A 72,089-nucleotide genomic window follows, 5' to 3' on the forward strand; every position below is an offset into this window, starting at 1 on the left:
ATTGCTAGCCCAAAGACTATTGGACTACCCTCCTGAAAGTTTGTCCTTCTTGTAAAGCCCCGCTAAGGAACCCCAAATGACAACACAACTAACTAACTAACCTCAAGGAGGGAAACATTTTTTTTCTAAAGAGAGATACATTAACCCATTAAATTATTATAATGAATAATATAATATAAAACATGAGAACAAATTATCTAAGCAGAAGCAGAAACATCTTAAATCATTAACACCTACGTCCTCTAAGGTTCCCTAATGCCACTACAAGGCAACGCTATCACATACTAAGGCATAAGAATCAAATCTAATCTAACCAATTACATAACATAATCCTTAAACATAAATAAATGAATCTTAACATAGAAATGATGTCATATAAGAACTATGCAAAAAAATTACTCCCAGGAAAGTCTAGGTTCATTTTAAATTCAAAATCCAAATGTTCTTAAGATTACTTTCCTCACCATCATATAACCATAACAACTAAACTTATTGAATGGTACTATAGATTAAAATATTTATCTCCCCCTTTTGGGCCCTTTTATTTTACTTATTGATGCCCCGACTCCTGACTCTTAAAAATTTTCTCTCCTATTTTGCCACGTGTCAATTAGGCGAACTTTTGAGCCTAGCATTTTGTTTTTGTAGAGTAAAAAATATCACCCTCATCAACTTTAGTGGCAATTGCGACACGTGGTGCCTCCCCCATGCTGCTTGGAGGATAGGTTCACCAACTTGTCCTTTTGACCATTGAAGAAGTCCATGTCAGCTTCTCCTAATGCGTTGCCAGCTCTGTTGATCTCATAGATTTGTGGACGCAGACGCAACGCAGAGACGTCTACGCGGTGTGCTACTGTCCCACCAACCTGCCAGCCAGCAAGTGGTCATTGGGACGTTACGACCCACGCTAGGAAGGAATCGTAATGCCTCCCTATGTGGCCACTGATATTCAAACTCGTCCCTTAGCCTATATCCTTGGTTTTGGGACATTCCAAAGGATCTTTTGGCAAATTGGAGACTTACTCTTGGAAATTGAAGCTCTTGGAGACACCACCACCATTGTTGCAGCATCGTCAAGCTACCAAGTTTATCAAACATTCCAACACTTGCCAAGCACTAGGGGAGTAATCTAACTCTATCCTTCACTTTCAATATCTCATTTATTTTCCAATTATCAAATAGCATAACATTGTCTCTGTATTGGTCTTTACATTATTTTTTATCAGCTCCTTCATCATCTTCCTTTCCCATGGCTTTTTGGGTTGTCCATGGAGGTAGAAACACCAAAGCGGGGGTCTGATTTAAGCAGACTCCAAAACATAAACCCCAACATTTTCTCTCTTGCATGTGTGTAGGCATAACTTCGTGAAGAAAAGATTATTGGTGCAGGAGCACCCAAGACAAGATTGGCCACCATGAGGCCATAATGAAGATTTATGAGATAATTAAGTCTATGAGGTTAAAATGACCATTTGATAATTTAAACATGGATAATAATGCCATTTGGAGTCATCAAACTCATGTAATGAGTCATTTTGTAATAAGTTGGCAAAATTGCCATGTTGGGCAAATAATGTCAAAATGAGTAATGTAATGGGGTTCAATGGATAGAATAGGTTTTTAATGAGCATTTTAAGTTTCATAAGGTCTTGTGTGACCATATTAATGTAATAAAATTGATTAGAAAGTTTCAAGATGCAAAAAAGTTAAAAACTTGTCAATTGACAACTAAAAGTGTCAATTTGACAATAAATTAAAGTTGTAAACACCCAAAAGTGGTTGTATGGGTGGTTAAGAGTTGGTTTTCAGTTTCCATGAAGGGAAGAGGTTTAAATATGTTTGTAATGATCCAAAATGAAGGGGTAGAGGGTCAGATTTGCTGGGCATTGTAAGAGTTTGGAGTTTGGCAATAAAAATACAAGGTTTTCCTTGCAATTTTGGTCTAAAATATGCACTTTATTGGTTTGAAACTCTTCTTCTTTGCTTCATTCTTGATTGGAAATGGATTTGGAAATGTAGAGGAGTGTTTTTACTATCATTTTATACTATTATTGAAGGTTTTACATTCAAATCTGATATACTTCTATTTGCTGTCCTAAAATCTGCTGTAGGTGATTGTTTTGGGAAGTTTTGAGAGTCACAATCCAAATGTGACCCATTCCACTTTATGTGGTTATTGTTTATTGTGGAATGGGTCAGTAATATTGTATTATATGTGTCCCTAATCTTATATGTATAGGGAATAATGTGGAGATGAAGTGTTGATACCCTAGGCTAAGAGATTGAGTAAGGAAAAGCATGAAAATGGAGGCATGAGTATAGCAGCAGAAGATCTACCTTAAGGAGGTAGTGTTTTTATGTGAAACAGTGTTAGAGGATGGTAAATACATGGTGAATAACAATTTTTAAGATCTGGAAGTGAGTTTTGGGGTTTTAACAAGGAGGTTCTAGTTTTATAGGCCTAAAAAGGGGGGTTTAGTATCTAACCTATCAAATCAATGTTTATTGTCTTGAAACAAGGAAAATATATGGTTTTAGAACATTTTTCAAGAGTTTTTTTTGGTTTGGAGTTGTGGTCATACCATTTGTTGGTACTTGCTTTGGAAAAGAGGGCTAATTGGGCCTAGTTGGTGTGTAGCAGGGTGCTAGTTTGAGTATTTCATCCAAAAGATAAATAGTTGATTTTCACATATACTATGTAACTTCCAAAAGGGTATCCAGATATATAATTTATTTTTCAATTGGTTTGGTATTATTGTGAGTAAAGGTTAGAATGCCCGCTGAACAGGGCTACTAGGGAATTGGCCTATTTAGGGACCCGGGTAAGGGTTTGTGAGTTAACCGGTTGATAGGGTGAGTGAAGCATATTGGGTAAAGTGGAATAGGGTATGTATACACCCAAGTAATTGTTGGAACAATTTGGTGAGGTTGATAGTTCTATTTGAGCATCTTGGCGAAGCCTAGTGAATGAAGGTGAAACAAGAATAGTTGAGTTTTTGAAGAAACAAGAATGAAAAGTTGAAATGTGATTGTGGGAGGGTCCATGATGCTCTGCATCAATTATCTTGCGGGAGGCTCACAATGTGGACCGGTTGTGAGATTTTCTTATTCTTTAGCATTTTCCTTATTTTGTTTCGTAATCCATGTTTTTCATAATTTCCAATATTGTTTAGTTGTTTTATAAATTTTGTTAGCGCGTCCACGACTTTCTGCTCCATCCGTATAGGATGACAATGCCTCACACCGGTGTCCCAGCTCCGCATGCTCATCCCAAGGATAGAGGCTCTGCAGAGATGTCTATAGGTGCTTCTCGGGTGGCTGACGCTCCCTGTATAAATCTGTTATCCCTTGGCTCATCTTGGCGCTAGTTCGCAGAGGTAATCAGAAGGACAATTTGTCCTTGAGGATTCCTCATCCTCAAGGTGACAAATTCCCTCCATTACATTTTGGTGAACCCGACGTGAAGAGGGATTCGTGTGTTTTCTTTTTCTAGTATAACTTAGTTGTTTTATTTCATTTCCTTTTCTAGTTTAGTATAGTTGTTTCACTTTTCATCTCATTCATTTAAAAAAGAAAGAAAAAAAAGAGAGAACAAAACAAAAACCGAGAACAACAAACATCTTTTTCCCTTTCATGTTTTTATCTCAAACACATCAAAATAAAATAGTTCTACATCTTTTTCCAAAGACTTGCTTAGGTGTCCCTATTCAGTGATTTGGTTGTTGATCAACTTATGAGCTTTACGACCCATATGGCGACAGGAGCCATAGTCTGGAGGTCATCCAAGAGGATTTTCCCTCTTGATTGCTACAATCCTCCTCTACCTGGCGCCATGCAAGGTGAGCATTCATCCGATCCCAATGAGTTCTTGACCTCTCACAGTCTGAAATCTATTATGACTGGGGGGGCCTTCTCCTTCTAATCCGCAACCTAACTCTCCTAGAAGTTCTACCCCATCTTCCCCTCCTTCTATCGATTTTGAGTAGATCAATTCTTTAGAGAAGAATCTAAGAGATTTTGAGGGATTGATGAACTGAGAGAACGTCCTCCCCCAGGCCAGGAATGTCTTTAGCACGTTGAGAGACATGTTGATATCCAACAGGAGAGGCTTGGAGATGCTAAGGGCCCTATCCATGATTGTTAAAAGCCATGTGCCCCTAGCCGGGGTACCCCCTGTGGACACCCAGTTTGATCCATTTGGGTCCCAGGTCGGTGTTAGCATCCCGGGGTTGGGAGCCCACATGGTGGATTCTACCACCCCCAGTATCAGTGCCTCCTCTGTTCCTTTAGGTTACAAAGGTATGGCTAGTGACTTGATTGCTTTTTCTGCTATTGTCCATATTACAGTTATCTCTTCCAATACCACGTTAGTTGGCATGTCGTCTAGCGGGGGAGGTGGTGCGTCTCCACCACCTCCTCCTCTGCCCATGAACCCAGTTCTAAATACCATATTGCAGAACATGGGCCAACTTCAGTGTCAGCTCACTTCTCTAGCTTCTACTTCAGGCCAATCATCTGCACCCGCATACTATGGGAAGAGCCCTTTAGACATCACTATCGTGAATACCATCCTTCCAACGGTTGCTGAGTCATTGAATTTTGATAGGTTCAGTGGTGATGGTGACCCAAACACTCACATCGATTCATTTATGACCATGTGTAATAACTATCACAATATGAACTTTGTTCTCCTTAAGTTGTTTGCTCATTCCCTCAAAGGGACTACGTTGGAGTGGTACAATTCTCTGCTTGACCACTCCATCCGCACCTTTGAACAGCTGATGGATCTCTTTCTCAAGAGGTTTCAGGCTAACATAGGCAACAAGGTCACTATATCCAACCTTGTTCATTGTAAGCATAAACCAAATGAGAAGGTGACAGATTTTATCTCACGATATCAGGAGATCTCAACTAACATCCCATTTGCCTTGTTGGATAACAACTTATAACATATGTTCATAGGCAACCTACAACTGTCATTGAGGGAGAAGTTCTGAATTGTTATCAGAACTTTGGTAGCATGTGCTCTACCTTGACCGATTATCAACACGCTGTGACGTAGTTCGGAGACTCTTCTTGGAATCCTCATGGTGGGTCCTTTCCTGGCACGTCCTCATATGGGTCTCAAAGAAATAAAGTTTTGGCTGATGTAGTAGCTACTCCTACAATAGCTGCCTCTCAATCTTCGCAAAATCAAGTCTTCATAAAATTGAATGACTCTTATTTAAGTAGCATGCAACGGTTGTTGCGAGACAACCTGATCACCCTACCTGAGCCTAAACCTCTGTCAGATAATCGACCCTACCCTCGCTGGTTCATTGGGTCAAAGTATTGTCATTATCATAATGTACCTAGTCACGACACTAAGAGATGTTATCGTCTTAGACACATTGTCCAAGACCACATCGACAGTGGGGATATCAAAGTTGACGCAAGTTAACATAAGTCGAACAAGTCCGTAGATAAAACCAACAATGACTTGCAAATCTATACCAACCTATTTCCTCCGCACTCGACAAATGTAATTTCTACATCTAATCCATTCTTGGATGGTGGTCCATATGTCAATATGGTGGCCATCACCCCTATCGTATCTCCCTACCCAAAAGGGGAAGGTGTCTAACATTCTCATCTCATTCACACCGCTCGATGCCCCATATTGCAGAGAGCTTGCTCCTCTCTATATCCTTGCTTGATTGAATGGTCAAACTGTCACAGGTGTGATGGTTGACCCCTCTAGTAGAGTCGATGTCATCATATAGGAGACACTCTTCATGAATGGATGGCATAGTCCGGTCTATGACGAGTGTCGCACTACCTTGCAGATCCACCATGGATTTTTTATCAGCCCATTGAGCAACATCACCTTGACGGTCATGGTGGGTCCCAAGGCGGTGTCATTAATTTTTACTATCATCTCTGAATCTGACCTCTTTTGAGTCAGACTCAGGATCTCGTGGTTGATCGCCATGGAGGCGGTTCCTTTTGTGGTTCACAAGTGCTTAAAGTTTCCTCACGAGGGCACAATGCATATTGTCTAAGACATTGGCTATCGATTGTTGATTGCTCGTGGGGACTTCTCTTTGGATCACTTCTCACCTACCCCAATTTGGTCAATGCTTCCCCGCGGTGACCTTTTATACCATGTGTATTATAAACACAAGATGGGGGAGTTGGATTCTACATCGGCCTAGCCTGCCGTACCTTTGTCACCTCCTACATCAACTTCTGCACTCGAGATCCCAATCTTGGAACAGGTTGTGCCACATGTCCCTCCATCAGAGGGGGTCGGGGCTAAACCCACTCCCGCACCGAGAGTTCCTCCTCCGCTTAGGACCATGTAGACCCCAGTGATGTCCTATTTTCCTGTGACTGCACCTAGTGCAGCCAAAGGAAAGGCACCTTCACTGCCAAAGTCCATGACCTACCCACCCTTTGAGCTTCCTATCATGACCGATATCTCTAGGCCATTTCATTATGCAAAGGGGAAGCGCTCATCCCGGGTTCCTTCTTCTCTGCTTGCATCTACATCATAGACCATGCTGATGCCTCCTATTCCTCCACCCGCTTGTCAATCAAAGCGAGGTTGGGCACCCCTCGCTGTGAATGTGGTGCTCGTTTAGGATGTCCCTCATGTTTCATCGATTAGGCCTCCTCTTGTCCTTGAGCTTATCCCAGAGGTCTCTCCTATGGAACATGATGCTCATGATCCATCTTAGACTGTGGTTGGTGGTCCCCACCTCTATTAGAACCAACGTGTGCATGAGTGTGAATGCTTCCAATGGGCCCAGGCTCAAGCATGTGATGTTGCCTTAAAGTCCACTTGTGCATCCTCTAGTGCTTCTTTTCAGAGCCTCATCGTTCGGTGGCTTCCACTTCTGCATCAGTTTCAATTTCACTTCCCGCTGCTCCAAGGACCTTTGATGACCCTCCCCCTAAGAAGGTGTAGGTCTTCATCCCTCCTTCCTTGGAGACTCCGCTTATCAATTCTCTGTCGGACACTCAACCCTTGTCTGTGCCTTTCGATATGTTGCACATGCAAGTGGTCTTCAGCGCAGCTTCCGCTGCTCCACTTGTTCTGCCACCGCTCCAGCATCCAAGTTTTCCTGGGCTCCTTCAGCCTATTATGGTTGATAGGAGGCTTGAAACTCCTATCTCGTGTAAATGCAAGTTTGAGTAGGGCCCGATTTAGACATGATCGAGAAGGCCCTTCCCTTCCTTTGCTTGTCTCTGTTTGCATGATCGAGAAGGCCCTTCCCCCCTTTTCGAGGCTAGTAGTCATGTCCTTGTTCCATCTTCTCCAAATGAGTCACTTGCTTCCTCTTGGGAGGCCTACATGTTTGACTCCTTGGAGGATATCTCAACCTTTTCTATGATCTTCACACGATCGTTGACCCTCACCTCCTCCGAGCTTGTAGACGAAGACGTTGTTGTTGGTGAGGCACCCGGTGCGACGCTTGCAATAGTCCCTCTCTGAGCTCACCCCCTCTCTCCATTTGACCTAGATAGGGAGGACGAGGCTCTTCTTGAGGATGATGATCTCCTACAATACAATCCCCTCCTAAGGGTTGATTGTTAGGACTTTTATTTTTCATCTTCATCTTTTTGCATGTGTGTGTGGTTATGTTCCCCCATGCTTGGTTTATCTGTTTGTTCCCTCCCAGAGGACCCAGGTCACTCTGTAGGTACTTGGATATGAGAGGTTGACTATTTTTATCCGTTGTACTCTCCCAAAGGACCCGAGTTACTCCACAGGTGCTCGAATACAAGGGATTTTATGTCGTACACATTCCTCTATTTGTTGTATCTTGCTTTTCGACATTCAGGGATGATACAAAGTGTCGGGGGCATTCTTTTCTTTCTTCCATGTTGACCCAAATTTTTCTTCTATCTTTGTCTTCCTGTGCTCTTCTTCAGATTTGAGAAATTTGGCACTATGACGATACACCCATCTCGCAGTGATACTATATGTCTTTTTGAAATTGCTCTAGGTTCTGATGCCATACTATCATATCTCCTTGTCCTCTTGCATTGCATCTTTTGATGTTCTGGACATTTATGTGTCACTATCTATTGGTCGCATTCCATGGAAACATCTCCTTATGCTGACGTGCCACAACTCCTCTTCTCCTTAGAATGACATGCCTTCCATGCATATCATTCTAAGGGGGGGGTATCATATCATCATTTATGCATTTGTGCCTTTATTTTTATGATTTTTCATGCATTTGCTTCATCATGTGCGCCTATGTGGGGGCCAAACCACTTGATCGTGATATGTTCCAAAGATTGCCTACATGGGGGTTAAACCATCTTTCCAATTTGCATCATCTTTCTTGCCTTGGTAGAGGCCAATCTACTATGTTCCAATTCCAAATGCCCTATCGCATGGAAATATAGCATGTCGCTACCAATTCTAGCCAACTTATTTGTCCTATCGCATGGTGATCCAGCGCCTCGCTACCCATGTCGGTATACCATTTCGCCCTATCATATGGTTATCCATATCAATGTTCCAATTTGCCCTATCATGTGGTTATCCATATCGGTGTTCCAATCTGCCCTATCATATGGTTATCCATATTGGAGTTCCAATTTTCCCTATCATATGGTTATCCATATCAACGTACCAATTTGCCTTATTGTATGGTCATCCATACTAGCTTATCATGACCTATCATATGGCTCTCAACATGGCACATCATGCTAACCATATCATTGTATCTTGTATTAATGGCGGTTGCCCTATCTTGTATCTTTTCGTCATTAGGGACTTTCTTCCATGATGAGGTTTGTTCTTGTTGCGCTTTGTTCCAACTTATTTATCATATCTTATCATCTACCAGGCTAGACTGCAGCTAGCATGTTGTCAAGCACTGCTTTTTATTCCAAAATTATAACATCATATCATCAGGGGCAACTTCGTCTGATCAATGAGCATCTGCTTCCCTATTGCGATATTTTCTCCTCTTCACCTTTTCTACCTTTCCTACTTTAGCTTCACATCTCTTAATGGAGACATGCTTGCTAAAGTGGGGGCAAAATATAGAGTAAAAAAAATCACCCTCATCACCTTTAGTGGCAATTGCGACATGTGGTGCCTCCCCCATGTTGCTTGGAGGATAGGTTCGCCAACTTGTCCTTTTGACCACCGAAGAAGTCCATGTCAGCTTCCCCAGAGGAATTACTAACTTTGCTGATCTGGCAGATTCATGGACACAAATGCAACGTGGAGATGTCCGCGCGACGCGCTACCTTCCCCCCAACCTGCTAGCCAACAAGTGGTCATTGGGATGCTACGAACCATTCTAGGAAGGAATCGTAACGCCTCCCTGTGCGGCCACCGACATTCAAACTCATCCCTTACCCTATATCCTTGGTTTTGGGACATTTCCAAAGGATCTTTTAGTAGATTGCAGACTTACTCTTGGAAATTGAAGCTCTTGGAGACACCACCACCATTGTTGCAACATTGTCAAGCTACCAAGTTTATCAAGCATTCCAACACTTTCCAAGCACTAGGGGAGTAATCTAACTCTATCCCGCACTTTCAATATCTCATTTATTTTTCATTTATCAAATAGCATAGCATTGTCTTTCTATTAGTCTTTACATTCTTCTTTATCAACTTCTTCATCATCTTCCTTTATCATGGCTTTTTGTGTTGTCCGTGGAGGTGGAAACACTAAAACGGGGGTCTGACTTAGGCAGACTCCAAAAAACAACCCCCAACATTTTTTCTCTTACATGTACGTAGGCACAACTTCATGAAGAAAATATTATCTTGCAGGAGGCTTCACAGCGTGGATCGGTTGTGAGATTTTCTTATTCTTTAGCATTTTCCATATTTTGTTTCGTAATCCGTGTTTTTCATAATTTCCAATATTGTTTAGCTGTTTTATAAGTTCTGTCAGTGCATCCAAGACTTTTTGCTCAGACTGTGCACTTCGTTCGTACAGGACGACAGCACACCGCACTGGTGTCCTAGCTCCGCGCGCTTGGCCCGAGGACAAAGGCTCTGTAGAGCCATCCAGAGACGCTTCTCAGGTGGCTGGCACTCCCTATATAAATTTTTTATCCCCCAACTCATCTTAGTGCTAGTTCGCAGAGGTAATCAGAAGGACAATTTATCCTTGAGGATTTGTCATCCTTGAGGTGACAAATTCCCTCCTTTACAATTTTGTTTTCTTGAAACCCCGCCAGGGCACCGCATTTCTCAGCCCAAAGCTAAGTTCAAGCCTCAAAGTTGAAATGACCCGCCTATCAACCAGCCTGTCACATGTCTCATTTGCAAAGCTTTCTTGAAAATGGAGGAAGAAAAATGGTGAGAATTTCCATCATTTTTCCACGTGTCTCATTCGTGAGTCTTTTAGCAAGAAAAGGAATTAAGGTAGGTAGAGTCTCCACCCAACCAAGCTTTTAAACAAGCGTAAATAGGGAGGAATTTTGAAGGTCAACATGGTCCAATGACAGGCATCTATCTTTGGGAGTTGTGAAATCTATTTCAGGGTGCTGAGTTGTGAATACAGTTAGGCTAGTAATGGTGATCAAGGAGTCAGAATGTAGCTGTTAAAAAGCATGAATATGAAGTCATGCAAAGGAGGAAGAGGAATATTTTTCTATTTTTTTGTTGCTAAGGGTTTTGGGTAGTTAGGATTGGCTATAAAGGGAGCTTTTAGATCATTTTGGGGGGTTCACACATTTTAGAGAGACAAGTTCTTTTTTTTTAAACTTGGACTTTAGAATAATTTATAAGTTTATGCAAGATAGATAATCAGATTGTGGCAACTTATGGCCTTTATGTTTATTTGCTTTTGTTTACGATTGAATTATGCTTTGTCATTTGGAAGTAAGAATCTAGAATTGGTTATCTATTTAACCTTTTATAATTTTAAGCATGAATTTTGGTAGTTGAATCATGTCTCAAACTCTTTCAATTTGGTGTTGTTGTGTCTGAATCATATTATACTTGTGGTGAATCCGTGAATTTCAGCTGTTCAAATTACTAATTTATTAGGCCTTTATATTATACACTTAATGCATGTTATTATGTGCCTTTGAATGTTCCAAAATTATAATATTTGGCGCATCACCTTAGTTTGTTTTCAAAATTTTTCTCTTCCCTTTTCCCATTAGAAATAAAGAACCGACTTCTAAAATCCTAGAGGTCATTCAGTGGGGCACAATAGGTCATTCACTCATTGAACTTCCCATAAGGTTGTTGTTCTTCAAGAAATTTTAGGCATCAGCAAGTGCATTTCTCATGAAACAACTTTTAATTCTTTACAACTTACATCTTACTTTTTAAATATCTAATAATCCATATAGGATAGATAGTAGCAACATTGTATTATCTAAACTCATAACACATTCACATAGTTAAAATCGTTACATCTTCCTTTATATGAGAGTGTTCTTATTACATGATGAATATAAATATAAAACTACTCTAATACATAAATGAATCATTACATAAGATAATAATACTAGCATCCTAATTCAAATCACTTTCATTTGAAGCAGACATAATCCATCCATGAAGCTTGCGAACATATCACCAAAACTCCAATGGAAGAAAGCATCAACCACCCAACTATTTGGAACCTAAAGGTCCACCCTTGTACTCTGAAGAATGACATGAGGCCCCACACACCATACATACCACTAAGGCTAACGCTAACACAACCATGGAAATACAATGACCACATGAATGCAACAATCACAAGGACAAGGAACAAACATAACATTGACTATCAGAGGCCTCTGCACAACACATAGGTAAGAGACCTAGGATGCACTTAGGGAAGAGTGTCATCACCATGAGTTTCCCTAGTAGTTCTCTTGGCCCCGACACCCATGTGATACCCATGCGGAACCAAAAACACCTTTCTTGAGGAAAAGGAGGTACAGTTTGCCAACAAGCCTTCCTAATCTCATCCCGAGCCTATACAAGCACTCTAGCCCATGAGTTGGGGCATCATCATTATCTATTTAATGTGAGATATACCTTATCCCCTAATACATTTAGTTAAGTTTTCACTTGTTACACAAACTTCCAATGAGATTCCCTCATAGCCACTTAGGGCCCCAAAACCCACTTGGAAGCCACTCCCCCTAACATATTCCTAGATACCCCTAACCTATGGTACTTTAACATGAAATAGAGATATACAGAATCACATGAAGCATCACATAAATTAAATCACAATGAATCCATAACATAAAATGATCCATAATTTATTTTTTGGTCAACATGCATTCTCTTATCCAAATGCACTCAAGGCATCATCATGCATGCAAACTCAACAAACCATAATGTATGAATGCATACAATCGATAAAATAAATGTGAATCCATTTCAAAATACTCATACAACCTATGTAAATTTCATAATAAAAAATATATACCCAAGAATAAGCCTCTAGTCTGACTTGGACTGACACGGGTCCCAAAAACTGAACCAGGAAGCCAAAATAGGGTTTGTACACTAAAAACCATAAAGTGGCACTTTTACCACTTCTTCTAGTGCTTTTTCACTATCTTTTATCACTTTTGATACTTATTTTAGTGATTTTAAAATTTGTTCTAGCGCATTCGCAATAGTAAGTAGGATAGAGGCCTTGGGTTGACTTTGGGCTCAAAATTCAATAAGCTGACCAATCAAAATGCAAAAACTGATAGGAATCCATTTGAGAGGGGCGAATCCCCTTTGTATAAATTCCATTTTATCACCCCCAAGACACATGATAAATCTCCAATAGAAAAAACACCAAAAATAGTCTATACAAATGCATCAAAGGAAACACCTACTTCATGTATCTTTCAAATTTCAAACTACAAATACATAATCTTTCCATAATGGAATGAAGGCAATAAAAACACAGAATTTTTTTTTTTCAAAGGCATAAATCATTTCAATACATAGAAATCAAATGGCTTAACAATCCAACCTGGAAATAGGAGAAAATGGTCAAAGAGAAGATGAAGAAGCACTCCTGCACATTCAACTCCACATGAACAACAAGTCCAATCAATCCAACAAGCTTTCTCAATCACCAAACACAAAACAATAAACTCCACTTAAATCCACTCTAGATTCTTGCACAATTTTCTGAAAAACCCTCACCAAAATTTTCTAAATCCAACACAAATAAGGTTGCAATCCTTTCTCACAAATTTTTCCTCCAAAAACACAAAAACTTTCCAACAAAATGATAAATCCCCAAAATCATTCCATTTCCTAGACAAATACCATTCCCAAAAATGGGAGTTGGTGTTTGTACGAGAAACAACCAAATTCCCCAACCAATCCCAACAAAGGATTAAATTATATAATCATACAATACAATATCCCACTTAGAATATTTTATGTTTATATATATGTATCGCCACCAGAAAACCTAATCATTTATCAAATAATTCCTCCTAGAAAGTAGGAAGGAAAATAGGGAACATAATTACATAAATTATGAAATCCCACTTACTCCAAATACACGCATAAATAATACAAGGACAATATAGTCATAACTTACACTTAATCCAATATAAACAGTATTTACTTAATTTAATAAATAGATATTACTAACAAGTGCCATGTAGTGCTTTTAATTATTAATTTATTAAAAAATCTTATAATTATAATTAATTTATTAAAAAAATAAATTATAATTACATTTAATACTAGCCACTACGTGGCACTTGTTATTAATATCTATTTATTGAATTAATTAAATACTATTTATATTGGATTAAGTGTAAGTTGTAAGTACTAGCCACTACGTGGCACTTGTTTTTGAAATTAAAAGAAGCCAAAACAAGGGTGTTGACCCAGGAATAGAACAAAGAAACAGTGGCAAGCCAACTGTCAGCAGAACATCAATAAAATTACAACCCTCTTACTTTCCTCTATCAAAAACTATGATCATTCTACGTAAGTTCAACAGATATATAAAATTCGTAATAAACATTTTAAACATTTGCCACGTAGGGAAATAGGTAAATAAGTTCTAATATAAACAAAAAATAAAACTATCAGCTTAGAGGCTACTAGGACCAAACAAAAAACCAGACATCTGAGACATAGAAACAAACTATTTCTTTTTTCCATGGCTCCTCTTGGGGAGGAGCTTCCTAGCCCATTCCTTGGTAAGGAATTTGAAAAGGGCCCTGTAGTCATCGTCTTCCTTGCTTTTGCATTTGGTAGAACTTTCCCGCAGGAGACACAGAGTGGTCGCCGAGCAACGCATGACGTTCAAAGCAAACCTAGAGACATCCTGCAACTTGTTTTCCATTGCCTCCATTCTGTTGGTGATTTCCTGCACATTATCAAACAAACCCTCCACTTTCTTACCCAACTCTGCCAGGTTGCTGTCTTCTTCCTCCTTTATGTTGCTCACTTCCTCCACCACCATCATCTTCTCAAACTTGAGAGTCGGGGAGGGAGAATTTGTCTAGGATTTGGGGCCGGCCTCCGGACTCATAGAATTTGTAGGGATTTCAGAGGCATGGGTGGAGCTAATAGAGTGGGGGATTGAGGTAGTCTGAAATAGGGCCACATCCTTAGAGGGGATGGAATTCCCAGTTTCATGGGAAGAGGAGGGGTCTCTTAGCAATTTTTCAGGGGGTTTGGAGGCCAGTCTCATAGAATGGTAGGGGGTGTTGGCCTCATCAGTAATTTCCATATCAGAATCAATCTCCTGGATTCTAACTTTCTTAGGGGTTCTAACATCCTTAGGAGGGCGCCTTCTATTTTTCTTACTGTAGGAGCCAATTTTAGGTAGCCGAGGAGGGCTTGTATCAGGTTTAACGGTAGCAATAGCTAGGGGATGGTTTTCAGCCACATTCTGGACGAAGATAGTATGAGGAGGGCAAAGGGATAGGTGGAAGTTATAGATATGAAGGATGAGGCCTTGGTGTAGAATGGGGAAGTCTTTTCCTTTTTTCTTGGCCTCGACAATATCCTTAACATTTGAATCCAGCGAATGAAGCAGGAAAAATAGAATAGAGATGTAATCCTTGTTTCTAAGGTGGCTAAGGAACGAGAGGTGGTAATAGTAAAAGATTCCATACCTTCCCTCCAGAGTGAAGTATTTCATAATGATATAGCAGACCTCATCCCACGGTGGCGGAAGCTCCTCTCGATTGAAGCCACCCGCCCTCTTCACCGGGTTTTCACCTTCATGAAAAAACTGGTTCAGGCTGGTGGTATCCGAAATGCGGCTCTATTTCTTCCATTTCCTCCCCTCCATAGACAGACTCATCGCTTGAGCAATTACTTCTTCATTTATTTTGAAGGAGATACCCCCCATCGTAACCCTTCTATCCTCCTAGGAATCCACAAACTACTTTGACAATCTCTCATAGTTCCCTTTCATGCTTTCCATAAATTTGTGGATCCCACCTTCCGAACAGACAAACCATACCACCAAATTAGCTTTAAAATCACCAGTTTTGTCAGGTTCTAGTCTTAGCCTATCATCCCCCATGGTCATTTCCTCCAGCTTAGCAGAGCAGAGGAGAAACAGGGTAGCATAAACACAAAGCCGAACCAGAACAAGAGCAGAGTTGTGATAGAAACTTAGCCAATCCTAAGATAAAATTACGTAATAAATAGTGTGATTATTGCAAATTGTTCCTAAGTAGATATCGCGTTCTTGAAATCTACTATACTCGTGCGAACCCTTAATCTAGCCTATGAGATTTGACCTATCCCAGCTGTCGCCTTTATCACCGCCAATAAACTCTGTCCGGATGATAATTAGGAAATTACCATTCCCAATATTAGTACTATCATCATTATTAAACCCATTTTGAAGGTGATGACAAGGCCATCCATGGCTACATGGCAGACCGAACCCATGATAGGAGGGTTTCCCTTCTAAATTTAAAATTTAAAAATTGGCTCTCTTCATCTGGTAATAGTTATACGGTTTCATCATTGGACTTGGTTTTTTCAGTCTCCAAGATCACCTTGGTGATTATTGGTAGCAAATTGGGGTTCCTCCAAAATTGTAAGTCGTTCTGTAGCCATCAAGGTTAGCCAGAAGCATCCTAACATCCCTCAAAATGGAATCCACTTTCCACCTGGTAGCAGATCTACCACTCACCACTTCCACAATGATTTGCGAGTCGCCTTCAATTTCCAGATGTTTAATGCCAATGGATGTGGAAAATCTTAGAGCCCACAGGAGTGCCATTCCCTCAACCTGAGTGATGATATGGTTCTTTAGGTTGCCCATGTAGGCTACAATAGTATTCCCCAAGTGGTCACGGATGACTCCACAACCAACTTGGCAGGCATTTTGGGCAGACCCATCAAAGTTCAATTTGTACCAATGGGGTTTTGGGGCTAACCATTTGGTCTTTTTCCTTTTGATTTTAGCATTGTTGTTGAAGACTTCGAACTCTGGGGGGGGGTTTCCAAAGTTCAGCAAAAAAAATTTCCATCGAATTAGGAGGATTGGGGGGGGCTTCCACTTAGTCATTGATATATTATCTAAAATCATTTTGAGACAATTGTAGAAGACTCTATCCGGGGGGGCTTCTGCATCTCTGAAAATTTTGTTGTTTCTTTCTTTCCCGACCCCCCTGCAGATGTGCGGCGAGATCTACCTCCATAATTGGAGGATCAGGTGGTGGTGGGAGGGGGGAGTCCATCTAGTAATAAACTGAATAATACTATTCTGAAAAACCCATTGCACACCACATTTTTCAAGGGTACTGGTCCACAAGTGTCCAACGAAGGGGTAGTGGATGAAAAGGTGGTCAATTGTTTCTTCTTCAGCTTTACAAAGAATGCATCTATTGGAAAGTTGGAAACCCCTCCTTTTTAGATTGTCCTGAGTTAATAATTTTTCCATGCATTAGGGACCAGAAAAAAAAGTTGACTTTAGGGATCTGTTGTGAGTTCCATATCTTCCTCCAACAGTCAACATTGCCAGTGGGTCTCAGGACCTGTCTGTAAGGAGACTTGGCCAAGAAATCCCCTGACTAGGTTCCATTACAAATGAATTTGTCTTCCATAGATCTTTCTACCGTTTCTAATGTACCATTTTAGTCCTTCTTTGATAACCTATATGCTTTTCAGGATGTTATTCCATAGTTTAGACCCCTGAGGAAGGTCTCCAGTATTCAAGTTACAATAGAATTGCTCCCTTTCCAAATACTTGGCCCTGATAATGTTACACAAGTCCACCTCACCTTTAGCTAGGGTCCATCCCACTTTTTCAATTAAATCCTTATTCAAAGCATTTATCTTTCTGATACCAAGTCCTCCCATGGATTTGGGTAAGCAAACAGTGTCCCAATTTATTAGAGGAAGGCATCTGTTTTCCTCCATACCCGTCCACAGGAAGGTTCTTTGGATTTTCTCAAGTTTTCCCCCCATAGCACCAGATAGTTTGAACAAGGAAAGAAAGTACACTGGGATGCCCTGGAGGGAAGCAACAAGGTGTTGAAGCTTGCCCACACTGCTAAGGAATTTTCCTTTCCAACCATCAAGTTTCTTCTATATCCGCTCAAGGATAGTATTCTAGAAAGCAGGGGTGACTTCTTCAACAGTGAGGGGGAGACCCAGGTAAGTCCCCAGAAGAGCAACAGTCTTACACTTCAATATAGAGAGGATTTCAAGCTAAAGGTCATCAAGGGTGTTGAAGAAGAAGAGATTACTCTTATCATAATTGATACATTTCTCTGATGCCTTGGCATAATCCGCTAGTAAATTCTTCCATAGTTTGGCCTCAATTACAGATGACATACCAAACATAAAGGTGTCATCAACAAATTGTTGAATAATTGAGGGGGGGATCATAGAAGCAACTTTGAATCCCTGCAGTCTACCATTGATCATCATATCAACCACATTTCTACTCAACACTTCAACAATCATGATGAAAAGATAAGGTGACAAAGGGTCTCCTTGTCAAATACCCTTTTCAACCTTAAAACAGCCCCTAGGGGCCCCATTGATAAAGACCAAGAACTGAACCAGTTGACTTTATCATAAGCTTTTGAAATTTCGAGCTTGAAAGCCATACTTGGGATTTTGCTCCTGTCCATGGAGTGGATTATTTCGTGAGTGGCAATGACAACATCTAGAATTTGGTGAACAGAGACAAAACCTTTGTAGGAAGGACTGATGAAATTTGCTAAAAGGGGCTTGATTCTATTCACAAGGACCTTAGAAATTATTTTATAGATAGAATTGCAGAGGCTTATGGGTCGAAAGTCCTGCATGCAATTGGGGTTTGATGACTTAGGGACAAGAAAAATGTAGGTGTTATTTAGTTTTTTCAGTAATTTACAAGTCTTGAAGAAGTCTTTCACTGCTTTAGTGACATCATAATTAATGATGTCCCAATAATCTAGAAAAAATGTCGGGGGCAAGCCATCTGAGCCTGAGGTCTTGAAAGCACCCATCGCAAAGACCGCCATACAGACCTCCTTCAAGGAGATAGGAGCAAGGAGTTAACAATTATCCTCCTCCCCAATGGCATTAGGGAGCTTACTCAAAAGACTATCCTGGAGAGACACATTCCTCCTTCCAGACTCATTATACATTCTGATGAAGAAGTCATTGGAATTTTGGCCAATTAGGGATTCTCTGGTGATCTCCTGATCTGAGCCATCCTTTAGAATTTTGATAAAGTTTCTCCTTTTATGGATGCTCGTCGAGTGGTGGAAGAAGGTTGAGTTTCTGTCCCCCTCTTTCAACCATTGAATTATAGATCTTTGTTTCTAGTAGATTTCCTCCTTAGAGAGGATTTCCTTCCAATTCTTATGATATTCATCTTCCTCCACCAACATGGAGTGAGGGGGGTCACCTGCTACCATATTGCTCTGGAGTTGTTCCAGTCTGGAGCACAACTCCTTTTTCTTCTTGAAGATGTCGCCCAAAGTGGCCTTATTCCAACCTTTGACTTCCCTATGGACGAGTTTCAACTTCTCAGCAATTTTGAACATAGAATTCCCTTGAATCAGGGTAGCGCACCAGCCCTTGACCAGGTCTCTGAAATCTGGGTGGGAGGCCCACATAATCTCATAGAAGAAAGGGGGGGGACCCAGGTAGGGTCTATCCTTCCAATGGAGTAGGAGGGGGTTGTGATCAAAAGTTGTCCTTAGGAGAGTCTTAAGGTAGGAGTTGTGGCCAATATCCCAGTTGGTAGAGACAAGAAATCTATCCAATCTGACTTGAATTAGGTGATTGCCTTTCCTATTATTCGACCAAGTGTAGGGGACACCCTGAAGATCAAGATCAAAGAGGCTAGTGACATTAATGAGGTTGGCGAGATCTCCCATGCTATCTGTAAAATCTACTAGACCACCACATTTCTCAGAGGGGTATAGTGGGGTATTAAAGTCTCCAGCCAACATGTATTGAGACTTCTGGTCCACTAGGATGAGTTCAGAGATTTCCTCCCACACCAGAAGCCTTCCCACTTTGGAATTGGGGGCATATATATTGAACAGGTGCCAGTAGTGCTCACCATGTTGAAAAGTAACCACTAGGAAGTTTTGAGTGCTAACATAAATCTTTCCTTGGATTTTGAGGGGGTCTCAGAGGATAGCAATTCCCCCAGAAGCCCCTAAAGCATCCACATACATAAAGGTAGCCCCTGACCAAAATTTACTAGGAATGGTTGCAAAAGTTTGGTAGGACATTTTAACCTCCTGAAGAAGACAAATATCAAGTTTCATTTCCAAGATATAGTGTTTTATAGAGAATTGCTTCTGGGGACTATTGAGACCCCTTGTGTTCCAGGAGAGGAACTTCATTTCTTATTTCTGTTGATTCCATCAAGGGTCAGTTGTCTGCCCCTTGCAATGTCCCTTTCCATAACTTTATGTCTCAACACCCTCTTGGAAGGTCTTGCGACTTTAATTTTTAGTACCCCCTATATCTGCTTTCTTAGCCTTGGGTTTCATCTTCTGGGTCATCTATTCCTTATTGTCCGCCAGAGGAGATCCAAGTGGTGATAACTTCATAGGAGGAGTTGGTATGTGCCCTTTTTCTGCTTCAACAAACATCCATGCCTTGCAAGGGGAACAAGGGGGGGTTGTGATCAACAACTTTTTCACACCTGAGGGGGTCATAGTTCCATCGAGGTTGGAGGATTGAGGGGTTGTGGGGATAGAAATAGCTAGAGGCTTGGGGGAGAGGTAGTTATTACCCGTAGCCACAAAGGGGGATGGAGAGGGATTAGAGGATAGCTGGAGGCTTGTCACCAGAGGGATTTCACCCTCTTCTAGGGGTACAACTGGGCTAACTTTCTTCACATAATCAACTGGGGTTTTTAATATCTCAAGGATCTTGTTAGTGTGGGGGTAGTCATTAGGGATTTCTTTTGCATTAGGCATTCCCAAGGGGGATGATGAAGAGGGAGAACTTGGGCTAATGGGTTCATCAATAATAGCCTTTTCTTTCAGCTTGGGTTCTGCAGACTCTTGGGTCTTACACTCAGCATACGTGTGCCCTTGTTTAGCACACTTCTGACAAAAAAGGGTAGCATTTTCATAAACAATGGCTTGGGACTATTTTTCCCACTTCAAGTTTAGAGAAAAAAAATGGGGAGAGCTTTGTTGATTGCAACATTGACACAAAAACGTGCATAAACCATCCTAGATTTAGCAAGAGTGACCGAATTAGTTGTAACATAGCTGCCGAACGAGTTTCCAATCCAATGAAAGATTTGTTCATCCCAGAATTCCAGCGGTAGGCTAGGTAGTCTAACCAAAACAAGAGCCATGCAGTTGAGTTCAACTGAGGGGTCAAAACCAGGCTTCCATTTAGCTAGAGTTAGGAAATACTTCCCATATGCCCAAGAGCCTGAGAGGACAAAGATAGGGTCTTCCTCCGTAGTGAACTTAAAAAGGAAGAGACCACCTGGCATTGTCGAGATGTTGACACTTCCCTTTAGTTTCCATCTTGATTTGTCCCATCTCCTAATCATGTCAATAGATGGCCTGAAAGAGAAGAAGTGTCCAACTATCACCAGGTGAAGGGATGAGGCAATTTTATCCATCAGACTATCTAGGAGCTTAATCTCCGTTCCTTCGTCAGTTTGGGTAAAGCCAAAGCCGCTTCCAAAGTCGTATTAGTGGACCTAAGAAGGGCGTTTTTCTAGTTGGATTTGGAATGTTTCTTACCAAGCTCCACATTCTTCTGTCCGGCAATAGATTCCAGCCCGGGGAGGGGTATATTCTTCACTCCATCATTCAGGCCAGAGTTCGTCGTACCAAAGATGAAGAGGAGGAAGGAATATCAATCTTAGCAATTTTTTTTGGTTGACCTGTAGATAGTGGGGTCCCAATAGTAGAACCAACAACATGTAAACCGATCATGGTATCGATTTGGGGGTCTGGTTGTAGGGAGGAAGGGACCTCCCCAAAGGGGGCGGTCATGTAGACGGCTCAGATTCAAATGCAGGGAAAGGCGGGAAAGTTGCATGTGGCACTTGTTATTAATATCTATTTATTGAGTTAATTAAATACTATTTATATTGGATTAAGTGTAAGTTATGACTACATTGTCCTTGTATTATAATACAAGGACAATATAGTCATAACTTACACTTAATCCAATATAAATAATACAAGGACAATATAGTCATAACTTACACTTAATCCAATATAAATAATACAAGGACAATATAGTCATAACTTACACTTAAACCAATATAAATAGTATTTAATTAACTCAATAAATAGATATTAATAACAAGTGCCACATAGTGGCTAGTACTTGCCATTGTTTTGATTAAGTAAAAGCAGGTATTTGAAAGTTACCCGAACCTTGTACAAGCCAGGAGATCAGAAGAACATGAAAGAAACGTGCCTGATCACTTCAAAAAATAGAAAGATCCCACCCAAACAAAAATGGATCATCTTACATAACATAAAAAACTAGAAACAGACATCGCACGGACAGCACAATGACAACAAAAAGACAGAACCTAGAATCCCTGCAGATACAAAGACTGAGACCTAAATACTTTTCATGATATCCTCGGCATGGACAACCATTTGTTTCATGTTGTTCGCCGAGGTCTTTAATTCCTCTAGCTCATGACGTTTGATGTCGCCCTTGGTCCTTGTATTAGCTCTAGTCCTCTTTTCATGACCCTTCTTGTCTAGCTGATCTTTATCACCATCCTTCTCTGCATTGTTCTCAAATCTATTGATCAGGATGTTCATGTTATCCACCGAAGCTTTGAGGATCTAAATTTTTTGATATGCTATCTTCTTAACATTGAGTTCCAGTCTATCGATTCTGCTACCCAGATTGTTCATTTTATTTTTCATTCCTTTAATCTCCTTGTTATCTTCCATCTCATTGACCTTTTTTTCCATTGCTATGATTTTACCCACCATACATTCAATAACTTCCGCATTGTGAAGAAAACAACCAGTTCCTTAACATGTTCCGCCAAGGGTTTATCACCAACTGTAACTCTTGTAATAGCCTTCATATTAGTCTTCAAACTGTTAATATCCTTCACCATGGTTCCGATGGTATCACAGAGAGATTTTATAGTATCATTATCACCGATACCACTTTTATCCCTTTTATCCTCCTTTTGTAGACTTATAGTGTTCAAACCCTCAATGTTGCCCATCACCGGGTTTTCCTCCCCCTCTTTATCCTGACCCTCATCCTTCTCGTTCTCCTCAACTTCCTCCTCAAAATCAATCAGAACATGGCTGGTGTCTTTATTGTTTCCCTTTTTAGTGTTCTTCCTTTGAATCTTCTTTCCAATTGCTTTCCCTTTCTTTTTTTTAATAAATTTTTTCTCAAAGGATTTAGTTTCAGACTCCAAAATGTCTAAATCCACCATAATCCTTTTCCTCTTAGCCTTATTCCTCCCTTTTTTACTAGTCTCTTCCGAATCTCCCTCAGTCTCCGAATCAAAGTTGAATCCGCTGGCTTCACTCCCCATAGTCTCATCTCTTGCATTTTTGCCTTTAATAGGCTTTTCAATGCATTTCCCCTTAAGCATTTTATAAACTAGAACCATAAGCCCCTAGTGGAGGGCATGGTCACCTTTGGGATCTTTCTAAACCTCCTTGATAGTGTGGTCCATAGAACATGCTAGGTAATAATGCAAGCTCACCTTTTCCCCATGTCAGAAATGGTTGAGTAGGACAAAGTGATGACCATAGGCTCTAGTAAACCTACCATCCAAAGTAATGTAGGCGATAGAAGCAAATAAAACAAACCTCCATGGCCTACAAAACTTGTCGTTGTTAGTTTTGTAGTTTATTGTAGTTGTAATCTTAATATTAAATGTAATTATAATTATACTTTTAATAAATTAATTATAATTATAATTATAAGGTTTTTTAATAAATTAATTATTAAAAGTAATTATTATTATTCTTTTATTTTTACAATATATTAAGTTTATAATATATTAAAAATTTACAATAAATTTGTTGTAAATGTAAAATATCAAAATATATATTTTGTAAACTTCATAGATTTATTGATAATATATTAATTTACAATATATCAAGTTTACAAAAGATTTAATGTTAACTTTTAATATATTTTAAATTTAATAGATTCACTGAGATTGTAAACTTGATAAATTAAAAAATAATAATAATTGCTTTTAATTATTAATGTATTTTAAATATTTATTAATCTTCAAATTCAACTTATGAATAACCACTTTTCATATATATAAATTTCATCATTAAAAATTCCTAATAGCAATCTAAATTCTATTAACATACTGTAAATTTAATAGATTTATTTTTAGTTGCTAATTACTTTATTGTTATTTTATATATTTTGTAAAAATAAAAAATTATGAACAATTTATTATTCATAGATATAATTTTAAAATTTTAAAATAAAATAAAATAAATAATTATTTTACTAAAAATTATTAATCTAAAATTTAATTTATAATAATTTCTTTTTAAATATATAATTTTTAACATTTAGAAATAATAAAACTAATTTTAACTTTATTATAAATTTATTTTTAAATCTTAAAAAATAATATAAAATAATAACTACTATTAATAGTAGTAATTATAGGATGATAATTTTTTCATGGAAAAAATGCAGTCGCGTGGGCGGGAGTCGCAGAGGGCCGAGCTAGGGCATCGATGCCCTAGCTTGTGATCGGGAGTGTGTGTAGAGTGTCAGGGGTGCGCAGGGGGGGTCTGCGCAGCGCGGGGAGACGTGCGACGAGCTGCGGGAGGGTGCAGGCTGCGCAACTCAGGCGCTGTTTCAAGCAGGCCGAGGGTACCAGCGGGGCTGGGGGCCTCGGTGGGACCTCCATCTCAGGTATGTTGGGGAGGGGTGGAGATTTGGGGGCAACTAAATCTTACGGGCCCCTTTGGGGTGTAGGGTTCCGATCACCTGGAGATTTATGTTGAGTATTGGCGGGGAGGCCTCGAAGGCTCCGCCAGCCATGGATTTTCGTGTTGCGGTGGGCTCAAAATCCCCATCACAGAGCATGAAGACTTTTAACAATAACCTTTTCTCCTTAGACCTGGGGTTTGGTAGTGCTGGTAGCTCTCGCATTATGAAGATTAATGGTTGCTTGGAGAGATGCAGTGAGAGGCCAAAGCTGGTTATTCCTCTTGAGATGATAGCGGAAGATGTTGAATACTTTTCAAAACACTCGCTATATTGCAAGTTTTTGGGAATGAGGGTTTCTTTGCAGTTTTTGGAAAACTAGGCGTAGAGGACTTGGGCTCCAAAGGGGGAAATGGAGACTATGCTGCTGGCAAACAACTATTTCATGGTTACTTTCAATTGCATGGAGGATGGCAATAGGGTCTTTGAAGGTGGCCCGTATTTTTACAACTAGGTGGGGGTGTTCATCAAACCTTGGCATGCAGGGTTTAACCCTTCAGAGGAGCTCCCAAATAGGGATCCAGTGTGGGTTCGTTTATCACATTTTCCAGTGGAATGCTGCCGGGAAGATGTGCTACAGATGCTTTCTGCTCTGCTTGGGAAGCCAGTGGGATCTTCTACGCAAACCTTGGGGAGAAAGGTAATGACCTTTGCGTGTATCTGTGTTGAAATTGATCTTAGTAAACCTTTGCCAAATGCTATAGATATGTGCGTAGGCTCTTATTCTTCGGTTCAATAGTTAGATTATGAGACTTTACCATTTCGATGCCGTCTGTGTCATGAGTATGGTCATTTATAGCGTAAGTGCCCTAGATATAAACTGGTGGTGCGCCATCCTGAGTAGTCGGAACCGAGCCAAGATAGGGCTGAAAAGGGGAAAGTTGCTATGTCTGTCGAGGCTGGGGGTGCTGATGGTTTTGTCCTAGTTAAGACAAAGAATAGGAACCGAGGACAAAAGAGGCCTTTACAGGAGAGACAAGAGGAGGATACCTTTAACATATTTGAGGCCTTGGATGACCTTAGCCATCAGGAAGTTAATCTGGGGTTAACCCCTTTGGATCAAGGTGCATCAAGGGGGGCTCCAGAAAGAGTAATTAAGGACCCTATCCAAGCCCTGCTAGTGGTTGGAAGTCAGCAGATGGAGATGGATCAACCAGTAGGGGTTCAGTTGGGACTCACTCTTAGGTTTGAGGTGAATTTGGTTGAGGGGGAGGGTTCTCCGATAGCTTTGAAATTGGAACCAGTTGGGGTCAAAAGTAATAAGTCCTCCGTTCACCTGGGTTTGCATCAAAAAGAGATTAAGAAAAGTGCGTAAGAGAAGAGCTCAAAGGTTGGCAGAAAGAAGGATTTGGATAAGATTAAATTGATGGGGGAGAATTTGGTTGAGTCAGGGTCAGTAAAGACTTTGGATTCTCACTTTTCCAATCCTCCAAAATGATTGTGCTTTCATGGAATGTGAGGGACTTGAACAGTGGCCCTAGACAAAAAGTTGCTCGGGATTTGATTAGGAATCATTCACCCGATATCTTTTTTTTGCAAGAAACTAAACTTCCAGTGGAGAGTATGATGGGCCTGGTGCCGAAGTTGTGGGGGCGAGGCGAGTGTCAGTGTGTTGGGGTAGCTGGTTCCTCTAGAGGGGTGGCCTGTCTTTGGAACCCCTTAAGGTTTCACCCTATCTGGTGGGTTGCCTCTCGATCTTTGTTATCCAAGGTTATCTCTAGTCTTGAGACTGGGGAATTCATCTTGTTTTCTAACATCTATGCCCCTACTGATCTTCAGGGTAAGCAAAACTTATGGTCTCATATTTCTTGTATGCATAGGCTGGCCCCTTTTCATCCTTGGATTATGGAAGGAGACTTCAATGCCATCCTTGAGTTGAGTGAAATGAAGGGGGGGGGGGTTAATGCGGTTGGAACCTTCTTCTTTCCTTTTTCAGGATAATATATCCTTGTTGCAACTTGTTGACATTAAGCCTAGTAATGGTTTGTTCACTTGGAACAATAGGAGGGTGGGAGAGTATTGGATGGTTGAGAGGTTGGATCGTTTCCTGGTTTCTAGATTTTGGATTGGTGGGGGGTGGTCCACTAGTTTTGAGATTCTTGACTGGAGAGGGTCAGATCACTGGCCCATCAAGATGGTTTCTTCTTCGGCTTGGGTAGCTCGCTCACCTTCATTCAAATTCCAACTTATGTGGCTTCGGGATCCTACTTTGCAGGCTCTTGTAGTGGAGTGGTGGAGGAAAGGGAGGCCATCCTTTGGCACTACCATGCACTCTTTTGCCAAGCAACTGCAATTTGTTAAGTTTCAGCTCAAACTGTGGAATCGACAGGGCTTCGGGAACATTTTTCATGCTAAGAAAGTTGCTCAAATTGTGCTAAATGGGATCACCAGCGAAATCAGAGAGCATGGTTTGTCTGAGGACTTGCTCAAGGAGGAAGACTGGGTTGTCAAGGTGGTAGAGGAATGGGAGATTAGGGAAGAAATTTACTGGAAGCAGAGAGCTCATATTGATTGGCTGAAGGAGGGGGACAAGAACACTACTTTCTTCTTCAACTCAGTGAAAGCTAGAAGGCATGGAAATTCCATCCATGTTTTGGTTAATGATAGATGTGAGCAGTGCTTATCCTTGCAGGAGATATCTAGGGAGGCGTTACAGTTTTTCCGGTCCCTCTTCAGTGAGGACTCTCGGGGGGAAATGGGGGAGGAGAACTAGGTGTTTATGGCGAAAGTGGATTAACAATATTGAAAGACTAAATGAATTCAACCACAAAACCCTAGCCTAACAACAACAAAGATCCACCATAACATATGAAGATTACCTAAGACAATGCAAATCAAATGAAATCACAAAGATTATACCATCACATGTCCAATAGGGTTTGGATCTCCATTGATCTTGCTTGATATAGTTGCTCTTAGATTTTATGTGCACAAGAGCTCAACAAAGAACGAAAATGTGGTTGCAAGTAGGATCGCATATGCAAGATCGAATGCTAGGTTGCTTGAATAAAATGCATAGTGAGTTAGTTAGATGCATAGATTGATTAGGGTTGATAATGAAGGAATCATCTCCTTATATAGAAGACACTATAAGAAATGGAGGGATAAGATTAAAAGGTGTAAAAGATAAATGGCCGACTATGATTAGAGGGTAGGTAAAGGAAATAATAAAATAATGAGAGGGTAGGTAGTGTATGAATTAAGAGATGAATGACATGTCTCATAGGTAGAAAAGGCTAATTAATTAATTAAATAAATGTTCATTTAATTAATAGAAGAATTGGGATCAATTAAATAAATAAGATATTTATTTAATTTAGGAAAAGGGTAATTTAAATAAATAAATGTATTTATTTAAATGAGAAATAAGGCTAGAAGAGGATAAATGAATTAATTAAATAAATAAGGATTTATTTAATTAATAGAAGAATTAGGCTAAAGTAATTAAATAAATAAAAATATTTATTTAATTAGACATGACAATTTTAGGTGTCTACATTTTGCCCCTCTTTGAGACAATGCAGCTTGTCGCATTGTTTCAAAGAAGATAAGATGAACTGATACAATGTTGCCCCAAGATGGGAATGATATGCCCCCTCGAGAGATTGGATGAAAATGTCTGAAAAGATCACAGACAATCTCTCGATAAGAAAGAATGGCTAGAATGGACTGACTGGATAGGATAGAGTGATAGAGTCACGAGATAATGAAGATTGACTAGGGGAACATGGGCTAGGGCTAGGGCTAGAGCAGTCTATAAGATATACCACGAGAGGAAAACATCCTCATTGTCATCCACACATCCAAGAGATCAGAGTGCAAAGAGAGAATAGAGTAGCAACAGTCAACAACAATGGCATTGGTTCACAGATTCGATTGCGTTCGCCGATTTCAGAGGCCAGCAGATGCAGGAGAGCCAATGAGTACCACAAAACCTCCTTATACTTTGTTGCATTAATTGTTGTCATTAATGCATGCTAGGTAGGGTAATAAATGCGCTTTAGGTATGTCAAACAATGTCAAAAAACACCGAGGTGCGTCTGCGTTGGTGCCAGGTACGTCTGGGTTGGCTAGGCACGTATGTGCAATATGTAAGCGCGTTTATGTAATGAAGGCGCATTTGTGTCAAAAATGTGCATTTATGTCTTCTAGGGAAAATCAGCAGTTCTGTAATGAACATACATTGTCGATTGGATAAGCTGCTGAGAGGATACACTCAAGCAGGTCCTCTAGGGAAGACTAAGATAGCAGATAGGGCTAGGATTGACAATTCTATGATAGAACATATGTTGCCAATTAGGAAACTACTCAAGAGGATACACTCAAGTATAGCCCTAGGATAGGATAGATCGAGGCACTCTGTGATGAACAATGAGTACCAAGACATAGTACTTTGTGATGAACATGGAGTACTAATATGAGCAGCACTTTGTGATGAACATGGAGTGCAAAAACACGTAGTACTTTGTGATGAACAGGGAGTACCACTAGGATAAATAGTAACACTTTGTGATGAACAGTGAATGTCACTAGAATAGAAACAACACTTTGTGATGAACAGTGAGTGTCACTTTGATAGAGTATCATAAACACTAGGATAAAAAGCAACATTTTGTGATGAACAGGGAATACCACTATGACTGACATGATTTATTTGCTTGACTGCAAGAGTATCTACCTATGCTGGAGTCACGAGAGAGATTCCCATCGATGCAAAGGTTACGACCGGAGCTGATATTTGAGGACCGAGCTGCCATTGAGGTTATGGGTCTACGATACATTCTGTATGTGCCTAAGTTTCGGGCAAACATGGGTTTGCTGACTGCGCTGGCTGAGAGATGGCACTCAAAGACTTGTACTTTCCATTTTTCGATGGGTGAGATGACAGTCACCTTAGAGGATGTTTACAGGATTTTGAGGATACCGATCGATGGGGAGTTGATACCCTATGATCGAGATAGAGACAGGGATGCATTGAGACAAGTGTTCTAGGATCCCAGACTGGAGATGAGGGCTGGACATGTGGCATGGGACACGATGACACAGACAGGATTAGCACTACCGGCAGTGTTGGTAGGTGTGATCAGTGGGTTCCTCTGTCTAGATAGGGCGACACGAGGATTGGCTGTGGGATGGGGGAGGAGGAGGAGAGGAGGAGGATGAGACAACTAGGCTCAGGAGATAGAGGGGACAGGAGAGATGATCTTGGGGCGGGTCCTTCCAGGGCTTAGACTTCATCGAGGCCAGCCGGTTCTGAGGGAGGGAGTTCATCATAGCCTTAGAGGGCTCCCTATGTATCAATTTTGTACCATTTTGTATGATGATGTAGACACCTGTGGGTGATTGTAGCCATATGTATTTTGACATCATTGTGTCATGACACTTATGATTATATATGTGAGACGATTCATCTTTGCGGCAACTATATGCATGTGTACCTATGTGATGTTGTTAGGCCCAATATAGAAAGCTAATGTACTGAGAGGGGAGGGGTGAATCAGTACTCCAAAACTTTTCTTTGATAATAACCTTACTATTATGCATAAACAGAATAGTGTAGTAACATAAGATAAAACTAAAATCAACAGATAACAATCATACATGATTCACTCCATAACACATATATTTTGGTCACGCAGAAACTCTTGGTTAGAGAGAAAAACTGCGGTGGGGATGGCACCCACAACTTCACTACTGCAATAATAAAGAATGCTCAATTAGAGCTACATTTAGCTATTTCTGATAGCTTACCCTGTTAGGAGTATCAAGATCAGCTAGATCTACCTTACTAAAGGATTTTTACAACACTATATGAGTGTAGCACCTGGTTAAAGGATTTACAATTTATAGACTTGGTTAGAGTCTTTTACCCTGTTAAAGGTTTCTCTTACAACTTCAAAATGTTACAATAAAATCATTACAAATATCTGCAACTTTACATCTGAAATGCTAAAGCAGATTCTATGTGCTCTGAATAAGATTACCTAGCTTGTAGCATACCTCGGTAACCCATAATGAAACTCATTAAAACCTTCTGTTTACTCAGTTCTTCGACTGTTCACTGATAACCTTCTCGGTGACCTCTCTGTGTCTCTGTAACAGTCTTCCTTCATGCATACACACACACATTCCACATCTCTTGTTGCATGTCTTATATTTCTAACCCTAGAATCATGCTGTATATATAGATCTCTTATAGCGGTGATCTGATTCATTGCTTCGATCTTACAAAAAGATTCTTTGAATGAATAACTAAACAAAATATCTCATAGGTTAGATTGACCTTGTAATCATACACAATCTCCTAATGCAATTTCCAATGCAAAAATGGTTATATGTGCCTCGATGTTGTAACACATTTTCATGTGCATGTCCAGGTTCAATGTATTTGGTAAAATGTTTCAGTCGGTGAATATCAACTCGATGAGTTAACTTTACCACTCGGTAGTCATGAAACTTTACTCGGTAAACAGCTCGGTGAATACTGTGTTCTGTGACTACTTTCTTTTGTAACCGACTAGACTGTTCATACCAACTTCTCTGTGTGTACCGACTGCATGATTTGGTAATACTAACTGACTAGAATATAGTATGACTTTGGATATGAAACTAATGGCAATTTGATAAGTAGTAACAATCTCTCCTTTTGACATTAGTTGAGATGTTTGACAAAAACTACTTACAAAGTCATAACTCAAAAACTATATACTTGACAATATGTACAATAGTCAATAGTATATGCAGATATACTCCCCCTATCATTATTCTATACATAACTCTGAATTTTGTATGTTCGGTTCTATTCTGTACTTGTGTGCTCTGAATGCTCTATATATTCTGCTCGGTATACTCCCCTTGTATACAATACTCAAAATTGTGTTATCAAAACTGTATTACTTCTCCAAGTGTAGAATTACTCCCCCTTTGCTGGGCTTTCCTCTATGTAGTATCATAAAATTACTCCCCCCTTTTGACAAACATTAAAAACCTAATTTCCATCTGGAGGCGGTAACTGATCAAAAATAGTCTTATACTTGGTCCGGGCGTCGGTGAGGGCGACTAAGAGTGAGTCCTTGAAACTTTTCATTAATGAATTTTGAGCTTGAATATCAGATAAGAGTGATATCAGGCCATCAAGAGTGCTTCCCTCTTGTGTAGTTGATAAGCTTGTAGCTCGGTTGAGCTGCTCCTGTACTGATGAGATATGAGGAAGGAATAATGTTTGAAGGGTCATTATATCCATCCTAATTTTATGCTCTTCATTCCTCAGTTCTAACTGTTGAGCCATGAGTTGTTGTAGCTTTTTGTAAAAATTCTGAACTGAATTAGACTCAGTGGTCAACTTAGATGAGAGATTGGTGATCTCTTTCTCAATTGCATTAGTTTTATTTTTGATGTCTTTAATAAATAAAGAGAATGTACACAATTTCTGGAATAAATAAAGAATGTGCTTGAGTTGAGGGGACAACTCAGCAATGAATTTGACAAGTTTTACCTTGCCAACAACAATTGATTTTTGTACTTCCTCTATCATTTTTGCTGTGATCTCTTTATCCTTGAGCTTGCTTAAGTACTTGGATGCATCAACTCTGAATGTTTCAATCTGATTAAGGAGTTCATCCAACTGAATATGGATGGCTGCATCGGTTGACACTGTTGCTGATGGTAGCATTTTTGTGAGTAGTGTCCTAATCTTCTGAAGTACTTTATTCTTTTTCTGTATGGCCAGTTGCTTCTCTTGTTCAGCCTTTGCTTTGCATAGTTCACCGATTTCAGTGAGTGCTTGCCCTTTCAATTTGGAAATGTCGACATTGGGCAACATGATCGGTTTAGATAATTCAAATTTAAAACCATGCTTTCTCACCTTCTTCTCTTTGCCTTTGGTTTGTGGCACCAAGACAAGTGCTTGTGAGGCTTGCTGACCCTCGATAGGTTGCTCGGTAGATGCAACACTTTGGTTTGTTCCTGTAGCAGTTGCAGTGTCTTTGGGTGGTTCGGTGCTAGGGGTCTCAGCTGTAATATTTGCAGTGCTTGTCTGTACTTGAGATGTTTGATCTTTGGTTGTGCCACCTGCAGCTTTAGATTTGTTGCCTTCGGTAGCTTGCTCGGTGTCCTTGGGAGCTTTGGTTGAGACTGGTGGCTTCATCGACGGATAAGGCTGAACTTGTTCCAAGACAGATTCACTAGAGACAAGTTTTGCATAAGTGGTGCCTTCAATCATTTCTTGCTTCGGTGCTGCTTCATCCATTACATCTTCATCAATTTGTATAGTGTCAATCGGGTCTGGACCTTGCTCGGTGACATCTGGATCTTGCTCGGTGACATCAACAATTTCAATTTGAGATTGTTCACCGACATCCTTTTGTTTGAAGATCTCCTGCCACTTGGCTTTAGTCTCATTTTCCACATCAATATATAGCCCATTCATCAATTTTAAGGCTCTCTGTTTCACAAGAAATTTTGAATTGTATGTGGACAAATGCTCCTTGATTTCAGCTATGGACATGTTAGGAAATAGATGGACTAGACTTCTTTCTCTTATTTGTCTCTCCGAATCCATTGCTTGTTTCCATCTGTTGTCAATATGTGAATAGATTTCACTCGGAAGTGACTTTGCTAGTTCTAATGATGCTAACCGAAACTTCAGAAGTGTACATATGACAACTTCTTCAATTTGTCATTTCTCATAATTATTCCTAGACTCATACTTAACATATCCGAATCCTGCAAATCCATCGTATTCTTTGAGATTGGCACAAAAGTTTTCAACACTGTGAATGTTTACCTTTTTCCTTTTCACAACCTGGAATTTGTTTGTATCATCAGACTCTGTATCACTCGACTCTTTTGCCAAAATGAGTCTTTGAGTAGATTTCTTGTAAGTCTTAGTTACCTTAGGAACGACAACAGTCTTTTGTTTCTTGCTCGGTGATGCAACTGATGCTTTGGTGTTGGGTCTCTTTGTTGGTGGAGTCGGTAGGGCCTTTGTGATGTCATGTTTCTTTCTTTTTAGAACTTTTCCCTTTGGCAACTCTGTACTCAATGTTATTTCAGCCTCTTGTGCTTCTGATTCTTCCTCGGTTATGGCAAGATTGCCTTTGACAGGTGTGGAGGAGGATTCTTCTCCGAATTTCTCAGATAAAGCCTTTATCATCTTTGTAGCTTTTCTTGTAGCCTTAGGAACTACAATGCTCATTTTTACTTTCTCCTTCACCTCTTCATAGGTTCCATACCTTAGTTCAGCTGCATGCCTTGGCAATGATAGATAGGCATCAATTTGTTGTTGTGTGATATCATAATCAATTTCATAACCCATTGGTTGCAATGACTGAGTCCTTGGTTCAACAACATTTACATAGAAATAATCAGTGTCAACTTCAAAACATATATTGTCCTTGTATTTTCGACCAGCTGTGGTGGGATCCTGTACCTGTTGTGCATTTTCTCTTGGAATTTGCTGAAGTAATCATCCATAATATCATTAAAGTTATCTCCTAACTTCTTGTTGTAATCATTGATCTGATGGGTGATAGGTCCGTGTAGCTCCCATACTACTTTACCAACCGAGGGAAAGAACTTCTCAAAATAGAAAAACATACATACAAGTAGTTAATTGAACTTTAGTGTGTTTGCCAAGTTGATCTGTCATAAATCACATTGCAGAGAAAGATAGGGCAGAATAGGCCTAACCGGTCAGCCCCATCACACTTGGGGATAAGTGCAATAAAAGTCGCATTCAAAGCTCGAAGCATCTGCTTATTCCTTTGGGACTCCTGAACTACTTCCCATAAGTCCAGTTTGATAATATCCCAGACATCTTGAAAGAATTCATCTAGGAACCCATCCGGTCCAGGAGCCTTTCGCTTTCTCATGTGAAAAACAATCCTCTCTAATTCTTCCAGCAAAATGGGACCCATAAGCTGCTCATTCATCTCCCTAGTAACTAGAGAAGGAATGCAATCGAAAACTTGATTCTCCTCCATCGATTCCCCCTGATAATCCTCACTGAAGAGGGACCAGAAATAATGTAAAGACTCCCTAGAGATCTCCTGCAAGGATAAAAGCTGCTCACCTCTATCATTGACCACAACAGGAATGGAATTTCCATGTCTTCTTGCTTTCATTGAGTTGAAAAAGAAAGCAGTGTTCTTATCCCCCTCTTGAAGCCAATCAATACAAGCTCTTTGTTTCTAGTATATTTCTTCCCTAAGCTCCCATTCCTCTAAAGCCTTGACAACCCTATCTTACTCCCTAAGCAAGGCTTCAGACAAACCATGCTCTTTGATTTAACTGGTGATGCCATTCAACATTATTTGAGTAGATTTCTTAGCATGAAAAATGTTCCTGAATCCCTGACAGTTCCACTATTTAAGCTAAAACTTAACAAATTGCAGCTGCTTGGCAAAAGTGTACATAGCAGTGCCGAAGGTAGGCCACTCTTTCCTCCACCACTCTGCTACAAGAATTTGCAAACCAGGATCCTGAAGCCACATAAGTTGGAATTTGAATGAAGGAGAGTGAGCGACCTGAGTAGAAGAAGAAACCATCTTGATGGGTCAATGGTCTGAACCTCTCTAGTCAATAATCTCAGAGCTTGTGGACCACCCCCCACCAACCCAAAAACTAGAAACCATAAATCGATCCAACCTTTCCGCAATCCAATACTCCCCCACCCTCCTATTGTTCCAAGTGAACAAACCATTACCAGGCTTAATGTCAACAAGATGCAATGATGCTATAATATCCCGAAAAAGGAAAGAAGAAGGTTCCAATCACATAACATCCCCCTTCTTCTCACTCAACTCAAGGATGTCATTGAAATCGCCCACCATAATCCAAGGATGAAAAGGGACCAACCTTCGCATATGAGAAATATGAGACCATAAGTTCTGCTTACCTTGAATATCGGTGGGGGCATAGATGTTAGTAAACAAGATATATTCCCTAGTCTCAAGACTAGAGACAACCCCAGATAACAAAGATCTGGAGGCCACCCACTAGATAGGGCGAATCCTTAAAGGGTTTCAAAGATAGGCCACCCCTTCCGAGGAGCCCATAGCCCCAATACACTGACACTGTCTTTGGCACCAAATCCATCATACTTTCCACATAAAGTTTTGTCTCTTGCAAAAAAAGGATATTAGGAGAATGACTCCTTATCAAATCCTGAACAACTTTTTGTCTAGGGCCACTGTTCAAGCCCCTCACATTTCATGATAAAACAATCATTTAGGGGGATTGGAAAAATGAGAATCCAGAGTCTTTACTGACCTTGACTCAACAAAATTCTCCCCCATCAATTTGATCTTCTCCAAATCCTTCTTTCTGCCAACCTTTGAAATCTTCTTTGTTGATCCTTTCTTAATGTCCTTCTGATGGAGACCCAAATGTAAGACCATCTTGTTACTTTTGGCCCCAGCAGATTCCAATTTATGAGCTGTAGGAGAAACATCCCCCCCCAACCAACTCCACTACAACACTAGACATGGTCCCCAACTGAGCCACTACTAGCAGATCCATCTCCATTTGCTGACTCCCAGCAATTTGCAAAGCCTGAGTTGAGTCCCAATTCACACTATCATTGACCAACCCTGATGCACCCTAATCCAAAGGAGTCAGCCCAGGGTTCACCTCTTGCTGGGTAAGGTCATCTAGGGCTTCAAATCTATTAAAGGTATCCTCCTGTCTCTCTTGTAGGGGCCTCTTTTGTCCCTGATTCCTGTTCTTTGTCTTAACTGGGACAAAACCATCAGTACCCACAACTTCCCCAATCATGGCAGCTTTTCCTTTGTCAGCCTCATCTATGTTACAGGTTGACTGTTGAGGTTGGTGCACCATCAGTTTATACCTAGGACACTTGCATTGCAAATGACCATACTCATGACATAGACGACACCGAAATGGTAAAGTCTCATAATCCAGCTGTTGAACCCAAGAATAAGAACCTGCACACATATCTATAGCATCTAGTAGGGGCTTACTATGATCAATTTCAACACGGATACGAGTGAAGGTCATTACCTTTCTCCCCAAGGTTTGCGTTGAGGCTCCAACTAGCCTCCCAAGCACTGAAGCAAGCATCCGTAGCACATCCTCCCAACAACATTCCACCAGAAAACGTGGTAAACGAACTCACACTGGGACCCTATTCAGAAGCTCCTCCGAAGGGTTGAACCCTGCATGACAAGGTTTGATGAACAACCCCACTTGGTTGTAAAAATATGACCCTCCTTCAAAAACCCTACTCCGATCCTCCATGCAGTTGAAAGTAACCATGAAGTAGTTGTTTGCTAGTAACATAATCTCCATTTCCCCTTCCGGTGCCCAAGTTCTCTGAGCCCAATTCTCCAAAAACTGCAGAGAAACCCTCATCCCCCAAAACTTGCAGTATAACAAATGTTTTGAAAAGTAATCAACATCTTCTGCTATCATCTCCGGAGGAATAATCAACCTAGGTCTCTTGCTGCACCTCTCCAGGCAACCATTAATCTTCAAGATCCAAGAGCCACTAGCACTGCCAGCCTCGGACTTTGAGGCAAAAATGTTATTATCAAAGGTCTTGACATTTTGGGATAGGGATTTCAAACCCACCGCAGCCCGGAAATCCATATTGAGAGCCGCCTTCGAGGCCTCTCCACTAGATCTAGACATAGCACCATTCAGAGAGCCCACCTCCTGAAAGGAAATGGGCAAGGACACCACACCCCCCTGCAAGAACACACACACCTCCCCTACCACTCTCCACCACTTGGTAGATCAAACCCCCACTACCCTTCCCCGCAAGTAGGTTGCGTATCCATCATAACCTTGAGCCCCTACCTCCTGCAACACCACCCACCACCCGCAGCCACCGTGCCTCCTTCCACCCCCGCAGCCCCGAAGCTAGTCCCTCCCACAAGACCACCCACACACGCAAACACCTCCCTCCCACCGCCACACCAACATGCAGACGCCACTCACGAGCTAGGGCTGCGATGCCCCAGCCCACGCACAACACCCACCACGCACAACTCCATCCCTTTTTTAAACTTTTAATCGTATAATATTATTGTATAGATTTTTATATATAATATATTATATTATTGATAATATTATTTTATTATCAAATTTTTATATAAAGATATTTAAATTTATATATATGTGTGTGTGTTTATATTACATATGTTTATTTACTTATATATATATTAATAGTAGTAATTTTCATGCAAGGAGAGGAATGACATGGATCACAAATAAACTAATTCTAAAGGGTAAACTCGAGAAATGGGGGTAAATAAAAATAAAACCCAAATATCGATTACCTATATTCCTGCCTATATAGTTGTCATGATATTTATATATTCAGATTATAAAAAATTTACCTATAAGAACTAAATTGTTAATTTTTTATATATTTAAATTACTATATTGTTAATTTATTTTGATTATAGTAAATTATATTATTGATAATATTATTTTATTATCAAATTTTTATATAAGGATATTTAAAATTATATATATGTGTGTGTTTATATTACATATTTTTATTTACTTATATAAAGTTTTAAAAGATTTATAATTTGTTAAATATTTGTTTGGTGGATGTGTAAAATAAATTGATAAGAAAATTTAAACATGCTAAATATTATTTTAACTACCTAAAAAATGCCTAACAAAATTTTATTCAGATAGTGGATTCTAATAATCTGCTAATAAGATGTAAATTTTCCAAGCCAATTAGATTGGAGAAAACTAATTTCTATAATTTAGAAACTTAAAAATCATGCATCTTAACTATATAAAAATAAAAAAAACATTTATCAAAACAAAAAAATCATAGTTCTAATTAATGGAGAAGCAATTGAGTAATAATGAGTTAACAAAAAAAATGGCAACCGATTGAAATAGTACTAGCCTAATGACAAGTACTAGTAATTAACCTTATAACATAATAAATCTCAATAAAATAAAATAAATAAAATGGAGAAAAAGGGATAAACACACTAAATATATAACTATCCTCAAGACCACATATTCAAAAAGAAGATTAAGCCAATGATAATGCAAGCATAACAAAAGGACAAAACCAAAGACACAAACTAGGGCTAGGTGTGTTAGGGCCTTTGTGTCACCTTTAATCAACTACCATTGGGAAAGGAGGCACGTTCAAACTTGTGGAACTAGGTGGAGTCAGTGCCTTGTACATGCACTCCTACATAACCCCATCAAGGGATAATACATTTGTGTGTGTGTGTGTATGTGTGTGCGTGCACATGTGTATGTATATATACATTAGATCAACATAGTTAGGTGAAAGAGAATTATAACATCACATCCTTCTCATGATGAGTGATGCGATATTATCTCTCACACACTTGTAGACACTAAAGCATCATAGTCATAAACATAACATAATCAAACAACCATCATATAATGAGAATATCAGGATTATGGTTAGCACAAGATATAACATCATAAGTAGTAAACATAAAACATATAATCCAAGAAATGCATTATCACAAAATCCACCAAATAGTAAACCCTCACATCATCAAGTAACCCTAAATATAAAATCATCATCATAATATCATAATGTATCCACTGATGTGAAGGAGCACCTCAAAATATGAAAGTGCAAAGCATGCAACAAGGATTATCAAAACATGAAGAGTCCATCAATATCCATCACAATCATCATAGAGTATGAATCATGGAGGGGAACTACACTTCCAAATGGATTATGAGGATATTGTTTGTCCTCATGATCTTTGCTAGACTTTGCAATATCCTTAATTTGTTATTTCAATTAGGACTCTTGGTTGTCTTCCTAACACGAGCTAAGATTTCTAGGCACATAATTTCATAAACTTGTTATCCCACACCACCTTAGATTCCTACCGCAAATTGTCTCTATTAGAATCCATAATTTTTATCAACTCCAGTTCCCTGTCAATAGAGTCCATCATGCTATCTCCATCATTTAGGTTCACTCCCACATTTTCTAAGAAGTTAGTAGCTCTATTCAATTCTGCAAATACATGTGTGATCTTAATATTATCAAACTTTGACATATATTCCTTTATGCGTTCCACCCAAGGAGATAATTTCCAGCTTCTAATATGGTCCTTGTAGACAGTGATAATAGCCCATTGTGATTCTCCTTCTACATCTAATTTTTTTTATGCTTTTATCTAAGCACATCCCAAGCCCTCTTGAAAAGGCCTCTAATTCTACTTCATTGTTTGTGGCACTAATGGTGTTCTTAGCTATAGCTCCAATTCATTCTCCAATGGAATTCCTAATCAGACAACCAATCCCTGCCCTTCTAGGGTTCCCTTTGGTTTCTCTCTCAAAGTTTAATTTAAATCTTCCCTCCATAGTTTATATTCATTTGAAACAATGATTGAGGGGGGTTTTAGCCCTGTTCAGGACTTTTGCATTTCATTATCCCAGGGTGAAAAGAAATTGACTCTTTTATTTGTAACCTTTGAATTAACAACCTCACAGATTTTATTTCCTATATTAGAAATAATTACCTCCTTTTGTAAGTTTTTGTTACAAAATATCATCTTATTCCTTTCCTTCCATAGATTCCAAACTGCCATTGAAGGATCAACTTTCCATATATCTCCCCAAGTTGAATCTTTGTTTAAAATTGGCCAAATCAACATATAAATCCATAATGTACTATGTCTTACAAACTTCCATCTTGAGGGAAGATTCCAACCAATCCAAATATGCATTGGTGAATGAACATCTAAGAAACAGGTGATCCACATCTTCTTCATTATTCAAGGACAACTCAATCCAACAATACCTATTTGCCTCAGTTTGCCTCTTGCAAGAATTATTTTATGTAGAGTAGTCCATAAAAATGCTTTGGCTTTGGACAACACACTCTTATGCCAACATATGTTAATAGGCCATTCTACTTCCTCTTTATTGTTCTTCAACAATGCGTATACTAGACAAATAAATTATCCACCTTATTTGGATGCACACAATATGATGGAATCCTCTTTTGAATTCATAACAATTTTCCTCTTTTTCAGGATTGAAATCACAAAGATTCTCATTTCCAACAAAATACCTAATCCTTCCAAAAATTGTGAATTCCAATAGTCTCCTCCTCCCTTACTTGACTTGATAACATAATTTGTTACAACTTCACCATTGTCTAGAGATACTTCCTCTATCTATCTTGAATAATTGAGAAGTTTTTCTAATGATTCCTCCCCATTCCAAGAGTCTTTTCAGATTGGCTTGACATTCATTCCCTATTTTCCAAGTCGAATGTTCCACAATCATGTTTTAACTTTCCCATATGAATCTCAAAATTATTGATTCTCCTCCTTTGTTAGCAATTGTGAGCATGCAATTAGCCTCATCCGAATCTAGGTACTTTATCTACATGATTCGACACCACACTTTCTAAGGATATTTATACATTTTCCAAACTAACTTGTCTCGAAGAGTAATGTTTTGTCACTCCATTTTCCTTAATATTGCACCTCCTTCCTTCTTGACTTAAGCAAGTTGTATCCCAAATCACCAACAAAATGTGCCTCTCCTCTTTGGCTCCTTCCCATAGAATTTTTTTCATAATGCCCTCCAATCCTTAAATAGTTTTTTGAGAGAGTTTATAATAGGACATGACATAAATAGGAACTGCTAACAACACTATCTTGATCATCAAAATCCTTCCTCCCAATGATAGCCATTTGTTATTCCAGGAACTTTGTTTCTTCTAGCAATTTCTCCCTACTTCTTCCCAATATGTGGATCTTCTCATACCTATGAACAAAGAGACCCCTAGATGCTTGACAAGGAGAGTAGTTTTGGAAAAACCCAAAATTTTACTTATGTTGTATTGAATGGATCTTTTAGTATTGAAGAAAATAACATGAGACTTTTCTTTATTAAATACTTGACCTAATATTTGGGAATATGATAATCTTTTCTTCTCTGACATTTATTTCTCCAAAAGGAATGGTGTCATCGACAAATAGGGAGTGCATGATAGAGTCAACATATCTCCCCATCTTTGTGCCTTCCCATAGTTTTTCTTCTCTTAGCCTATCAATTAATCTACCATGACATCTACCATAATAACAAATAGAAAGGGGGAAATTGGATCCCGCCATCTTAATCTATTGCTAGATTGAAATAATCCACACATAAAATCATTGACCAAAACAAATAATCAAGGGGAGGAAACACAAAACTTAATGGTTTTTATCCATTGTTGGCAAAATCCAAATCTTTTCATAACTTCCAACAAAAAGGCCCAATTAACTTTGTCATATGCTTTACTGACTGTAGATGCAAATTCGAAACAAAGTCTGAAACCTCAGGAATTGAGATCCAAATGTTCCAACATCATATCAATAGAGTAGCTACCAAACACACACACATGTAAAAAAAAATGACTAATTAAAACACAAATGCATGCAAATGGATTTATGACTCCATTTCTCTCTCCTACCAATCAAGATCTTGTGTTCGAAATATAGGTGCTCTTAGAAGCACATGCACAAGAAGCTATGATGGATGGATATAAAGATTATAAAATGAAATGAAATTAAATAGATATAAGAAATCAATGAAATTAACACAATGATCAAATATTAAAACTTGAATGCAAGAGAAAACTTCAAGTATGCAAATGATAGAGAGATTTTATAGGCTTAGAAATGAGGAGGAGCAAGGTATTTATAGATGTCCCTAGGGGTGGATCCAATATCAGAGTGAATGTGGGATAAAAGATTGATGTGAAGATGTTTGTCCCACATGAATTAGGTGAGTGAGATTAATAAGAGTGGGAGATGATAAATAGGAGATGAAGTAGATATGGAGGAGATTTGGAAAATTGTTTTATTTAATATAAATAAAATGAAATATATATTATTAAATGGATGAATAATAGAATATATATTGATGTATTGAATTTAATTAAATATTGGAGAACATATATAATAATATTATGGATGAATATAATATAAATTAAGTTTAATTAAGATGACATTTTAGTGGAAATTTTTATGTGTCTACATTTTGCCCCTCTTTGAGACAATGTAGCTGTCACATTGTTTCAAAGAAAAAAATTGATCAATTGATATATGACCCAAAGATGTCCTGGTAAGGGTGATGATTGGTATGATATGCCCCCTTGAGAGATTGATCAAATAGATTGATGGAGATTGATCTCTCGATAGATTATGAAAAAGAGATTGGATGATTGATATTGCGTTAGTGATTAAGTTAGGGTGTACATTTGATGGAAATGCACAAATGATAAGGCATAATTGAACAATTGATGGAACTGAGCAGTATAGCTAGGTTGATTAGCTAATTAAGCTGATAGGGATTGATACTAGCATAATTTAAGTTGATCCAATGATTAATTGATTGATTGATCTAGGAGCAATGAGATTTCAAGAAGCAAACTGATTGATTTGATAAAATGATTGATTGAAAGACATGCAACAGTTGGAGAAAGTGATTGATTAATCTCTCAAAAATAAGGAAAATGAAGAAAATGATTGAAGATGAGAAGATGATGAAAGAAAATAATAGAGAGAAATGATTGATATGATAGGTGAGATGAAAGGAGATGTGAGTGATGAGAAGATGCAAGAAGATGGATGATAAGAAAAAGGAATGAAGACGATGAGAAAGAGAATATGAAAAAGGATGAGAATTCTTGTGCTTTTTAAAGTTCTTATATCATCATCGAGCTTATTATATCAAAAGGATAAAACTCATTTTGGATATAAATAAAACCCAAATGAATCATACCAATTGTGTGTAGGAAAACCCATCAGGCAGTTGAAGAATGCCCCAGTTCACATGAGACCCATGCATCCTCGATGATCATAGACAATCATGTCCTAAGATGAGTCATTATATTACTAAAGAACAATCCACAAGCAACAAGCAGGTGAAGATGCCCCATCCTCGCCTTTCTAGTCAAATACATCTTGGAGATAAAATCTCTAGCGAGAGACATCTCGGAAAAGCTAAAAGACATGTCACAAAAGATAAAATCAGAAACAATCAAAATACATAAGCAAATAAACAAACATGTATGTTTCGTGCTGAATAATTTTTTGTTCACAATTAATGTGTTTGGTTTTGATAAATCAACAAGGTGTTGTTATGTTTGTTCAATCGTAATCTCGTCAAGTCACAATTTCATCGAAGTTCAAAGCTGCTATCTGAAGTGTTTGTCTTTGTAACATTTATTACATATTTTTGAATTTTGATGAAAAGTCTTATGATTTTTAGGGTTTTTAAATGTTTTAATTTTTTAAGGGTTTTTTCAGGACTTTTTACTATTTTTAAGGAATTTTTTAGGATATTTTATGATTTTTTATGATTTTTTAGGACATTTTACAATTTTAAGGATTTTTTCCAGGACATTTTATTATTTTTAGGATTTTTTAAATACATTTTATGATTTTTATAATTTTTTTAGTGTTTGCCCCCAGTGTCTAGCAAGGTAGAAGGATTTGGAGTGAGTGAATCAACTAATAGAACATGAATTGATAGGTGAATGATGGAAAAGGCTTATGCGATTCCAATGACTATCTCACAGTAGGATAACATGTCAATCCAAGCAAAGGGTTCAAATATAGCAATATAAAGCAAGGATATGGTGTAACAAATGTCATGTGATCCAAAGGAATGGACATGCACAGAGGTTTTTTTGCATTTTATGTCCTTAATTTTGATCAAGATCAAGATATGGGTTTGGATAGAATAAGAAAGATCAAAGGGTGGTAATAAAGAATAGGAGCTGAAGGGTGTGGATCAGATGCAATAGATAGGACACACGAAGCCTACAAATATCCTTAACCTTGTCAAGATCAAAGGTGGAAAAGGGATACATATGTAGGTCGAGTGAATGAGGGATAATTTAGGATGAAGGATAATGGAGGATGAGAGATAATAGATGGATGCAGTGGATAAGATAGCATGGATGAAACTTAACCCCAGTGAATAGTACAAGAAATAATGGATTACACATGACGCCTATTTTCCAGGTTGTCATCATGGTACTTACCCAAGGCACCTATTTGCCAGGTTCACCGGTGGATGAATGATTTCTCTTTATTTATTTATTTGTTTTTTTTTCTGTTTCCATTTTTTTCATTTTGACTTTTTTGAACTTTTGGAAGATAATGGATATGTGATAGGAGATATAACTCAAGAATCAAGTTATTCTCTGGATAGTACCCCAGAAAGATGTTCTATAATGATCCATGGCTATTGTAGGTATGCTTAAAGATGTCAATATGGTGATGGTAAAGGGATATGAAATGGATGATAAGATGGAAAGGTTATAAGGATTTATGCAAAGGATTGTATAAGAGGGACAAAAGGATATAACATAGGTGTTGGATAATGGATGGGATGTTGGAAGATTTGTGTAGGAGTGGATGGAAATATCAAAAAGGTCAACATTGGCACACACCTTGAAGGGTGATGGAATGAGGGAGGAATAGCGGATTTTGGTGTTTGTGATTTTGATGGAAAGGTTGATGTGGATTTTAGGACACAAGGAGCCAAAATGGATGAAGGAGGTGATAAAGGTTTTAGGATAGTGGATGTGGGAGAAGCTAGGGTAGCAAACTTGAATGCCAATTTTGGTTTTTCTTTAGTGTGCAAGTCTTGACCGACCCTACAAAATCACCAAGGAGGCAATTTGAGCTAACACCGGTTTACCCCAGGTCGGATAGACACTGAGTAGGAGGAAGATTCTGAACAATGAAGTGAATAAGCTAACCAGTGCCACCTTTAACAATTGATCGATGTGGATTAGCACTATCGGAGATAAAGATGTTCAATTTACAAGCATGGTAATCAGATACAAGGTAACTCAATCCAACTGGTTGAACTCCGTTTCTAGTTCCTATGTCTAATGTGCACACAAGATGGTAAAGAAAAATGTGAAATATGATCTATGTCAGTGGATATGCGATGAATTGATTTCAAATTTGGGAAAGATTAAAGGAAAAATGAAAGGTACATTCCGATATGGGAATCTCATTATCTGTTTAATGCTTTTCTTTTTAAATGACATACTGGGATCTTGTAAGAGGCAATGGGCCTTTGATATACTAGTAGGAAAACAGATTAAGGATGTCTTGAGGAATTTGGGACAGGACAAAGACTCCATTATGTGGGGTTATTTCAAAGCATTTCAGAAAGCAATGAAGAAGAGGGAAAGGATACCTAAGCATATAGTTGACAAATCCTCTACCAACATATGCTTCATGATGAAGAAGGATGAAACTTTAATGGAGGCAGTGCAACTTAGAACTATCTAGGTTACTGAATTGGGCTATGAGGTTGATACACAGATCTTGGATCTTTATGCCAAGATGCTTATAGATGCCCCGATTGATGAGAAGGAGAAAAATTTTGGTATTGCAAAGCAGAAGGAATCTGAAGTGAAAATAGGTTTTAGTAAGAAGAAAAGGGAAGGACAAATAAAGAAGGCTGGACATGCTATCCAGAAGATGTCCTCTGAGATCAAACAAATCATGGTTTAGCAGAGACATCTCCTTCGACAGCTATACAGGCTTCTCCGGAAGCAAGAACCGACAAAGGTATATCAAAGAGAAAGAAACCAAAGACCTTTATTGCTCCTATTGAATCTAGTTTGAGACTGACAAAGAAACCCCAAAGATTCCTAAGATCTACATGAGACTTCATAGGAAGAAGCCCGAGGAAGGGAACCTACAGAAAACCAAAGTCACTCCTCCGGCAGCTCAGAAGAAAATTTTGAAGGAGAGGAAGCCTACTAAGAAAAGGAAACCGACCAAGGAGTCTGCTCCCATCCCCGGTAAGAAGAAGATATCAGACCTAGATAAAACTCTTGAATCTGGTAAAAGTGTTAAGGTTATTGGTCCTCTTTCTGTTGCTGAATTAAATGACCAAATTACAAAGGATGCTATTTTGAGTAACATACAAAATTATTATGGCGATATGGATTATAAAGAGAAAAAGAAAATAGAAGAATCAATTTTGTTATACTTAGATATATATTAGAAAGATTTACTTGAGATTGAGAAGGAAATACCGACAAATTTGTATAGCAAGTTAGATGCTAGGAGATTGTCTGCTATTGAGGAAGAAAAACATATAAAGGTTAAGGAATTATTAACTATTTGTGGTGCTGACAGTGTCTAGATTTTGCTAACAAAACAATTTTTCGGAGTAGACACCAACATATAAGTCTTATGGTGGACATAGTAAATGAGATAGTCAAGGAAACTCATGAGGCTTGGGTTAAGTTATTTGTTGATAAACTAGGTTTCTTTACATCACCAGATACACCGCCTAAGTCTAATATTCCAGACATGCTGGTTGATGCTAAGGATAAAGTTATACTAGGTGGAGATCCATCGATTTTGGAACAAAAAATAACTGAGGATATTCCTCCGATAGTTACACATGGACAGGATGTAGAGATCAACATACCGGTAGAAGACAATCCTCCTCTGGTAATTGATGTTGATACACCTGGAATTCATGAGGTAGAGGCTGTAGAAATAATTGCACCAAGTGGCGAAGCCATTGATGTTGAGGAGAAGGTAAAGGATGTAGTTGAACAAAATGAAGAGGAGAAAGGTCAAGATGAACAAACTGAAGACAGGGTATTGACACATTTACCAGCTATTGGTCCCTCATTGTTGGCACTTGAATCATCTAGTCAAAGAAGATTTTGGTCATTTTGGGAATAAAAATATTGAGCAACTGAGCAGTTTTGAATTGATGTTTGTTGCAGCTCAAAATCTGAGGAAGGAAGGATCCAAGGATAAATAGGTTATTAAGCAGGCTATTCCAATTTTGCAGCAGCTTGCACCGGAATGCAAGATCAATCAGGTTGCAAGTCCATCCGATAATCTGAAAGGTTTGTCTGAGCACATTGCAAAAGAGTATAAAACTCTTCAACAAGTGTCAAACTGACAATTGGTGGAAAGGTATAAAATAACTAGGAAGGTCACATGTGATAATATGATCACATCTGACAAAGCAAAGCTGACATAAGAGATGACAAGGATTGATGAAGCTCTTCATCAATGTAGTCACATATACCAACCTTGCACTAACACAACAAAACTTACAATATACCTGGATAATAAAGTTAAGGCAGATAAGGACAAGTTGGAAAAACTTGTAGTCACTTTTGATGGTACTGAATCATTGACCAGCTCTATTGATGCTCAAATTTTTCTTTTTGAGTCATAAATTTCAGACCTGGAGAAGGAAAAGGACAAATTAATCTGGCGGGCCAGAGAATTGAGAGGTTTGGTAAGTCCCCGGCTTAATACTTTGTTACTTCATAAGTGGGAATGTATGGACCGCATGAATATTCCCACACCGACAACCCTAACAGAAGACGAACTGCACGCTTATATTCTTAATGGGTTTGTATCAATTTTGGGAACTTTAAAATCCAGTTGGGATACTTATTTGGCATTTTTGAAGGGTTCTTATCTAGATATTTTCAAGTACATTTAGATCCGATATTCACAATTTTGCTTTGTATAGAATTTCATTCATTTCTTGTTTTTTTTTTGCCTCGGCCTTTGGCATTGGTGTCAAAGGGGGAGAGGTGGATGTGAAAAATGTCAAGGGACATAAGAAGTAATGTATAGCTCAGGGGAAGAAGCCTTCTGAGATCAGTTTTGTGAGATCAGATTTTGGACAGGAACCAGTACAACACTTCAACGACCTATTTTTCACATGAGTGTTGCCATCAATGCCAAAGGGGGAGATTGTTGACAATTAACACTCATCTAGGTTATAAGTGTTGTCATTGATGGCAACACACTTCATGGGAGATCCGACAATCAAGGTATCCAACATTCACTTCACTGACATTCAGTGATCCGACATGCATGTTATCGACAAAATTGGAACCGGTATTCTAAGGCCGACATAGGAGATTGATCCGACAAGCGTGGAAGTGACAACAATCATATTGTTTCATGTTTATATTTTGTTTAGGTTGACATGTGTCTTATCATTTGTATTATGGTTGTAAGACGACATAAGGCATTTGTGTTTATTCATGTAAATGAGTATATAAGTCAGTCCAGGTTAGGTCATTTTGTGGATATGACATATAAGAGATGCAATAGGTTATGTGATGGTATGGGAGCAATATATTGATCAATAGAATGTAAATGTAAAGATTTGTAATTGGTCTTGATTATTTGTCTAGAGGTTTGGGAAGTGATCTAAGCTACCGGTAAGGGAGGTTACAGTATAACTGGTACAGACAATGCTTAAACCGGAACTCATCCAACATAGCAGATGCACAATCTGAGTTCAATTTTTGTTTGTAATCCTATACTTTGGATTTGTAGTCAGTGAGGCTCCTTTTGTGATGAGAAGTGTGCTTTCCTACATGTGTAGGCCCGTCTTGTAATATTTATTCAGTTGGCTAGTGGATAGATATTGTGGGTCACCAATCCCATCGTGGTTTTTCCTCTTTGAGGTTTTCCACATTTAAATCTCTGTGTTATGGTGTTGATTCATGTGGTTGCATTAATATTACTTGTTGTTACTTTCTTTTATGCATATAGGTTAATAAGTGGATTTGTTAATAAGGTTAAAAATATTATATCCAACAGAACATTGATTCACCCCCCTCTCAGTGTTCTTGGATTCCAAAAGTAATCATTGTATGATTCATGTTGTAAGAATGTTCATTAGGAGGAAAAGAGATAGAGATTAATATGGTTAAGAGATAGAGATTGATATGGAAAAGAGATAGAGATTAACATGGTAGATATGGTGCTTTAGATAATCTCGTTAAGTAGTCTCATGAGAAAGTAACTAGCATTGTTGTATAGGTTTGTCGATGATTGTGTATATGTTATCTCAATGAAGTTAGAAAAGGCGAAGAATTAGATTTACTTACATGTTGATAGTACTATTTGGCTTCATATTGAGTTAGATAGTTAGTGAAGAAATGGGGGATTAGGAACACTTGGAATTGGTGCTTAAAAATAAACTTAGAGAGCTAATGGAAAAATGATAAGGTAAGTATTTAAAAATTTATGATTCACATGATTAAGGAGATATTAATGTAAATGTTATATCAAATGTTAATGTTTTTATGATATTGATGTGTTATGTGTATTGCTAGTAAGTAATGACGTCATATTACCCTAGGGAATGAATGTATAGAAGAATGGATGATTGTTTATATGTTCACATTGAGATAATGATTGTTATGTTTCTATTTCCACTTGCGTTGTATGAGGTTATGGCTATCTTCATGATGTTTTATGCATTTGTGACGTGTTAATCTATGATTTGAGGTAATGATAGTTTACTATGTTGCATTATTAGATGTTTTAAAAAAAAATTCTCTATTTGTTAGTTATAATAGTTATTTTCTCTAGGGTATTTTGGCGATCATTACAAATTGATTATTAAACCTAGTTCCAAGTACTAAGACAAATGGGGGCATAGTAATTTTCATTGACTTTTCAGATATAAACAAAGTATGTCCCAAAAATGATTCCCCCGATAGAATATAACCATGATTGTTGATCTCACATCAGGATATGAAATGCTATATTATGGACAGGTTCTTCGGCTATAAAATTTGAATAGCACTTAAAGATCAACACAAGACTGCATTAACATGCCTATGGGGATCTTACTACTTGAATGTCATGCCATTCAACTTAAAGAATGCACACTGCAACAGATTAAAGGGAAATGACAACAATATTCTATGATATGATACAAAATATAATGGAAGATTATGTTGAATTATTAGCAAAATTAATTACTCAAGAAAGTCATCTAGATGTCTTATCCAGGACCTTTGATAGATTGGAACAATATAAGGTTAGATTGAACCTCAAGAAATCTATCTTTAGCAAAACTTCAAGAAAATTTCTAAGATTCATTGTCTCCCACTGAGGGATTGAAGTAGGTCCAACCAAGGTCAAAAATATCATAGACATGCACCCACTTTTCAACATAAGTTAGTTATAGAGTCTACAAGGAAAATTGTAGTCTATTCAAATGTTTATTTCCCAGTTAGCAGATAAGTGGCATCCATTTTAGTATATTCTATACAAGGGGGTCCCTTTAAAGTGGATAGATAAATGTCAACAAGTGTTTTAATTATCAAGCACTATTTACTTTCCCCACTAGTATTAATGCCTCCTATTCAGAGGAAACCTTTATTATTGTATATCTCAACTACTACCTCATCCTTGGGAGACCTCCTGGTTCAACATGATTATTAAGAAAAGGAAAGGAAATTTATTAAATCAAAAAGACACTTGTAGGTGTATGCAAATAAATATGCTTTAAAAATAGACTTAAATAACTAAGAAATCAACCCAAAAACATAAATCAAAGCAACATCAAGATTAGGCTAAAAGAGGTTAAAAGAGCATAAAAAATTATATCAAACCCCTTGTTGTGTAGATTTACCCATGATATTTGGTTTATATGTATTCTCACTCAATATTTCGGTATCATAACATCACTCCAATGCAAAATGGGTGAAATAGGTTTTTTGTGTGTGAGAGAGAGGTTGTGTGATGATGAGGAAGAAGATAAAAATGGCTAAGATTTTGATAGATATGATTTGGGATGAAAATGATGAATGGTAAAGATTGATTGATGAGGATATATGGTTGAGGATGAAGATGAGGAATAAAAATAAATTAAAAATTCCTTTTAGGGAACATGAGGGGACAACCCCACATGCTTGTGTAAGAAACCCATGTGCTTGATGTAAATCAAGGATTAAGTGTGTGCACATGATTAGTGGAGGGGATTAGGTGGAGATTAGGATTAGGAATAGGAGGAAAGTGGGATACTTAGGAGAATGCAAGTGGATGAGGGTAAATAGGATTTTTGAATTAATTTTAATTCACAATTGGAGGAAAGTGGTGATGAAGATTTAATTTGTAGTACCCCTTCTCGATCGGACTTATTAGACTGATATTATGTTGCAGTTTACTATTCAGTTGACACTTTATTGCTCGACATTATTCAGACGTATTTGATATTATTTCATGTTTATTTGGATATTAGATGCATGAGTTATTATTAGTATTTCAATACTGGTGATTTGTAGTATTTCATGGATTATTGCTTTGTACTGACATCTTACTTTATCTAGGCGATGTGTCATATATATGTTGCATGTCTGCAATTGTATTGGATGCAAGGGGACGATTTTCCTTCACTCATTTTGGTGAGACAGGGAACATCGCGATTCTCCTTCATCAGTGTGCGTGTCGTGTATTCTATATTTATATGCATGCATGTGTGATTCGATGATGCAGGATATTGCAGGTACAAGTACCGGGTAGGTACGGGGTATTGTCTCCATCTGGCTTCACAAGTCTGAGCGTGCCTTATATATCCGATGGGAGTGGAGGAGATAGCTGTTGACCCTAGTTCTTACCCTCAGTCTACTCTTGTGAGTGTCGTCAGTCAGTCATCCATCCCTTTTGTTCGACTTTCGAGTCTTCTTGCATTTCATCGGTTTGCGTGCCATAGTGGTTCGGTTATTTATTTAAGTTTAAGTTGTCATTCATTGTTGGTATAAGCAATTTATTCATTATTATGCCTTTATGTCTTGAACCTAGCTTAATTGGTTAATTTATTAGATTTAAATCTATAGTTGTTTTATTTTGGAAAAGTAATCATGTTTAAATCAAATGGAAGAAGTAAAATAAATAAAGTTAATTGCTTTTAATAAATACAAAATAAAGTTAAATTATTGATTTCTATTTTAGTTGAAAAGTTGATTAAATTTCTAAATGTGAGAAATGTATTTTTCAAAAAAAAGAAATTCCCATTTATTTTTGGGAGGAATATGGAAAAAAGTCAATTGTTTTTATTTAAATGTTTTTAAATAGAAAAATATTTCAACCTAAAAGATTAGGTTAAAATATTTTTCCTATTTACCCTTGTAAATATTTTTGGAAGCATATGCTTGTTTGGGAGGAGAAAACAAAATCTGGAAAAAATTTCTTGGAAGGAAGATTTTGGGTTTTGATTTGGCTTGGAATTCTGCTGAAACTCACAATTTCTTCTTGGGAACTCCAGAGGTTGGTTGAATTCTTCTTGTTTATTTTTAAAAATCCATGCTTTCTTCCAATTTCTGATTGTTGTTAAAAGTTTGGTTTATGAGTATTGGGTTATGAGTTTTTGTTTGCCATGAGATTGTTGAAGAAGAATCCCATCAATTTGGTTATCAAATTTCAATCTCAAACTCTCCCAAAGTAATTTCATAATTTAATTTATGTTCTTCATTTTGTTTATGCAAGAAATTCATTGTTCCTGCTGTTTGTAGTTTGAGTTATTTTTTTTGTGTTTTTGAGTAGTGTTATGCTGGCAAAATTTTGCTAAGAGAATTCCCCTCAAGCTTGAAAAATAAATAAATAAATTCTTCTTGGTAATTTCCAATTGGGGAAAATTTTTGAATTAAATTCTTCTTGTTTCATTCTGGTTTGGGCAAAATCCTAATTGGGGGATGGCAATGGTTTTATTTCTCAGCTAATTTGTATTTAGGAATGAGTTTGTTTGTTTTGGGAAATTATTTCCTATCTCTATTTTGTCTCAGAGATTTCCTTGCTGGTAAAAAAAATAAAAATTGTATTACCAGTGATTAAATTTAATATTTCTTCTTGTTCTAAATTTTGTTTCAAAATTAAATTGGGGATTAGGTTAATATTTTAACAGAGATAAAAATCCCTGTATTTCAATTTTTTTTTTACTCATTGTAATTAATAGAGTTTTTTATTAAAAAAAAATTTAATAGAAAAAAAAAAAAATTAAAGGAAAATTTGATTGGGGGTGGTGGCGGGGAGCTGGGCTCAACCCAGCCCACGCACCCCCTCTCCCTGGCAGCTTGCTGCCTTCCCCATCTTGGGGTTAGCAGCAGCGCTGCTTCCCCAAGTATGAGGTTGCAGCAAGCGCTGCTACCTCATGCTTGGGGCAGCAACACTTGCTGCCGTGGAGGCCTTGGGCCCCACGTGTTTTGTAATTTTAATTTTTTTTAAAAAAAAATATAAACATTAAAATAATAATATAATATAAATGTTAGAAGAATATAAAAGTTATAATTAATACACTTAATCTTTAAAAAAAAAATTTATTTCACCCTTTAGTTGCCTTGTAGTGTTGCAATCCTTTAGGGTTCCTGGCGGGGCATTACATAATTGAATAAACAACGATAATTATTTAATTAATAGATGAGGGTTTTAGAGATAGTGCTGAATAGATAAATGAATTAAATTAATTACCTTAGGAAATAGAGGAATATAGATGTTTAATTAAATAATAATGAATGAATTAATTAATAGAAATAGCCATAATAGGTGAATAATAGGAATAAATTGATCAAACACAAGTGATCAATTTTAGGTTTCTATATTTTGCCCCTCTTTGAGATGGTGTTACAAAGTAGCATCATTTAAGAGAACATTAAGACAGAGCTTAGAAGAAATTGGTTAGAGTAAGGAAGATGCCACAGTCATTAAAAACAATGATTAGAAGGAGAGATAATGGGAGATGAGGGATGAGGATGCCCCCTTGAGAGGACATGCAGGTTCAAGAGAACATGGGTGTGCTCAAGAAATGAATGAGATGCTGCATGCATGATGTAGGGATGATTATGATAGATGCTATGGATATGATGGATAAGGATTATGATATTGATTATGAGGCACCAGGGTATGAGGAGCCAAGGTTATTTCAGAGCCAATAGATGGATTGACACAACAAGTAAAAAGGTTACTCTAACATATCACAAAGTTACAAGGAACTTTGAGGGAGACGATAATAGAAAAACCACAAACAAAAGATATGACCCAATGTAACATGAGACAACTGATATCTCATGAGGGAACAACATGGGACACATCAAGAAAACACATGCAAGCCAAAAAATGAAGACTATGCCCCTAGTTTCATCATTCATATCACACCATGATATAAATGATTGTGGCGACCATAAGGAGGTAAAAATAGGAAGCTCAAGATAAAGATAAACAATGAGGAAGGATACAACATATGAAGACTGATGATTGATACTAAACTAGTATTCCTATGACAAGAGACAAATAAAACACCTAAAACCTCAAGGGGACCAAAAGATGAATGTTAAAGCACTAGCTAGATACAGACATAGTCTTGACAACACACGACTAACTAATGCAAAAGGATGGGACCTAAGGAAATATATATACAAATGAGCCTAGGTGAAGACACATAACTAATGCTATGTACAAGACATGATTTACAAGTATCTCACGTACCTTTTACCACAGGGAGGATTGATGGATGCGATTGATTGGTTTGATACAAGGAAGGATACATCCTATGAAGACCGATGATTGATATTAAACTAGTATTCGTACGACAGGTGACAACCAAAACACCTGAAACCTCAAGGGGGACCAAAAGATGAATGTTAAAGCACTAGCTAGATACAAACATAGTCTTGACAATACATGAATAACTAACATAAAAGGATGGGACCTAAGGACACATATATACAAATGAGCCTAGGTGAAGACAAATAACTAATGTTATGTACAAGACATGATTTACAAAATTTACAAGGGAGAGACAATGGATGATGAACCAAATACAATTTTAATGTTTCCCTAGTCAAGACTGAAAGCCATGATGGATTATGGTTGATGGGGTGTTGTTGATGTGAGAATGATATATCTTGAAACAATGCAAGGATTGGGAAGGATACATCCCGATGATGATAATTAGATTATGATTGAGGTTTGCAACAAGGCTAGGAACAAGACCATGGATGTGATTGGATGATTTTATTGGCATTTGATGTTGGATAGCTGGAGGGGATGGATAGGATTTTCATGCGATGGTGGATTGCAAGAAGCATTGAGATTGATGGGATGGATGAAACTGGATTGCATGGAGGTATCCTAGAGAAAGATACCAATGAAAAGGGATGCAAGAGGTAATGGAATGATATGATAGGAGGGATGAAAGGATGGAGGATAAGATGTGAAGGATTTGGAGATGGAAGCATTATGAGATTTGGATGGGAGATGAAATGATGAGGGATGGGGGGATGGATGTCACAAGAGCTTCACTAGCTACATAATATTATATCACATGCATTCCTATTTGGGGGTTTAATATCTCAAAAATTGAAAACAATATATTGCCTATCTGATGAAAATAGGGGATTTTTAAATTTGGGTTGTGTATTGGGAGGGGTAAATTCGGGTTGTCTATTGGGAGGAGGTAACAAAAAAGGAGTTTAGGGAAATATTTTTTGAAAATAGGGGGATTATTTAGTATGTCATGAACAACCGTGATATAACCCATGTTCACTAAGTGAAGCCCACATGATGGAAGCAAATGAGGATTGGGAGGAGGATAAATTATGGAGGAATCAAGAGATAAGGATTTCTAGATGAAGATATTAGTGGATGGATGGTGGGTGTGATAGGGTTTCCAAGGACTACGTCACAAAATAAATAAGATGCCCCACTTATTATATGTCATGCATGATGAGGCATTAGGAGGGATATGATAGGGTGGATGATAGGGTGATAGGAGGATGAGGGATGTGATTGAAAGATAGGATGATGGGTGGATAAGGAATATGAAGGTTTGTGGAAGGATTATATGCATGGGAGGAAGGATAGGTGGATAGTAGGTGAAATAGATAAAAATAGATGATGGGGAAATGGATGCCAAGAGTTGTCCAAAGAATGTACACATGGTGATCTTCATGTTTTTTTTATTTGTGAGTAACTAGTTATTACTGAGAGGGGGGGGGGGGGGTGAATCAGTAATAATAATAAACTTTAAAACTTTAACAACCACAAAAGACTTCTTCCAAAAACAACTCATAAAAAGTACTGATAATAGCTGAAATCATACTGCAAATCTGATTCATCAAAGTATTCTTCTAAGTATCCATCAACATGCATGCAATAGAAATATATCAACTCAACACATAAGAAATAAATCAACACATGAACACCAGGATTTTTACGTGGAAACCCAAATGGGAAAAACCACGATGGGAATTGGTACCCACAAGATTTTTGCACTCTTTCAGAATGTGCCTTGTTAGGAGCCTAGCCTGGTTAGCAGCTTACAAATATGCCCGGTTAGGAGCAAACCCTATTAGGAGTCCCCCGATTAAGGGATATACCTCAGCCCTATTAGGATCTTTACTCTATTAGGAGTAACCTTGTGAAAGTATTTAGAACCCAATCTAATGAGTCACCCAGTTAAGGGATTTATACAATCAGGCCTGTCACGACCTACTCGGTTAAGGGATTTTGAGTCTATTGCAATTGTTAGGGAACAACAAATGAATGATCTAAAAATAGAACTCTTGCTTGTACAGATCCTTTTCTATTCCAATTTGATTCTCTCTTGCGCACACATACACACAGGACCAACCATACACTCTTCTCTTGATCACCGACACAGTAAATCATCACAAACACCCTAAATAGACTTTACAACTTAGTCAGTTAAAAAACCCTAAGATTTACATCATATATCATCACAGATCTTTACAACTGATTACAGATCATCATATGAATCATTATAATCAATTACAAATCAATTATGACCATTGAATGATCACCATACCTTGATCTGATACACTTTTAAACCCTTAGCTCATTCTACTAAGCACTTCACACATTCCAAGGAAATTCGCTCTTTGATCATGCCAAAACATCATTTAAACACTTCACATGGATTCAACCAAGTCATCACCATCTTACAAACATAATGTAATACACCGCCAAACTCAAAACCATTGTCGGTTATAAGATTTGAATATTGATTCTTAAACCCTACTAAAACCTTACAGAAAATACATTAGTCAATCACAACATGACTTCTGATAGCCAAAACATGATGCGGTTCCGGTCATAACCTCATTATAATGTTACCAACACATATTCCAAAACACAACACCAAATTCTTCATCAATCTCAAGATCCAATTACTTAAGCATAACACAGTTTCACATTTACCAGTTAATGTCCTATTTGCCAGTTTAACTGTCAAATCCTTTCCATAGATTTCCGGTCAATCATAGATGACTTAGATAACATGATAGAACAATATAACCATAGTTTCCATCAATGACAACACAAACTAATCATCAAGTCATCAAACAACATCTCAACTATATTATCACCAACAATCCTTGTATCGGTTCATCAATATCATCAATAGTTATGCCAATATGCCAACAATCTTCTCCTTTGGCATTGATGGAAACATTGAAAAACCTTATCATGCCGAACTGAACTGATCCATTCTATACTTTCTCTCATATCCTTTGTATTTATTTTGTCGGTTACCTAGTTCTTTTGGTCATGGCTGATCTTCAACTAATTATTCTCCTCCTTTGACAACATTGTCAAAGGTACGAATACCTCTATTGTCTTCATCTCCGCTGTTGCCATCTCTGTTTATCTCATCATAAATTCTCCCCTTGAGGAGTAGTCCACTTCAAATAAATCCAAAACTGAAATATATTAAATGAATTCACTGGATTGATGCATCACCAGAATCTTAGTTGATTTTGTGTAGGGGTACAACCCATAATCTACCTCTGAGATATTCAAAGGCTGTCTTAGATAAAGGTTTAGTGAATATATTTGCTAACTACTCTTTGCTAGACACATACTCCATTTTAACTTTTTTCTCTTGTACTCTTTCCCTTAGAAAGTGGTACTTCAACTAAATGTGCTTTGTTCTTGCATGTAACACATGATTTTTTGAAGTATTAATAGCACTAGTGTTATCACAATGAATAGTCACCGGTTCAGACATGTCTTCCTTAAAACCTTCCAAAATGTGTCTCATCCATATAGCCTAAGTATAATTCATTGGTGCTGCCACATATTTTTCTTTAGTTGTAGATTGTGAAATACAAGACTATTTCTTGCTTATCCAAGACACCAATCTTTCTCTTAAAAAGAAAGCTCCACCGGTTGTGCTTTTCTGGTCATCAACATTTCCAGCCCAGTCTGCATTTGTGAAAACTTTTAAAGAAAAATTATCATTGTAAGGATACCACAGACCATAATCAACCGTTCCTTTTAAATACCTGAATATCTTTTTTACCACTACCATTTGTGTCTCCTTAGCATCTTTCTGAAATCTTGCAACCAATCCAGCAACATGTGCAATATTTGGTCTACTGTGAACAACATAATGCAACTTTCCAATCATATACCTGTATTCTTTCTCATCCATAGATGGTGAATAATCTTGTTTTGACAATTTACAACTTGTCACCAGCGAAGTACCAACCGGTTTACAATCTTCCATGCCAAAAGTCTTGAAGACTTCTTTTACATACTTAGTCTGACAGATAAATATTCCATTCTCCAATTGTTGAATCTGTAAACCAATAAATAATTTTATCTCACTAATGAGAGACATCTCAAATTATTTCTTCATTGCATTTGAAAAAGACATACACATGTCATAATTTCCACCAAATATTATATCATCAACAAAAACTTCAGCAAGTAACATTTTGTCTCCATCAGTCTTCAAATATATATTACTGTCTTCACTGGTTCTCTAGAATCCTATCTTGATCACATGTTTATGCAATATTTCAAACCATGCTTTGGGAGCTTGCTTCAATCCATATAGTACCTTGTGTAGTTTGCAAACCATATTTTCATCTTCACTCAATGCAAAACCATCCGGTTGTTCTATATGCACTTCTTCTTCTAGGATACCATTCAGAAAAGATGATTTCACTTCCATTTGATATACCTTAAATCCTTTAAAAGCAACAAAGGCAAGCAACATTATAACACCTTCAAGTCTTGCCACCGGTGCAAAGTTTTCACCATAGCCTTCACCTTCTTCTTCTTCATACCCTTTGAAAACCAACCTTGCCTTGTTTCTAACAACTTCACCATCCTCATTGAGTTTGTTTCTGAATACCCATTTTGTCCCAATAACATTTTTGTCTTTCGATCTAGGAACAAGAGAACATGTATTGTTTTTCTCAATCACTGCATTCAATCAATCTTCATCTTTCAAAGCTTCTCTATTATTCTTCGGCTCAATAATCAGGCATAAATTCTCTCTGATTTTTCTTCTTGTCTGTGTTGGCATGTTTGGCATAACTAATACAGATAGAGAATGATGACTGAACTGATATAAGACTATTTGAGATGACATGGTGATGAAGAGATTGAGATTGCATGATGGATGGACTTTGATCAGTTATTTGTGTTGTCATTGATAGAAAATAATGTTTATTCATGTCTACTGATGTTTACTTATGTTGTATTGTGTCATCTAACTCTTTTGGTCTACCAGAGTGAGCTTATTGGTAAAGAATCAAGAAACAGAGAATTAGGACCTTAACTGGCAAACAAGGAAATATTTGATTGTATCTGGCGATTGGTGATGATTGAGGCTTTGTGGTTTTGAATGTAAGTTTCTATCATTGGAACATGTATCTGACCGGAACCACATCATGTTGTGATAAGTAGAAGTTATGTTTATAATTTCTATTAAGTTTTTGCCAAGGTTTAAGAAGGGTTTGAGGACCGGTAAAGAATTCTCTTGACCGGTAATGATTTTTGGTTTGGCGGTGATCTACATAAAGTTCAGATGTTGATGATCACGCAACACAAACTACGTGTTGTGTTTGAAAGATATTTTGGCACGTTTGGAGAGCAAATTTCTTGGGAATGTGCAAAGTTCTTAGCAGAATGAGCTAAGGGTTTGACTTTGTACCAGATCAACTTGTTGTGACGATTAATGATCATTCAACGACTAATATTGATTTGTAATTGATTGTAATGATGATCTATAATGAGTTTTAAAGATCTTTGATGATATATGTAGTAAGTCTTAGGATTTTAATGCTGACCTAGTTGTAAAGGTTATTTATGTCGGTAAGGTTGATGTTTTGAAGTGTTGGTGATTTTGAGAAGTGTGTGAAGACGAACTAGGGTGTGTGAGAAGATCTTCCAAAGTGATGTAGACTTAGAACTTAATTGGATCTGATCAAGAAAACAATTGATTTCTATACACAGATCATTCACTGTTGTTCTCTAACAATTACAACAGCTAAAATCCCTTAACCGGGTAGGTCCTAACATGCCTCACATTGTAAAATATTTTAACAGGGTGACTCAATATCTAAGTTATAAAGCCTCTTGCGAGGTTGATCCTAATAGATCAAAGCTCCTAACAAGGCTGAGGTAAATCCCTTAACTGGGTGACTCCTAATAGGGTCTTCTCCTAACATGGCATAATTGTAATCTTTTAATCGGGCTTGGCTCCTAAGAGGGTGCATTCCGAAAGAGTGCAAAATATTTGTGAGTACCAATTCCCACCGTGGTTTTTTCCTATTTGGGTTTCCATGTGAAAATCATGTTGTTCATATGGTAAATGTTTTTGATGTGATGGTATGCTTTACTTTCAGTTTATGCATGGTTAATGAACACTTAATGTGCAACATTGATAGATCAGTTTAGCAGAAGTTTATCAGCAAATATCGGTACTCATAAATGACTCTAGTGTTGGTCTATATTTGATTTGGTGAAAGTTTTATGAGTCTAAGTTTTTGATTTCAAATTATTGTTAATACTGATTCACCCCCCTCTTAGTATTAACTACATCCTCTAAGATTAACAATTGGTGTCAGAGCATTGGTCCTTTGTGTGCAAAAAGCCTAACAGCTTGAGGGAAAGATTCTATGAAAGATGATGAAGAAGGAGGGTCCTAAGTTTACCAAGGACAACTACTGGATATGGAGTGATCAGATGAAGATCTACATTAAAGGAATGGGTTCACAGTATTGGAACCATGTGATAACCCGATATGTTGCTCCTACTACTAGTCCCTTGACACCGGATGAACTTAAAGAATAACAGGAAAACATTCAGGCCCTTGAAGCTATTATAAGTACTTTTTCTGACTCTAAGTATATTGATGTTCATGGATTAGAGACTGCAAATGAGGTATGGGAGAAATTAAGTCTAATTTAAGGAGGAGATGAACATGTACAAAGGGCAAAGGAAGAGAGCTTGAGAGGAAAATTTGATGATATGAAAATGATTGACGGTGAGAACATAGCTCAATATGGTCAACGGATTAAGGAAGTTGTAGGTGGTATAAAGATTACTGAAGGTAAGATTGAAAATGATACTGTTGTTAGTAAAATGCTTAGAACTCTTTTACCACAATATTCTATCAGAGTTTCTGCTATTCAAGAACTGAGATCCATTTCAAAGGATAAAGTCACTGTTGATTCTCTAATTGGAAAGTTAACTGCATTTGAGCTAAATAGTTTTGATAATAGTGTTTCTAAACCTTTTGAATCTGCATTTAAGGCTTCTATAACCGGTACATCAACAAGGAAAGGAAAATATATTTGTCATAATCATGACTGTAGGTCTAGTCATGGCAATAGCAGAGGTGATGGTGATGATGAAAATCATCTGATGGAACTTGAGGCATTACTGGCTAAAAGATTCGCTAGAGGAACAGGTAAATATAAAGGTAAATTACCCTTGAAGTGTTTCTCTTGTAGTAAAATTGGACACATTGTTGCTAACTGCCCTAACACTGATAAGAAAGAGAAGTTTAGGAGATTCAAAAGAAAAGGCAAGAAACATTGTTATGTTGCAGTGGATGAACATGTGACCGATGATGAATCGGAAGAAGATGACAATGAGGAGATAGTATTTGTTGCTGTGAAGGAGGATTTGACTTATGAGAAGGCTTTGGTGTCTCACATGGATAACAACGATGAATGGATAATAGATAGTGGTTGCTCACACCACATGACCGATGACAAAAGTAAGTTCTTATCCCTTGAAGAGTTCGATGGAGGTGTTGTAAGATTTGGTAATAACTCTCCCTGCATGGTTAAAGGTAAAGGATCAATTTCATTAAATGGGAAGAGTAATGCAGATGATGTCTTTTGGGTTGAAGGACTAAAAGATAACCTCTTGAGTGTTGGATAACTTAATGATAAGGGATATTTACTTGAATTCAAAAGTGGAGTGTGCAAGATTCTTGGAAACAATGGAGAATTGATTGCTACTGGAAAGCAGACTAGAGGTAATCTATTTCATCTGAATACTAATGTAAATGATTGTTTGGTGGTGAAGATTGAATATAGCTGGTTGTGGCACAAGAGATTTTGTCATGTGAATTTTGACAATTTGATTAAAGTTAGTAAGTCAAGTATTGTGAGAGGTTTGCCCCAACTTGTGAAACCAGACAATGTGTTATGCAAGGATTGTCAGATGGGTAAGATGACCTTTGTATATTTTAGGAGTAAGTCTTTCTCTTTAGAGAATATTCTTGATTTGGTTCATACTGATCTTTGTGGTCCTATGAGGACTAAGAGCTATTTTGGTGATAAGTATTTTATGCTCTTTACTGATGATTGTTCCAAAATGATGTGGGTAAATTTTATGAGAGAAAAGTTTGAGGCATTTAATAAGTTTAAAGAATTTAAAGCTCTTGTTGAGAAAGATACCGGGAAGAATCTAAAATGTTTAAGATCTGACTAGGGTGGTGAATTTACTTCTGATGAATTTGTGAAGTTTTGTGATGAACAGGGAATTAAGAGGCAGATGTCAACTCCTACAACTCCAAAATAGAATGGGATAGCTGAGAGAATGAATAGAATAGTTGTTGAAGCTGCTAAAACCATGATGATTCAAGGTGAATTATCAAAGATGTTTTGGAGAGAAGTAGTCAACACTGCTATTTATACTTTGAACCAGGTACTTGTCAAGAAAGGTAATAATAAAAAACCTTATGAATTATGGCATGGAAAGACTCCTATTGTAATTTATTTCAAAAATTTTGGGAGTAAATGTTATATTAAAAGAGATAGTTACATTGAAAAGTTTGATGCTAAGTGTGATGAAGGCATTTTTCTTGGTTAATCTACAAAGAGTAAGACATTTAAATGTTATAACAAGAGAACTAAGAAGATCATTGAGAGTAATAATGTGAAGATAGATGAACTGTCTGAGAAATCTAAAGAGACCAGCAGATCTGAGCCTGAGAAAGATGAAGAAAGACTTGTGTTTATAGAATCGAAAGTGCAGAAGATTGATGAGCAAAATGTTGCAGAAATATGTGCTCAACCAATAAATGTAGAGAGCAATGAAGAAGATGAAGAACATGAAGTAGGAAGAACAACACCAGAACCAGTTATACCAAGGTATGTCAGGCTAAATCACTCAAAAGGACAAATAATTGGAGATAAAAATGTTGGAGTACAAACAAGTAGGAAAATCAGAGAAAACTCCTATCTGATTTCTACTATTGAGCCGAAAATAGTAAGAGAGGAATTATAGGATGATGACTGGATTAATGCAATGAATGAGGAGTTGGATCAGATTGAGAAGAATAAAACATGGACACTTGTTCCCAGACTGGAAGACAAGAATGTGATTGGCACTAAATGGGTCTTTAGAAACAAGTTAAATGAAGAAGGCAAGGTTGTGAGAAATAAAGAAAGATTGGTTTTGCAAAGGCTATGTACAAGAAGGAGAAGACTATGGTGAAACCTTTGCACCTATGGTGAGATTGGAAGGACTAAGAATGCTACTTGCTTATGCTGCATTTAAAGGATTTAAAGTCTATAAGATGGATGTTAAATTAACTTTTCTTAATGGCATCCTTGAGGAAGAAGTGTACATAGAACAACCAGATGGATTTGCTTTGTTTGAAGACAATGCCATGGTTTGAAAACTACATAAGGTACTATATGGATTGAAGCAGGCACCAAGAGCATGGTTTGAAAGGTTGCATGCACACCCGATCAAGATAGGATTCTGACATACCAGTGAGGGAAATAACATATATCTAAAGACTGATGGAGATAAAGTATCGATAGCTGAAGTATTTGTGAATGACATAATTTTTGATGGTAATGATGACTTATGCATGGATTTCACCGAGGATATGAAAAAGGAATTTGAGATGTCTCTTATTGGTGAAATTAATTTTTTCATTGGGTTGTAGGTCCAACAATTGAATGGTGAAATTTTTATCTGTCAGAGTAAGTATGTTAAAGAAGTGTTGAAAACATTTGGCATGTAGGATTATAAACCGGTTGGTAGTCCAATGGTGATAGGCTGCAAGTTGTCTAAACAAGATTATTCACCATCTGTTGATGAGAAGGAATACAGGTCTATGATTGGTAAATTGCATTATGTCGTTCATAGCAGACCAGATATTGCACATGCTGTTGGGTTGGTTGCTAGATTTCAAAAGTATCCCAAGGAGACTCGCTTGGTAGTGGTGAAAAGGATGTTCCAGTACTTGAAAGGTACAATAGATTATGGTTTATGGTATCCTTATAAAGGAAAATTTTCTTTGAATGTGTTTACTAATGCTGATTGGACAGGCAATGTTGATGACTGGAAAAGCACTACTGGTGGATCTTTTCTTGTTGGAGGCAGATTGGTTTCTTGGACAAGTAAGAAGCAAACTTGTGTTTCTCAATCAACAACAGAGGCAGAGTATGTTGCAACATCAATGAATTGCACACAGGCAATCTGGATGAGACATGTTCTTGAAGGTTTCAAGTTTGATATGTTTGAACCGGTAACTATTTACTATGATAATACAAGTACAATTAATATTTCAAAAAATCATGTGTTAAATGCAAGAACAAAACATATAGAATTGAAATATCATTTTCTAAGGGAAAGAGTACATGAAAAACAAGTGAGAATGGAGTATGTGGTTAGAAAAGAGCAGCTAGCAGACATTTTCACTAAACTATTGCCGAAGACAACCTTTGAGTATCTCAGAGGTAAATTAGTGGTTAGACCCCTACTCAAAAAGCACTAGGAAGTAGGAGATGCATCAATCTAGTGGGCTTATTGACTATTTTTCACCTTGGATTGATGAGATGAAGGCTACTCCGCAGGGGGAGAAACTTAGATGAGTTTGCAGACATGTCAAAGACATCAACAACAAAATTGATGGTTTGTGATGCTTATGCACCTTTGGCATTTCTGTCAAAGGGGGAGAAGAAATATTATTAGTCATGAGAGAAGAATTGAAGATAAAGTGTAAAATTGACTGATGAGGTGCAACAAAGAAGAGAAGAGTTGTAGAGAAGGTCCATAACAGACATAACAATATGAGTTGAGTATGTTGATGTTTAGTGTTTCCATCAATGCCAAAGGGGGAGAATGTTGGCATGTTTGGTATACTGATACAAATAGAGAATGATGACTAAACTGATTTAAGACTGTTTGAGATGACATTGTGATGAAGAGATTGAGTTTGCATGATGGATGACTTTGATCAGTTATTTGTGTTGTCATTGATGGCAACTAGTGTTTATTCATGTCTACTGTGTTTACTTATGTTGTATTGTGTCATCTAACTCTTTTGGTCTACCAAAGACATCTTACCGGTAAAGAATCAAGAAACTGAGAATTAGGACCTTAACCGGTAAATAAGGAAATATTTTGATTGTATTTGATGATTGGTGATGATTGAGGCTTTGTGGTTTTGAATTTATGTTTCTATCATTGGAACATGTATCTAATCGGAACCGCATAATGTTGTGACAATCAAAAGTTATGTTTATAATTTTTGTTAAGTTTTTGCTAGGGTTTAAGGACCGATAAAGAATTCTCTTGACTGGTAATGATTTTTGGTTTGGCGGTGATCTACATCAAGTTCACATGTTGATGATAACGTGACACAAACTGCATGAAGTATTTGAAAGATGTTTTGGTGTGTTTGGAAAACAAATTTTTTGGGAATGTGCAAAGTGCTTAGTGGAATGAGATAAGGGTTTGACTTTGTATTAGATCGACTTGCTATTACGATTTATGATCATTCAACAGCTGATATTGATTTGAAATTGATTGTAATGATCCATCTGATGATTTGTAATGAGTTGTAAAGATCTATGATGATCTATGTAGTAAGTCTTAGGGTTTTGATGTCGACCTAGTTGTAAAGGTTATTTATGTCGGTAAGGTTGATGTTTTGAAGTGTCGGTGATTTTGAGAAGTGTGTGAAGCCAAACCAGGGTGTGTGAGAAGATCTGCTAGAGTGATGCAAACTTAGAACTTAATTGGATCTGATCAAGCAAGCAGTTGAGTGTTATACACAGATCATTCACTGTTGTTCTCTAACAATTACAACAGCTAAAATCCCTTAACTGAGTAGGTCCTAACATGCCTCACATCATAAAATCCCCTAACAGGGTGACTCAATATCAGAGTTCTAAATCCTCTTGCGAGGTTGGTCCTAATAGATCAAAGCTCCTAATAGGGCTGAGGTAAATCCGTTAACCGGGTGACTCCTAACAGGGTCTGCTCCTAACAAGGCATCATTGTAAGCTTTTAACCGGGCTTGGATTCTAAGAGGGCACATTCTGAAAGAGTGTAAAATATTTGTGGGTACCAATTCCCACTATGGTTTTTCCCTATTTAGGTTTCCACGTGAAAATAATGGTATTCATATATTGATTTTTTTTGATGTGATGGTATGCTTTACTAACAAACCGGTTAACACAAATGCAAACCAAAAAGCAAATAAGGCATTCACCCATAGAAGCACAATCACCATAACACAAGAGATTTTGATGTGGAAACCCAAATGGGAAAAACCACGGTGAGATGAAACTCACAAGTAACTATTTGCTGAATAGTAACCAGACCGGTTATGGTCGGACCGGTTAAGGTCATACAATGTTCTTTACCAGAATAGATCCTGTTAGGAATCTCAATCTCTGTTAGGAGATAAGTCCCATTAAAGACTACCATGTGAGAGGATTTCAGATCCACATATGTGAACCACCTTGTTACAGGATTTACAAAGGCTTTTCTGGGCCTACCCGGTTAAGGGTTTCAGACTTGTCGAAGATATGAGTAATCAACAAGTGAATGATCTAGAAAATAACACAGTCTGCTTGGTTAGATCCATGATAACTCATTGCTAATGCATTTCATCATTACTTTAGTCTTCAGTAAATACACACTTTGTTACAACACACAGACTTGATCTTCTCTTTTAAGATCGCACATACAAAAACTCATCAACCACCCAAAACCCTAATAGCTACATCTCCTAAAACCCTAGACATGACGTCCTTAAGAAGGAATCTGATTTCATGTCGGTCCAATAGGATTACATTGCAAGTTCCTAGGTTCATTGCATTTAGACATATTTGATAACACGACACAAATCACTGTCAAAGTATAGGTGGATGGTAACTCATCACAAAAATATCGGTTGGTAGCTCATCACAGAGTATTACCGGTTCATACAACTTTACCAATTACCGGTTGGTAACTCATCATAGAGTAATACCAGTTCAAACATAAAACTAATTACCGGTTGTCGAAAAATGAAGACTAGGAAAATGATAACTGCTGCTTCAGTTTCTTTGCTCCGCTTGAGATCCTCGAACTGCTTGAGGTCTTCATACCGCTTGAGATCGGTAAACACTTTCTGCAAAACATCGATAGCCTAAAGACTATAATACATAATACCGGTTTGGAACAAATACCGGTTGAGCATAACTCATACATAGAAAGTGATCTCAAAGAAAGTGTGTGTCCATCAATGACAATCACAATATAAACATAAAAAATGCCAACAATCTCCCCCTTTGGCATTGATGGCAACACTTAGGAAAATTTTTGACATCTAAGTGTTTTACAACAAAAATATGCCATAATCAAAATTACTCCCCCTAAGCATATACACTACCCCTTTTGTAGAAAATACAATGTATACTACTCCCTTACAAAGATAAACATGAAAGTATACATAACATGCATCAAAATTTTAAATAACAGAATACTACTCCCCCTTTGCCAACAATGACAAAGTACAGTTGAACAACCCCTGTTTCCATTATCATTAAAATCTTAAGAGTTTATGACAAGAAAGGGTGAAACTTGTCAAAAACTGATTTAAAGTCCCGCATAAATGTCTTCATGGATAAAGACCATGACTCAAGCAATGAGGTAGCAACCTCACTTTTCGTTTGCATCTGGGATACTTGTTCCTCCATGGCGTCCAAGTACTCATCTCTTGAGTGACCGTTAAGGCATCCAGATTGAGATAGCATTTCTGGAGTATTTGCAGTCTTGGTAGTAGAACTAGTTGAAGTTCCTGTAAATCTCATGTCCGGTTGCTAATATCTAACTCTATTCTTGCAGACTGGAGTTGAAATCGGTGAATGGTTTGCCCATAAGCGGTGAAGGAATCATGAGGCATTTTGAAGGTGCTTATGAATGTCTGCAAATCAGTTTGCAGTTTGTCTCTTTGAGCAAGCACATCATCACAGAATAGATGAGGTTGACATATCTTACTGAGAATCAAATTCCCCTCATCCAGAGAATCTCTTATGTCCTTCTATGCCTTCTGAAGTTCGGACCGGAGCTCATTCAAGTTCTTCACCATGGCAGTGTTCAGAGCCTTTTGATGTTTCTTTTAAGCATTGTCTTCAACAACATCTTCCAGACATTGCACTTGGTCCTCTACAACTATGCATAGGATCTTCAATTGAGCTAGAGAGGAATCGGTACTTGGGAGATTGGTACCGAGAATCAAACTGGTGAGAGTTTCCACCACAGTTTGAATCACATCTTCCTCCTTTTTCCTCCTTAGTGCTTCCAGTCGCTCTTGAGCAAGCTTAATACTTTACAGTAGCTCCATTTCATTTGCAGACTGGAGGTCAATGGGATTGGTGATGTCAGCCAGTTTGGCTTTACCATCGATTGCCTTTGGCATCTCTACATGTACACTCTTTGCCGCTTCCTCCTTTTCCTTGGCTTTTTCTTATCTTCTTTGGCCTTCTTCTGCTCCTCAGCTTCTTTCTTTCTTTTCTCTTCTTCCTTCTTCCTTTCTTCTTCTTTCCGCTTCTCTTCTTCTTTCCTCTCCTCTTCCTTCTTCTTCTTCTTCTCCTCTTCCTGTTTCTTGTCTTCTTCCTTCTTCTTCTTCTCCTCTTCCTGTTTCTTCTCTTCTTCCTTGTGCTTCTTCTCCTCTTCCTGTTTCTTCTCTTCTTCCTTCTTCTTCTTCTCCTCTTCCCATTTTCTCTTCTCCTCTTCTTTTCTCTTCTCTTCCTCTTTTCTCTTCTCTTCCTCTTTTCTCCTCTCTTCTTCATTTCTCTTCTCCTCTTCCTTTTGCTTCTTCTCTTCTTCTGCCTGTTTCCTCTTCGCTTCCTCCTTTCTCTTTTCCTTGTCCCATTTCTCCTATCCTGCCATTTCCGTTGGTGTATCTGGAGTAACATCTTCACTGTTCAAAGCATCAACATCAATAGGGTCCATTTGCTCAATGACATGTTCTCCTTCACTGTTATACATCTCATCTAGTTTTGCTATTTCCGATTCTTGTTCAGCCTTTTTGTTGGCTTCAGACACTTGGTGCAATCTCATAGCAACTTGGGCATGAGATTGGGTATCTTTTACCACCTCAGGGACTTTCCCTTCTAGCAACAAGAGTCTCCTTCTTTGCATAAAGAAGAGGCCTCTATATTTTTCCATAACTTCATAAAGTTTGGAATTAGACACATCAGGAAAATGTTGAGCAAATATTTCTTCTCTTATCTCCTGTTCCTTTTCTATGGCAATGCACCATTTATTGTCTAAAGAATTATATAAAGAATCCGGTGTCACAGATTTAATTTCTGATGGCGACCGGTCATTAATACATAAATATTGAATGACTTCCTGTTCTACTTCCTCCTTCTCATTATCATTGAAATCATCAAAACAATCTGCCAAGTCACTCAACACTTTTCTCCTAATGTTCTTAATAGTTCTTTGACAATGTGTCAAAGGTTTGTAAGAGGAAATATCCATATTTACTGGTGCTGATGATGCCGGTTCATTGTTGGTTGTCTTTGTCTTCTTTCTTGTTTTCCTAGTCTTCTTAGGCTTTTCTTTAGATTCTGTATCTTCTGAGTCTGGTGTGTTGCCTTTTGTCTTCCACTTTCTCTCAAAGACTTTGGCGGGTGCAACTTCTGGTTTCTTCTTTGCCAGTGACCGCTTGGTCACTTTAGGACTTGCTGAAGTAAATGGTGCTGATACAGATGGTACTGCCTTTCCTTTCTTCGCAGAGGGCTCCTTAATTGGTGTAACCCTTTCCAGATAGGTTCCGGTTCTCTTCATTTTAGGATCAAGTGGTGAGGCAAGTAGGGTAGAAGCATACCCGTCTAGCATGTCATACATCACCTCATAACCCATAGGCTCCACTTCTTCCTTTTTGGGCTCAACAACCTCCATTATGCACTCATCTACTTTGATGATAAAGTAGATGTCCTCTTCATACTTCTTGACAATATCACCAGATATTCTCACCCTTTGGCTCATCTTGTGTCTGAACTCATCAAAGTATTTGTTCAGGACTTCAGGATAATTGGTTCCAACCACTTGAAGACTTTCCTTGATTTGCTTTGTAACCAGTTGGTCAGCAGACCATTGAATATCACTGACTCCTGGGAAGTAGCCTTGGAAGTAGAAGAAAAATTCGACCAATAGTTGTTCAAATTTAAATCTCAAGGCATTGTCCTATTTGATTGACTTTAGGTTCACCAGTAGTTGCCTTTGCATACAGGTGCATAAATCAAACGAGGCATCTTCCATGATCATCCTGTAGCCAACATTTACCACTGCAGCAGAGACAGAGTTAATTCTGCTAGCATGGAATGTTCGGTAACCTATCACCATGCAGGCATACTTGACTAGATTGTCCTTGATGGTATTGATGGTCATTCCCCATTGGTCGGTCACAGAACCGGTGAGCTTGGTAATTTCGGTCTTGCTGATCTTCCTTAGGGCTGACACTTCTCCAACGTTACAGAAATCAGTGATGACATGAATTGCTTCCGGTGTGATGTCATGTGTCCGCTCCAAATACATTTTGTCACCATGCACTCTGCTTAGAATGATGCGGATGTGATCATCTGTGAATTATTCAAGGAATTAGACCGCATTGTGAAGCTTCTTCTTTTCCAAGATGCTGAATTCCGGTTTGATCTTCTTGTCCTTCCCGCAGAACAAACTCAACTGAGAATGGATCACTAGAGATCCTAGGTCTTCAATTTTATAGTCAATGTAAACTGAAATACCTTCCTCTACTATAACACCAAAGGGTATTTGGGATAGGGCATTATATTTTGCCTTTCGTTGGATGAAATCTACTGAATCAATGGGTGCACTAGAACTAGAGTGCGATGCTGAAGCTATGATAAACAAAGAAACTCAAAAAATACCTTAGAAAGTCAAGATTTAGGGATTGCAAATTTCGCTTCGCCACTCACTAATTTAGTTGCTGGGTTACCGCTTTGAGTTCTACACTTGACCGATTGATGTTATCTTCAGATTCTTCTTCAAGGTTTTGAAATCTCTCTGAATTGCAAGACAAATCATCTTTTGTCGCTCTGCACTTGAAAACTTCTTCACTCGAAAAATGATAAGTGAAAATGACTTGAAAATCCCTTTTAAATGAATTCTCGACCTACCATAATAAATGCTCCATCATTAGGGCGTAAACCCTAATTTGCCTTTTACCATTTCTGGTCTTTCGCCAATCGACAGGTATCACATACCGGTTAAGGTCTTTTACCGGTGTAAACCAGGGGTTCAAAATATTTTACCGATTTGTTTCCCCCTAAGCTTTCCTATAGCTTAGTTTGCCAGTTCAGAGATTTCCA

This window comes from Cryptomeria japonica, chromosome 10, assembly GCF_030272615.1.
Source record: "Cryptomeria japonica chromosome 10, Sugi_1.0, whole genome shotgun sequence".
In the NCBI taxonomy this organism is placed as follows: Eukaryota; Viridiplantae; Streptophyta; class Pinopsida; order Cupressales; family Cupressaceae; genus Cryptomeria; species Cryptomeria japonica.